At 41.9% G+C, this 72,089-nt stretch overlaps 1 protein-coding gene across 14 annotated transcripts; it reads left to right on the top strand.

Annotated features, from left to right (window-relative positions):
* Nucleotides 1-17,765: 17,765 nt before the first annotated feature.
* On the top strand, nt 17,766-69,513 carry BTC (betacellulin). Of its 14 annotated transcripts, none has more exons than XR_014813799.1 (8): nt 17,766-18,588; nt 24,149-24,200; nt 43,791-43,889; nt 47,741-47,769; nt 53,677-53,794; nt 58,929-59,075; nt 61,568-61,678; nt 63,993-65,921. XR_014813799.1 is itself a non-coding variant. In XM_084973927.1 (8 exons), exons 4-7 carry the CDS (start codon nt 47,766-47,768, stop codon nt 61,674-61,676), a joined length of 378 nt encoding a protein of 125 aa, XP_084830053.1. In that variant the 5' UTR covers nt 17,912-18,148; nt 24,149-24,200; nt 43,791-43,889; nt 47,741-47,765; the 3' UTR covers nt 61,677-61,678; nt 63,993-65,921. The 14 variants fall into 14 exon arrangements, 12 of the variants coding, with proteins under 12 accessions (XP_084830045.1, XP_084830048.1, XP_084830046.1 ...); XM_084973927.1 differs by having other exon boundaries at nt 17,912-18,148; XM_084973919.1 differs by lacking the exons at nt 47,741-47,769; nt 63,993-65,921 and adding an exon at nt 69,242-69,513.
* The last annotated feature ends 2,576 nt before the right edge of the window (nt 69,514-72,089 follow it).

Below are 72,089 nucleotides of genomic sequence, written 5' to 3'. Positions count from 1 at the left end.
ATAATACAATTATTTTGGCCAAACCATAATCCCTGGAACTCCTACTTACAAAAGTCTTGAATTAAACTTGTTAGATTTTCTTTTTTAAATGAAAATTAAATGTTAAAAACCCATAAGAAAATATTTATAACATCTATGAAAAATAAAGAATCAATAAAGTGAGCACCCATGTTCCAGACCCCAGCTTGAGAAATTTAAAAAAATGTATATTTTTGTATATTTGTCTTTTTAGGGCCGCACCTGCGGCATATGGAGGTTCCCAGGCTAGGGGTCAAATCAGAGCTGCAGCTGCCGGCCTACACCATAGCCACAGCAACTCCAGATCCAAGCTGCATCTTCCACCTATACCACAGCTCATGGCAATACGGGATCCTTAACCCACTGAGGGTTACATATAAATGTACCAGGGATGGAACCCGCATCCTCATGGATACTAGTCAGGTTCATAACCAGCTGAGCCTCAACTCGAACTCTGAGAAATTAAATATTAATAACACTTCTTCTGTGCCTTTTCTGGTCCCATTCCTGTTCTGTTCTCTCCTTAAAAGTAACCACTGGCTGGAATTTTCTCTTTTTTTACCCTCTTATTTTGCTTTATATACTTTATATGATTTTGTACTTTTAGAACTATATATATAAATAGGAAGCACAATTTTTAGCTATTTATTATGATTACATGTTCTGTTTAAAAATATTGTCACAGATACAATTTACAAAAGAATACTTCAAAGACATCTTATTTCCCCCAATTTTCCCTTTTGGTTCTTCCGTTAAGTGTAAATTGGAAGAAAAAGAAGCAACAGCTATGCTCTACGGTGTTCACTGTGATTATCTTCTACGATGTCTTCCTTGAGTCTGCGTAGTATGTGTGAGATTGAAGGGGGAAGGGCAATGGGCACAGGGGATCAGACCTTCTCACTGGCTCTGTGATGGTTGAGATGAAACAGAACTGACCAATCAGAGTATTCCATCCTCTGGGCCACACAATGATAGGTTCAGGGTAAGCATGTGATTAAAGTCAGGTCAGTAAGAGTCCAATCTCTATCCTTTTTACAATTATGCTTCACTTTGTAAGCCTTCAGATTATCACTGGCAATAGAACCCAAATTCTGTGGATAATCTTTTTTTAAATTAAAATATCTTTGACACGTGTCTTTCTGTGAATTTGAGGTGTACAATATGTTAATTTGGTAATTTATATATTGCATTATGATTGCCATTGTAGTGATGATTAGCATCTCTATCACATTACATAATTATCCTTTCTCAGGGTTCCCGTCATGGTGCAGCAGAAACGAATCTGACTAGGAACCAGGCGGTTGCAGGTTTGATCCCTGGCCTCACTCAGTGGGTTAAGGATCTGACATTGCCATGAGCTGTGGTATAGGTCACAGACATGGCTGGGATCCTGTGTGGCTGTGGCTAGCAGTTGTAACTCCGATTTGACCCCTAGACTGGGAACCTCCATATGCTATGTGTGGCCCTAAAAAAAAAATCTTTTCTTTTTATTGGTTGTAATAATTAAGTTCTGGTCTCTTAGCAATTTTGATGTTGTCTATATCCACTATACTGTGCCTTAAAGAACAGGTGTCCTGTTCTCCCATCTCTAACCCCTGGTAACCACAATTTTACTCTCTGTTTTTACAAGTTTTGCTTTTTCCAATTTCACATATAAATGATATCACATAGTTCAGGTCTTTCTTGTCTGACTTATGTTACTTAGCATAATGTTTTCAAGGTCTATCCATGTTGCAAATGGAAGTATACACTTTTTTCTTATGGCTGAATAATAATCCATTATATATGCATCACAGATGGTCCATTCATCTATTGATGGACTCAGGTTTTTTTCTGTATCTGGACTGTTGTGAATAATGCTGCAGTAAACATGAGAGTTCATCTATTTCTTTACAATTCTGTTTTCCTTTCCTTTGGGCATATATCTAGAAGTGGAATTGTTGGGTCACATGGTAAATCTGTTTTTAATTTCTTGAGGAATCTTCATACTGTTTTCCATTAAATTCTGTGGATATTTTCCATTAAATTATGGGGCTATTATAACAATGTAATTAGTGGTTTTGTTGAAATCAAGGCAAATAGGAAAAATAATCTTAAAGAATAGATATTAATAATTTATAAATTATATGTCTTTATTTTGTTCCCCAGCCTCAAACACCAGGCCACCCACATTGGGCCACTATCAACAGAGCACATAGACTTGTGCAATAACAATTCAATTCAGTCACCCTCACTCAGGTACACAGAGAGGAGCTTCACACACATTTTTATTTGTTGTTGTGGATGCATATTTGTTAAGCTAGGAGGATAAAATACATTCTATAGGATTTTTGTTTTGTTTTGGTTGCACCCAGAGCATATGGAAGCTACTGGGCCAGGGATCGAATCCTAGTCTCTGCTGTGACCTATGTCACAGCGGTGGCAACACTGGATCCTTAACCCACTGTGCCACGGCAGGAAATCCTTTATTGGATCTTTTAGCTTGAGTTATGGTTTTACAATATTTAGAAGTATGATATATAGGCCTTTGCTTTTTTTTTTTTTTAAATTCTTGCCTTTTTCTAGGCCCAGCAATTGTTTGGGGTGGCAGAGCTGGCACCTGTTTCCATCTTAAGAGAACCCCTAGCTTCAATCTTTAGTTTTCTCCAAATGTGTCTGTTCTTTCCTTTCCATCTCCTTCTTCTTCCTTTCTTTCTCTCTCTCTCTCTCTCTCTTTTTTTTTTTTTTTTGTGCCATGCCCATAGCATATGGAAATTCCCAGGCTAGGGGTCGAATTGAAGCTGCAGCTGCCAGCCTACGCCACAGCAACACCAGATCCCAGCTGCTTCTGTGACTTACACCACAGCTAAGGCAATACCAGATCCTCAACCCACTAAACGAGACCAGGGATTGAACCCGTGTCCTCATAGTTACTAGTTGGGTTCGTTTCCACTGAGCCACAATAGGAACTCCCCATCTCCTTCTATTTCTATTAGCAACTTCTGGTTATCTGACAGCAGGATGCCATTCTCACAAGTCTAGCACTGGGTCTACTCTGTCCCCTCTAGCAACCTCCCACATCCTCTGTTAGGTGATGCTGGCCCTCTGAGCACTGCTGCTATGGCAGAGCTGCAACACTTCGTCTTGGAGAGCTGAGGCGCAAGAGGATCGTGTTGTGGCCACCGTGTGCATGTGCGTGTGTGTGCATGCACACGTATTGGGGGATGAGCATGGGAAAAAAGGTAGGAATAAAGAAATGAAAATAAAAAGGAGGCGATATCTTTCGGGAAGAAGTAGAAATAAGATGTACCCGTGCACCAAATGATAATGGATGGGTATTTGTTTTAAAATTTCAGAAAGAGAAAGATGATGGTGAGCATAGGGTTCTGGGGGTCATAAGAGAGGGAACCATCTCTTCATCAGTAGCCATGGCAAGCTGACTTTGAGAGCTGCAGATATTTAGAGTCAGAACTTCTTTAATTTAAAGGGCAAATGCAAACCAATGAACTTTAATGGACAAATAAGAATTTTACTTATTTTTTAGCCAAAGCCTAGTCAGAGTCATTAAGAGGATTTTACACTGCTTTATGAAACTCTGATACTGCTTGGCCCTCTCCTCCATCTACCCAAGGCTAAACTTCCCAATGAGGTGTAACCCTCTCTTAATTAATTAGTCAAGCTAGCTGTAGCCTCATGAGTCCAAATGCCCTCTGATGATGAAAAGCTCACTGGCAGTTCTGGGCAATGGCTCCGGTGTCCAGAAATGGATTAATAGGAATTAAAGGCATTTAAAGATGAAAGGAAATTCCTATACTCTCTCCTTAATACCTATCGACCCAGTTGGCTTCATAAGAAGAAATTGGGCGAAAGGAGCTAAAGTAAAGGGAGAAAAAGAGTTCAGGTGAGTCATAGATTCAAGAGACAAGCTGCAAAGCAAGGGGTTGGGGAAGCTTTATTACACGGTCCCCTAGCACTTGTGGCTCCAGTGAGGGACCAATTGGAACACCAGGGGACACTCTTCCTGGATCTAGAGGAAATGGAATTGGATGATAATGCTTCAAACCATAATCAAACAGTAATTTGCAGCTCCTGCCTAGGAAAGGCGAAGATATGGGAGATGAATGGCCATCTCTCCTAGTATGATCTGAAAATCAAACGCTTGTGTCAGGGCCACCTGGGTGCTTGTCCTATCCTTGATCCTGGGCCTCACTGGAAATTTACTGAAGCAGAAGCTCTGCGATCAGGGTCTGGGATATGTATTAGCCATCGAAACCTCACAGGAAGTTGACACAGTGAACCCTGAGAATTACTGGCTTCAAGGATAACCAAGGGCATGCTTTTCTTTGACCCATTGTTCTAACTTGTGTTTTGATTGGTGGAAAATGAAGTAATACTGAAACATTCCAGGGCAAACTCAGAAAATCTCTGTAAAACAGAAGCTTGCTCTCTTGGCGTCTCACTGCATGAGCCAACCACCACGTGGAGGGCTGGTTACACATCCTCAATGGCGTGATCTTATCTAAGTTGGAATTTGAATTACGAGTTACAGAGATAAGTAAGCTCATGAATATAGAAGAAGAATGAATGTAAATGATACACTGAAGTCTTAAGTTAAAAGGACAATATAAGCTCTGAATCAATAATGTTTGGATCAGAGAACCACAGGCATTCTTTTCTATTCATTGAAGTGGAGCAATGGTTACATAACAGGATATTAAAAGAGATAACTGAGTTATGAGAGAGAATGTTGATTTGAATTTGAAAAATATAGATGGCCAAGAATTAGTTGACTTGTAACAAGAAAACAGAGGATTTGGGTAGAAGAGGACTTTTTGGAGAGGTCTATTCGTGTACTGAGTCCTGCCTCCTCTTAAAGGGGAGGACCAGTCGGGTTTTCCCCTTCATCTCAACCCAAAAGAAAGATGCTCCGAGAAGACCATTGAAAGTTCATTGAGGAGTTCCCATCGTGGCTCAGGGTTAACGAATCCGACTAGGAACCATGAGGTTGCAGGTTCGATCCCTCGCCTTGCTCAGTGGGTTAAGGATCTGGCGTTGCCATGAGCTGTGGTGTAGGTTGCAGATGTGGCTCGGATCCCGTGTTGCTGTGGCTGTGGTGTAGGCCGGTGGCTACCGCTCTGATTCGTCCTCTAGCCTGGGAATCTCCATGTGCCGCAGGAGCGGCCCAAGAAATAGCAAAAAGACCAAAAAAAAAAAAAAAAAAAAGTTCATTGAGGAAGGTCTTTAGGGTGCATGTTTCTTTTCGAATTGGTGTTTTGGGGGGTTTTTTTGGATATATTGCCAGAAGTGGAATTGCTGGGTCATATGATAGTTCTGTTTTTGAGTTTTTGAGAAACCTCATCACTGCTTTCCTCATTGTTGCAGCAATTTCCATTCCCACCATCAGTGTACCAGGGCTCCCTTTTCTCCACATCCTTTCCAACAGTTGCTGTTTGTGTTCTTTTTGATAACAGCCATTCTAACAGCTATGAGGTGATATCTCACTGTGGTTTTGATTTGCATTTCTCTCAGGCTGTTGTGCATCTTTTCATGTGTCTGTTGGCCATCTGGCTTTTCCTCTTTGGAAAAATGTCTCTTCAGTTCTTCTGCCCATTTTTCAGTTGTGTTGTGTGTCTGTCTGTGATGCTGCCAGAAAGAACACACAACCGTCGAAGGATGAGCCTCCCTCCGGCTGCTGCCAGGTGCTGGGAAATCCTAGTCCAGCCTGCAAGCAGCCACATCTTTCCAGTGACTTCGGGGTCAGTAAAGGGAGAGGATACTGAGTTATGTGGTTTCTCCCTAGGAGGACTCACGGTGTTCCTGTGGGGACACTCCCACAGTCTAGCATCTGCATTTTTGATGTGCGAAAGCAAGGACCAAGGAGAACCAGGAAAAGGGTGATCAGAATAATATTGATCATTGCCTGGGTTCTCTAGAGAAACAGAACCAGCAGTATTTACTCTAAGGGATTGGCTCACGTGATTATGGAGGCTCAGAGTTTCCACCGTTTGATGTCTGTAGGCTGGAAGCTCCTGCTGGAGACCAAATGTGTGTAGTTCTAAGCCACATGCAGAAGACGGATGTCCCAGCCTGCAAACAGGAACACAGGGAGAGAAACCCCATTCTCCCTTGCCTCCCTTTGCTCTATTTAGGCCTCCAAAGGATTGGACGAGGCCACCCACACTGGGGAGGCCAATCCTCCTTATTTCTTTATAATTATTATTATTATTTTGTTTTAACCGTGCCTGCACCTGTGGCATATGGAAGTTTCAGGCTAGAGTTGAATCAGAGCTGCAGCTGCCAGCCTACACCGCAGCCACAGCAACACCAGATCCAGAACTGAGCTGTATCTGCAACCTACACCGTAGCTTGCAGCAATGCTGGATCCTTAACCCACTGAGCGAGGCATCTGCTGAGCGAGGCCAGGGATCAAACCCGCATCCTCACGTCGGGTTCTTAACCTGATGAGGCACAAAAAGAACTCCAGAAAACATGTGGTCATACCTGTGGCACATGGAAGTTCCTGGGCCAGGGATTGAACCAGAGCCATCGCAGAGACAACACCAAGTAGTTGTGTTCTGAGCCCCAGGGGAAGTCTCAGTCCTTTTTATTCAGTCTATGGATACAAACGTTATTCTCATCCAGAAACACTCTCACTGACACATCCAGAGAGAATGTTTAACCAAATATCTGAGCACCCTGTGACCCAGTCAAGTTGATACATGAAATTAATAATCACAAAAATTAAGGAAGAGATTTATGGAAGAAGGTGGGATGGTTTTGATGGAAAAAGAGAGTCTTGCCTAAAGAAAAGGGATGCAGTATTACTTTTGTCCTGAATGCCTTTTCAGAAATCTTTTTGGCTTCTTGTTGTGCAAATGCTGCCTGGGCAAATTCTTCGCCAGCACTTACCATGGATGCCATGCCCACTCCCTGCCCTCTGCTTCTTCTGTAGCCTTATTTATACCTTTTCTTTATAGCGCCAAGCGTACCATTTTATTAGTATATCTTTACCTGGCTCTCTACTCCTTTAAAACCTGGAGGGTTTGGGGACAGACATTTTGCATGTACAGCATAGCATATGATTCATAGCAAATACTCAGTATACATCATCGAAGAGATGGCCAACAAGTCAGGAACAGAGGTTACAGAGGTGTGTGTGTGTGTGTGTGTGTGTGTGTGTGTGTGTGGTAGAGAGTTAAGGAGTGGATCTTGGGTCACTTGGTCTGTTTTAAATGCTTCAGGGTATGTATCTGGGGTCAAATCAGAGTTGGACCCTTAATCAACCAGTTGGACAAAGGACTTCATCTCTCTGTGCTTCATTTTTGTCTCACCTGTAAAAGAGATAATGCTATTATCTGCCTTCAGAGTGCTGTTTAATTTAATATATGAATGAGTTAAATACATGATTAATACATGAACAGTAACGTGTGGCTGGGACACAGCACACATTCAACAACTTTCAGCACTTGTCAAGATTCTTGTTACTGTTACTATTATTCTACTTATCGTACTTTACAAGAAATGTTGATTTTTTTATCGATGCAGCTTAGAATAGATCTACAAGGAGATCCTGCTGAGTAGCATTGAGAACTATGTCTAGATACTCATATTGCAACAGAACAAAGGGTGGGGGGGGATGTATATATGTAAGGATAACTTGATCCTCATGCTGTACAGCAGGGGAAAAAAAAAAAAGAAATGTTGATTTAATTTTCTGTTCTCTAATTGCATGGCACGTTCTGAGAGCAGAGACAAGTCTTATTTAGTCTGATGTGCGTGGGGGCTCACAATGCACCTGACCCACAGTGGATGCTTTTCTACTGAGTGACTTAATTGGCTGGATGTGAGAGTGAAGGAGGTGCCTTGGGAAGAGAGGGCAAGAGACTCTGGCCCCTTCAGGCTGCAGACATATTTTGCTGGACAGGCTGAAGTGGAGGAGACAGAGCTGAGTCTGGTATGTTCCGGAGAGAACTTTCAACAGTAACACCATAGGTTTTTTTTTTTTTTTTTTTAATTCCTTGTCTCTTGGCCTAGAATTTGAAGTTTAACTGACCTTCATGCACAAAACCCTAGTAATGAATTCAACTCATTTTTGAACAGAAGGTGATAAAAGTCATACTGCGCATCAGGAAAGTGGAGGCATTAATGAAGTAATTAACCTCGGTCAGCATGTTATGTGACCCTGGCCCAAGGAACAGAGAACAAAACAAGGAAAAATGCCTGGACCGAGAAGAGGGTTTATGATCAGTGGGAAAAGGGGAGGCTACTTGAAAGCCATGCTTAAGGGGCAGTGATAGAAAAAAACTTTATGAGACTAGTGCTCAGGGACTGTCCCCATAGAGAGGATGTAGGTTGAAATTTGGGCTAATGACAAGCAGGGCTTTGCAAGGGTGATTCTGATTTTTCTTTTCTTTTTTTTTTTCAGCTGCACATGGCATATGGAAGTTCCTGAGCCGGGGATTGAATCTGAGCCACAGCTGCTGGCCTATGCCACAGCTGCAGCAGCGCTGGATCCTCTCACCCACTAAGCAGGGCCAGGGACCCAATTGGTGCCTCCATAGAGACAAGCCAGGTTATTAATCCACTGCGCCACAGCAGGAGCTCCTGCAAGGGCAATTTTGATGGAGAAAAAGGTAGCAGTTACTACCTTCCTCCCTCCTCCTTCTCTTTCTTCTCTCATCTTCCTTCCTTCTTCTTTTTCTTTTTTCTTTCTTTCTCTCTTTCTTCCTTCCTTTCTTTTTTCTTTCTTTCTTTTCTTTCTTTCTTTCTTTCTTTCTTTCTTTCTTTCTTTCTTTCTTTCTTTCTCTTTCTTTCTTTCTTTCTTTCTTTTTCTTTCTTTCTTTCTTTCTTTCTTTCTTTCTTTCTTTCTTTCTTTCTCTCTTTCTTTCTTTCTTTTTCTTTCTTTTCTTTCTTTCTTTCTTTTTCCTCTTTGCCTCTTCCTCCTCCCTTCCTCCTCCTCCTCTTTCTTTTCCATTTCTTCATTTCTTTCTTCTTCTCTCTCTTTCTCCTCTATTTGTTCCTGCCTTGATATTTTATCCAGCCTCCATTAACTGGAATTTCCTTGGAGTAACCCTCCTTCCTACAGAGGAAGGAGGAAGGAGGAGGAGGAGGAGGGAGGAGGAGGAAGGATGAGGAGGGAGGAGGAGGAGGAGGAGGGGGGAGGAGGAAGGAGGAGGAGGGAGGAGGGAGGAGGAGGAGGGAGGAGGGAGGAGGAGGGAGGGAGGAGGAGGAGGAACATTTTCTATGTATCCATTCCTTGATTTCCCACAACAATGCAGTGAAAGAGGGATCATTAGTATTCTCTCCTTTACATGGGAAGGAACTGAAGCAGAGAAATAATACTGGGGTTGGGAAAATCAGAAGCTTATTCCAGGCACGAGATGGTCAAGGTCTGAGTTAATGCAGTAGCACTGGAAATGAGGCAGGAAGTCAGGCTGTGAGGGGGGCAGAGAAGAGGATGCTATTTTCCATCTTTAGTTATTTCATGTCCTTCTTGTTGACCAGGGCATTGCATAAGTGACCACGGAGATGGTGCAGGTGGCTCAAATCTCTCTTCTGGGAAGACGTGCTTTTGGAAACATTTTCTCTGTAAAGCTATGTACTGTTTGTAGAGCTGTCATTTTGATTCACAGGGCAGAGTATTTTAGATGATAATAAAGGAGATAGTTGAAAATAACTGCCATGTGACTATATCCTTAAACTGAGAGAGATGGTGGAAATATAAAAATTGAGAGGGTCGAGGGAAGGTTTTTATAATAAATGCTCTAATTTCTTTACCACACCATCTTCTGCTCAGTAAGTTTCTAAAGCATAATTTCGATCTTATCTGGGGGATGACAGGCAATGACAATTTGCAAGTCTGGAAGGACTTGCAATGGGTTTTATTAATGAAGTTGTCAGCACTAGGGTGACAGAAGGATATAGTGTGCTAGACTATGCACTGGATTCAGTTGTAAAAGACTTTGATTTTGGAGTTCCCGTAGTGGCTCATCAGTAATGAACCCAACTAGTATCCATGAGTACTTGGGTTCCATCCGTGGCCTCGCTCAGTGGGCTGGGCATCTGGCATTGCCATGAACTGTGGTGTAGGTGGCAGATGCGCCTTGGATCCTGAGTTGCTGTGTCTATGCCATAGGCCGGCAGCTGCAGCTCTGATTCAACCCCTAGCCTGGGAACTTCCGTATGCTGCAGGTGTGGCCCCAAAAATACCAAAACAAAAAAACCAAAAAAACAAAACAAAAAACCCTTAATTCTAGTTCTATTGTCAAGACTTGCATTATGAAACGTCTTCTTTTTTTTAAAAAAAAATTTATTATAAATGATTTACAATGTTCTAGCAATTTCTGATATACAGCAAAGTGACCTAGTTATGCATTTATATGCATTCTTTTTTTCACATTATCCTCCATCATGTTCCATCACAAGTGATTAGATATAGTTCCCTGCACTATAAAAGACAGCCTGAGGAGTGGAGGCTTCCAAGGCTTTTTAAAAATGGAGAAGCTTCAAATGAAAGGTACACCATGAAAAACTATAATCGAAAATGATGAACATTTGACGGGAGAGAGTTAAGGTTATTTACTCTCTAGGGGATTTTTTTTTTTTCTTCTGTTGAATTTACCATTTTGACAGTTTGCCCAAAGAAAGGGATAGAGCAGTTAGAAGTTATTAAGATTTACAAACGTCATTTGTCATCACAGCTGGAAGTCTCAATAGCAGCTTTTCAGTCTAGACTACATTGCAAGTCTCAGCCTTCTTCTTCTTGGAGCATCAACTGTAGTTAAAATTTTTTTTCCTTTAGATTTCTTTGTTCATGGGAATATTTACTCTGTTTAAATGCAGTTTTATGTTCATACGCCCACATTAAACCTCCAGGAATACATTAAAAAGTATAATCTAGATCGCTTAAAGACAGGGATTTGAACTGTGTCAAAATCTAAACTTCCGCAGCTCACAGTTAAATGATTTCATAATTGACCCAATCTTGTATTTCTTGATAGGCTAAGAACGGAGAAATTGTTAAATTTTGTCATTTGTGGGACCAATCAACCATGATTTGTAATAAGTACATTTTACTACTTACTTTTTATTTCTGTGGAAGCCGGTGGGCACATAAACATTATGGACCATATACCAAAAGTACTAGTTTTAAATTAAATTTTAAATTAAGTTGCAATTTGAAGATAGTCTAGGATATGGAGAATTCTTAGCCATTTGTACGTTAATTAGCTTTCAAAATTATTTTTTAAAAGTCTAGTTTCATGGCAGATTTAAGCAGAAATGGTTTCTTAGTGACCAGATGGTCACTGTAAAAGCATTTTACAGTGTATTAGCATTTTATGGCTGCAAAAGGCTGCTGAAAGTCAGCTAGCCTTGGAGTCTCAGAATCTCCACGTTAGGAATGAGATGAAATTATGTGCATTTCCAGTGCCAAGAACTTATTATTTCCTGAGTGAATCTATTTTCTCGTTAGAATTTTAGACATAGCTTCTTTGCATTGAATCCGAATTCATCTGCCACTAACCCTTAGGTCCTTGTAGCGACCCCTGGGACCGAACAGTATGCATATAATTCATTTTCCATGTGACAAGTCTTCAAATAGTTGAAGAAATGTATCACTCAAGCTGCCTTCTTTGCCTCCGTCCTCTCTGCTTAGGGCTAAACCAGCCGGAAAGAGGTGTCATTTGTGAAACAGAGGCCAGAACCCTCACAGGTCTGGTGAGGTTTAGCAACCTATCCCTCAGGAGATTCACCATCTTCCCTTGGGGGAACACTAAAAATAGATTTCCTTAGCTGCAGTCTTGGGAACTGATTTCACATAGATTACTAATAGCTCCTCCCCCTCCCTGGTGTCTTGGAATATAACTCGTATCAATCAAAAAGCTTGAGTTCATCAAAGGATTTGGGAATGCTCTTAAAATGTCTACACTCAGCTTGGATTTTTTATTTTTTATTTCTGTGCTATTGTGGCAAGAACACGAGAGCTAGCTACTCTCCCGACAAAATTGTGAGTGTCCATGACATTCCTGTGGACTCTTTAGCGCCTTTTTATCTTGCTTCAATGAAGCCTGATGCTGGTTGATTAGTAACTCCTCTTTTCTCCCTCTGCCCAGCCCCTAAAAACCACCCTTCCACTCTTTGCTTCTACCAACTGGACCATTTTAGAGACCTCATGTAGATAGAATCATGCAATATTGTTCTTTCTGGGACTGGCTTATTTCATTTAGTATGGTGTCCTCAAGAGTCATCCATATTGTTGCATATTTCGGAGCTCACCCTTCAAATGGCTATGAGTGAAAAAAAACAAAAATATTGTTAGTGAGGATGAGGAGAAATTGGAACTCTTGCACACTGGTGATGGGAAGGTCAAATAGTGCAGCTACTATGGGAAATAGTCCAAAGTTTTCTCAGGAAAAAAAAAAAAGAACTAGATGAACAAGCAATCCCACTTCTGGTTATTTACCCAATGGAATTGAAATCAGAATCTTGAAGAGATATTAACACTCCTATGTTCAGTGCCTAACTATTCACAATAGCCAAGCTGTGGAAACAACCTAAATATCCATAGACAAGTGAATGGATAAAGACAATGCGGTATGTACATACAATAAAATACTGTTTAGCTTTAAAAAAAAGAAGGAAAATCTGCAGTCATCTTGGGCTTTGATACCTCTGATGCTCTTTTTTATTTTCTCTCTGGTTCTGCTTGGCAGAAAAAAAATTAAATCACAATAAAATTGAAAAGAAAGTGTGTGCGTGCGTGTGTGATTCATGTTTGTTGCACCATTGGCACAGAGCAACTGGCCATGCCCCCCTTTGATATTTTCATTAAGACTATAATTAGAGGAGTTCCCGTCATGGCTCAGTGGTTAACGAATCCGACTAGGAACCGTGAGGTTGCAGGTCCGATCCCTGGCCTTGCTTAGTGGGTTAAGGATCCGGCGTTGCCGTGAGTTGTGGTGTAGGTTGCAAACTCAGCTCGGATCCTGTGTTGCTGTGGCTTTGGCATTGGCCGGTGGCTGCAGCTCCAATTGGACCCCTAGCCTGGGAACCTCCATATGCCGAGGAAGCAGCCCAAGAAATGGCAAAAAGAGTTTTGTGGTCCCAAGTCATTTGCACACATTTCAGCCCTTTTAGAGGCTATTTTCAGAAGTTTGTAGCAGTCACTCTAGGAGTTTCCATCGTGGCTCAGAGGAAACAAATCTGACTAGGAACCATGAGGTTGCAGGTTCAATCCCTGGCCTCGCCTAGTGGGTTAAGGATCTGGCGTTGCCACGAGCTGTGGTGTAGGTTTGCAGACGCAGCTCAGATCCCACGTTGCTGTGGCTGTGGTGTAGGTGGACCTACAGCTCTGATTGGACCCCTAGCCTGGAACCTCCATATACCACGGGTGTGGCCATAAAAGACAAAAGACAAAACAAAAAAACAAAACAAAACAAAACCAATTGTATATAGTATTCCACTCTGTTATCCAACCCAGAATCGTGTCTACACTGATGGAAAACTATGACCATGTAGGAAGGGGTGAAGCCACTATGGCAGGTGTGTTAGGGAGGTATGACTAGGGCCTGGCCACGTTACAGCATTAAAATTATGCAACTTAGATGCTTGCCTCCTTAGTCTACAACTAAGCCTTGCACAAAAGCCCAGATTTTCTTTAAGAAATAAAAAAATATCTTTCTGAAGCATGTATGAATATGGTCAAAAGAAAAGGCCATAATGGAGTTCCCATCATGGCTCAGTTGTTAATGAACCTGACTAGGATCCATGAGGTTTTGGGTTCAATCCCTGGCCTCGATCAGTGGGTTCAGGATCTCGCGCTGCCGCTGCCGTGAGCTGTGGTGTAGGTCGCAGACACAGATTGGATCCTGTGTTGCAGTGGCTGTGGCATAGGCCGGTAGCTGCTGCTCTGATTCAACCTCTAGCCTGGGAACCTCCATCTGCCACAGGAAGTAGCCCTAGAAAAAGGCAAAAAGACAAAAAAAAAAAAAAAAAGAAAAGAAAAGAAAAGAAAAGAAAAAGTCATAATGGTGAGCTGAAACTGATAGATGTGATATCTCAGATTACGTCTGAGATTTATTAAACTTTTAATAAGCTACCTTTTAAAAAGATAGCAAGTCAAACAGATTGAGGCATACATATAAAAAATGGATCCCCGAAGTACTGAAGAGGAAAGGATGATAAAATAGGTATGAACCCCTTGCCCCAGCTAATAACCCCTTTCCTACAGAAAACTAGATTGCAAAGCAAAATCACCTAATACAGCTTTTGAGCAGTGATTTTTTTCCCACTGGTTTTCCTTGGAGACTAACTCAATAGTTTCAAGAATATTTGAAAACCCTGTACATGTTTTACACTAATAAATGTTGTTGTTGTTGTTGTTGTTGCTTTTTAGGGCCACACCCACAGCATACGGAGGTTCCCAGGCTAGGGGTCTAATAAGAGCTGTAGCCACCGGCCTACAACAGAGCCATAGCAACACGGGATCTAAGCCGTGTCTGCACAGCTCATGGCAATGCTGAATCCTTAACCCACTGAGCGAGGCCAGGGATTGAACCGGAAACCTCATGGTGCCTAGTCAGATTTGTTTCTGCTGTGCCAAGACGGGAAGTCCAATATACTATGATTTTTTAACCATCTACAAAACACAGTATTTATCATTACCATAAAGACATTATCTTCCCCATGCCTATTTCTTCTTATTCACCCGCTCTTAAGGAGTTAGATAATGCTAATGACCATTAGGAAATCTGCCTATACTACTGAATGCCTTAAAGTCATCATTTGGACAATCTATGCTGAGCTTGAAAGGATGCATTCTGGAATTTTCCTTTTGACCCCCTCATGTATGTCTGTTTAGGTGCTGTGCCTCACAAATAACCACAAGCTTATTTTGTCCCACCCAGAGGAGTGGGAGGAGTGTCCCTGTGGGAGGCTGTGCTGTGTGGGAGGAGAAAGGATTGATGTTTAAAGGCCTCCAAAAGAACCCATTTAAGTCTCCTATCAGATTTGGGAGGGCTGGTTCTACCAGCCAAAAGCTGGCACAGGAGAGACACCATGCAAGCAATTCCTGGCTTGAGGATTCTCGAGATACAAGTTCTACCTTGGGACTCTGATATAGATCTGACCCGTTCTTCCTTTAGCAACAGCTCAGTTTATAATCTAAATCATGGAGACCCACCTCAGTTACATGAATGAGGCCTTGGGAAGGTCATAGTTATTGGTTGCAGAGTTCCCGTCGTGGTGCAGTGGAAATGAATCTGACTGGGAACCAAGAGGTTTCGGGTTTAATCCCAGGCCTCGCTCAGTGGGTTAAGGATCTGGCATGAACGTGAACTGTGGTGTAGGTCGCAGATTCGGCTCGGATATGGTGTTGCTGTGGCTGTGGTGTAGGCCGACAGCTGCAGCTCCGATTAGACCCCTAGCTTGGGAACCTCCATATGCTGTGGGTGCGGCCCGAAAAAGACAAAAACAAACAAAACAAAGTTAGTGGTTGGAACGCGAATTTACCTTCATGGATGAGTGAATGAATTGAGCAAGAGAAGAAAAAGAAGAAGGAGGAGGAAGAGGTAGAAGAAAAGGAGTAAGAGAAGCAAGGAAGGCAGGAAGGAGGAAATAATGGAACAAAAAAGTTGCGTGACCTTGAAGAGACTGAATATTTGGTCCCAAGAAATGTGGAAGGCACATTCTCTGGAGTACCTATTTTTTTCTAGCAGTAAATAAAGCCCTAGGGAAGGTTATTAATGTATCTGGCTTATCGCATGTGTTAAAGTACATAATTTCATACTCTAGTGGCCTGAAAATGTTAATTTACCATTTGAATGGCATGAATGCTGAACACTTATACCAAGGCCTGGCATTTTATTTGGTAAACATTTGGTGTCTTTTCCTTAGGTTTGCTCTATTTTTTATTAATGTCTATGGCGAAAGAAAATAAAATAGTAACATTCTATGGAGGATAGCAAGTCAGTTGTTAGTTAGGGGACCACTCAAAGTGAAAAGAGACCTCAACACAGGGCCCTGATCCAGAGGGAGGGAAAGAGCAGCAGCAAGAAAAGGGAAGGATGGAGATTGAACAATGGCAGGTCCCGATGGTTTCCTGTGCTCTCGCCCTTTTCATCTGGGCTGCAGGAACATCCAGCCCATAAACCTGGATTTCTTTAAACGCTGGAGTCCTGATTTTTTTTTTTCCTCGAGATATACTGGTTGCCTGGCCCACTAAAATAAGTTGACTTTTTTCTTTTTTTCCTTTTTAGGGCCACACCTCCTGGGCATATGGAAGTTCCCAGGATAGGGGTTCAATTGGAGCTACAGCTGCCAGTCTACACCACAGCCACAGCAACGTGGGCTCTGAGCCTCTTCCTGGGATCCTTAATCCAGTGAGTGAGACCCGGGATGGAACCCATGTCCTCATGGATCCTAGTCAGGTTCCTTACCCCTGAGCCACCATGGGAAATCCATGGCTTAGTTTTGAAATGACATGTCCCTTGTGGAAGAAAAGTTCATTCATAATTTGTCTAATTTAAACAGTGGAAGAGGTAGGGGCAGCCATCTGCCGGAACTGCATTTCTTATGTACATGAACGCTTATTGGACTTTCGAATTCTATGGAAACACACCTTCTGTACTAAGGAGCATGATTGCACATGTTGATCTACCAAGAGCAACACGATCAGTCTGAACACTGCTGTACCCTTTAGTTCTTCTGGAGGCCAATATATTAATCATGTAAGGTAAAACTGGATGCTGCTTTCCATTGTTGGAAATTACAATAACTCTGGCTCGGGTAGTCAGTGTTGGAAAGTGAGACACGTGGACAAGGAGAAATCTCGACAAGGCTCTTTACTTCTGCAGAAGGGCACGGGCACCCCAAAAAGTGTGCGCGCGCAGAACAAAGGACACTCCCCTATTTATCCCTAACGCAAGTGTTGTACCTGTCCCCTTCATTGGTCTGGTCAGGGTGCACATTCTTCCCGGTTGGCTAATTTGAAACAAATTGTTACTGGGAAAAGAGGTAAGGAGGAAGGAGGTCGCAGGGTTGATTCAGCGGAAGCTGGAGCCAGAGCAAAATGGAGTAACCAAGATTTCCTTTGATAGAAAAGATGTTATGTTACTTTCCACACTGTCTTTGAAAGCTGTGAGGATGCCTTTGTGTTCCAGAAAAGGCTTGGTGCAGGGCCATCAGATTCCACCTCTGGGTAAAGAGGAGGTGTGATGACATAGAGATGGTACTTGGCAAGTTCCCCGCCCCGGCCCCGCAAAAAACGTTCTCCTTATCCCCATAGATCCCAAAGAGACGGTGAATTAAATAAATAAATGAAAATACAATGGATAAACGAGTAAATGGAGAAAAAAAAAAAATCCAAAGACCTTCCTAAAGTAGCTCCGGAAGAGCCCAAACTCCCAGATAGCAAATTGCATCTGGAAAAGAAAGGCTTGTATGTAAATTGTCAAACGCCTGCGGTTAACCGCAGTGAAGGTTGGCTCTGGTTCCTCCAAGACAGGAGCAATCGGCTGAACTCAGGGAAGCTGGAATTCCGAAGCACGCACAGGTCTCTGATTCTCGCCCAGTGGGTTCCAGGAGTTTAGAGCTGGCTTCCCCCAGCGCTGTTGGCACCTCGACCCCTCCACGTGCGCTCTCTCGGTTCCCTCCCCACCTCCGCGACTCCCCAGGGGCACGAAAATGAACCGTCAGGTGCGACCCAGCAGGGGGAGCGGGTGAGCTGGCCCGAGGGCAGCCCGAAAGTGTCCCGGAGTGTGGGTGTGGGTGTGGGGTAACTTGGGTGGGATCAGCGTGGAGGCCACCACGATCAAGTGCTGCGCCTCGTTGGGGGGGTGTGTGCAGAAAGAGCGCGGATAAATAGGAGGGTCCCTCCTCCCGGACATATTCGCGGAGCCTGACGGCCGCCTGCCCCGGGTGTTTGCCCGCCGCCCGGTAGCCTGGGTGCCAGCCTGGGGAGTAGTTTCATTTCCTGCTGGCTCCAGGACTCGTTTCCAGGCACCCCGTCGGGCGCCCGAGGCCCGGGAAGGGGGCGCGGGAGAAGGCGGGAGACTCGTCTGGGGGCTGCCCGGCCCCGCAGCGGCGTTGATGGCCGGGGCCAACCCCGGCAGCGGCGCCAGCTCCCTGCCACTGCTCCTGGCCCTCGCCCTGGGTAAGTGGCAGCGCTGGTTACCGGAGACCCAGGAGGAAAGTCTAGGGTGGAGTCGCAGGGAGGGCGAAACGCTGGCATCTGGACCCGAGGGCGCCTTGAGGCTGGCAGGGACGGGTCTGAGAACTTGGACGAGGCAGCTCAAGGTGAAGGATCTCGCAGTTGGGCACCTGGGGCTGCACCTGTTGCCGCGGCCCTGGTCGCGGGGGTGGGGGGCGGCCCTGGGGTGGAAGGGATCCTGTGGGCAGGCGCAAAGCCCAGGGCCTGGCGCAGGGCACAGGTGCCCTCGGGCCCTGGGTCGCGGTACCCGTGAGCGAGGGGTGGTGGCAGGGAAATCCACCAAAGCGGGAGCCTGGGACAAGAGAGAAGACATCCCGTGGGAGGAAGACGAAAGGGAACTCCTTGGCTTGGGATGCAGCGCAAGGTGGAAAGAGATTTGCCTGGTAGGTGCGCGGCGCGGCGCGTGGGCATGTCAGGCTTGTGCTAGAGATGGGAGGGGACGACCTCAGAGACAGACATGACCACAACCTGGGAAGGAATTGGTACACCATTTCTTGCTGGTGAAGTTGGGAGGAGCGGGAGGAGAAAAAAAAAAAAAAAAAAGACTCGGCTTGTGAGCCCTGCATCTTCTGTTGTTGCTGGGGAAGCCCAGGAGAGGGAGGTGCCATTATACCCAGGGCATGATTGATGAAACACAGAGATGCTTTACTTGGAATATATTATTTCCTACTTGAAGGAGACATTGCAGAGAGAACCCTTTTCTTCACTTTGACGGTGAAAGTTGGGTTGTTAGGTTAAGGACTATAGGGTGTGGTCACCTGGTTTGAAGGAAGAGTGGCCAGAGGGAGAAGTGGCAGGAGGCCTGGGACCCAGAGGCTCTCCTCACCTCCTTGGGGGTCTACTGGCAGAGAACTTCCCATGCCCATGCTTGGGAAAGTTGATGCAGCTGGAAGCAAGGCTGCCTCCACCCTCCAGCATGGGAAGGGAGCAGGAAGATTATTTAGGTGGGAAAATCCTGCTACTTCAAGGCATGCCCTCTGCATCAGGGCCTTTGGGGGGGGGGGGGCAGAGGAAGGGAAACCGTATTTTGTTGTCCTAGCTGGGGTGAGAGGTAGGGAGGCCTGGGCCTGGGACATGACTATAAGAGGAGGAGCATTTCCAAGGCTCAAGGGTCTTAGTGATAAAGATACTACTTTCTGGGCCTGGGAAGGACCAGGCTTTCTCTTATGGAAGAGAAGAGGTGGGATCTAAATGGAAACTTCCATTTGGCTGTGTCTTTGGAATAAGAGAGGTGCCTAGGAGTTCCCGTCGAGACTCGGTGGTTAATGAGTCCAACTAGGAACCGTGAGGTTGCGGGTTCGATCCCTGGCCTTGCTCAGTGGATTAAGGATCCGGCGTTGCCATGAGCTGTGGTGTGGGTTGCAGATGTGGGGGCTCGGATCCCGCATTGCCGTGGCTGTGGCGTAGGCTGGCAGCAGTAGCTCTGATTAGATCCTTAGCCTGGGGACCTCCATATGCTGTGGCAGTAGCCCAAGAAATGGCAAAAAGACAAAAAATAAAAAAAAAAAAATAGAGAGGTGCCTAAAAAGATGACCTTGGTGGAAATGGATCAGACTTAACCATAGTTAGAGAGAGAATGGACTGACTGGCAAACCCTGCGGAGGAAGAGGTCAGAAACAATTTCATGATGGAGTGACACAAAGCCTGAGCAGGGTAAGAGGCCTGAGAGTTAGGCCTAGACACAGTCCTAATGCTTTTGCCAGCATCACTTGAATGATGCTGGCCTTCTCTTCTTCCATCTCATCTGGACTGTCCAGAAGTCAGTGTGTTCATTGAGAATCTGCTCCAGTCAGCAGGATGCTAGAGCGTATGGGAATGGGAGTGAGAAGAGGCTCGAGAGAGTCCTAAGGCATGATTCCTGCCATAAACTATGTCATGTTGAACTTGGGAATGCAGGGCTAACTGATATGAAACAATAGGAGATCCTGAAACCAGAGAAAGGAGAGCTCAGTGGGGAGGGAGCGGGCAGTGAGGAAGCTGCCTGGAGGACCTGAGCAGGTACAACTGAAGCTTGGTAGGATTTGAAATAGTAGGGAAGAGACAGTGGTGGGAGGGGGAGGGAAAGCCTTTAATGAAGTTGGTGGTAGAAAGAAGATTGCTGGAGTTCCCATCGTGGTGCAGTGGTTAATGAATCTGACTAGGAACCATGAGGTTGTGGGTTCGATCCCTTAAGGATCCAGCATTGCCATGAGCTGTGGTGTGGGTTGCAGATGCGGCTGGGACCCTGTGTTGCTGTGGCTGTGGTATAGGCCGGCAGCTACAGCTCTGACCCCTAACCTGGAAACCTCCATATGCATAGGTGTGGCCCTAAAAAGAAAAAAAAAAAATTTGGACACGAGGAGTTCCCTGGTGGCCCAGTGGTTAAAGATCCAGCATTGTCACTGCTGTGACATGGGTTCGATCTCTGGCCCAGGAACTTCCGCATGCCTCAGCCAAGTTGAACCAGTAAACAGTTACACACCATTATGGGTCTGGAACACAGGAGTGATATAGTGAGAATAATGATTTAAGGAGACAAACCTGGCAGTGGAATGCAGTGGGGGTGGGGGGACCAGAAGACAGGATTGTCTCATAGGTATAATCTGGGAATGAGCCAATTCAGGGCTAGATTAGTCTGAGGTGCCTGCAGAAAGGTTATGTTGAAATGACTGTTCCAGGGTGGTGGGCATTTGTCCCTATATTCTATCACACAGTGCTTCATTTTTTTCTCAAAAATGTGTCCAAAGGAAGAAATGAAACAAACAAACAAACAAAACAGAAGGCTAATCCAGTGCTATTATAACTCAGGGCAACCTGAGTGAGCAATGGCCTAGTCAAATGTCTGGCTTTGGGAAATGAACTCAGTCTCTAGACCTCCTAAGAGCTCCACTCCTTGAAAAACACCAAAGGGTGTAATTTGTTGACCTCAGTGTTTCCATGATGTGCTCCTGTTTCTCTCATATGCACTTAACTTTTGAGTCTCCTTCCTAATTGAAGTCACATGTTATTTTATTTACTTCTCCAAAAGAATGTGAGCAACGGCTATGTGATGTACTTGTGTGCGCGTCTCTGTGTGTGTGTGTGTGTGTGTGTGTGTGTGTGTGTGTGTGCGAGAGCATGCAGCAGTGAAAATGCCTGGAGAGCTGGCCCTGAGTAGATGCAAGATCTGGTTGCAGCTCTGCCAGTCCGTGACCCTGAGATGTGTGTAAGTTACTACTTTCGGGGCATTGTTTTTCTCACTTGCAAAATGAAGGAGCTGCTTCAGATGAGACTAAGGTCCTTCCCAGCTGACCTTCTACCTGATCTTTAACCAATATTTCTACTGGGAATGTAAGATAAAATCTTTTCACAATAATATTTAACTTCCATTTACTTTCTCATGGATTGGTGTTTTCTATAAACTTTATCATAACAGAGAGAACCATGGATGGTTCTTTCTTTGATAAATACAGTGGCACTAACGTTGCTTTTTTTTTAACCTTGAAGAAATTGGATTCTCTTTTAGTTCTGTTTTTAAATTTCTCCCTCTCATCCAATTACTATAAACAAGTTAAAGCTAAAATCATAACCAGTGAAAAAGGGGAATTTTTTTTTCTTTTTTTTTTAAAAAAATGAGTGAGTTTTAAGGTCAAACATGTGTTCACCTTTGTTAAAATCTAAACCATTAAGATATGTAAGTTGGTATTAAGTTCTTCTTGAGACTATGAATGCACTCCTGATGGAATATCTAGCTTTCAAGTTGCAAAGCAAGTAGGTGGTGGCAGAGTAAATTCTCAATGTACGAAGGAAATAACCAAAGTCCTGCACAGGGAAGATTTGAGGATTTGACTCTTCAGTTGTGCTTTTTGGCTTAGAAGAGAGTTGGGAGAGTTTTCCTCTTCAAAAATCCCAGGTTTCACAGGCCACACTTGCCTATTAACAACTGTTACAAATCAAATTTTGCTATTGCTCCATTCTCAGTTGTTCTGTGGAAATTCCCAAATAATTCTGGAAGAAAGGCCCCCATCGTGTAGGCAAGCTTTGTTGTGCCCATGGAAGGTGGCCCTGCTGATGCTTGGCTTGCCAAGATCTGTGCTGAAGTCAAAGGTGCCCAGGACAGAGGGTACTCGTGTCTGTCCACACCCCTGGCACTCCCCCCCCCCCACACACTGAGACTGCTCATTCCCGTACCCTGTGCTTCTTACATCCACAGAGATCCCAGCGGGAAACAGGCTCTTATTTTTCACACCCTCTAATAGTGTTCAGCTCATGTCAGGACACAGGCATCATAGGGGACAGACAGAGAAACAGGTGCCCGAGTCACCCCTCTGATCCATAAACCATGCTTGTCAGCTTCTCCATTAAGGAATTATGTCTTCCCAGATGGGGCCAAATAAGCCAGAATCTGGGTTGCATGCAGTTTAGGCCAAAGCCATCATCCTGATACACTTCCAAAATTGCTGATAAGCCCCTGGATCCACCAAGAATCCGTATTCCAGGTGGTCAAGTGTCTCTGAAAATAAAATGTAAGAGAAAAGCAATCTGGTTCAAATGGTTATGCTTTGTACTGCTGATGACTGCTGGTTTGCCTAGGAATATTTGTATCTTAAAAAAGAAATCTTGGAGGGAGTTCCTGTCGAGGCTCAGTGGAAATGAATCCGACTAGGGACCATGAGGTTGTGGGTTCGATCCCTGGCCTCGCTCAGTGGATTAAGGATCCAGTGTTGCTGTGAGCTATGGAGTAGGTCACAGATGCAGCTCCGATCTGGCGTTGCTGTGGCTGTGGTGTAGGCCGGCAGCAACAGCTCTGATTAGACCCCTAGCCTGGAAACCTCCATATGCCGTGGGTGCAGCCCTAAAAGCAAAGGACAAAAGACAAAAAACAAAACAAAACAAAACAAAAAACCCAAAACAAAAAATAAATAAAAAAGAAATCTTGGAGTTCTCGTTGTGGTTCAGCAGGTTAAAAACCTGATAGTGTCCATGAGGATGCGAGTTTGATCCCTGGCCTTGCTCAGTGGGTTAAGGATCCAGCATTGCTGTGGCTGTGGTGTTGGCCTCAGCCTCACTTGCAGTTCCAATTCGACCCCTGGCCTGGGAACTTCCATATGTCTGCAGGTGTGGCCAGAAAAAAAAAAAAAAAGAAAAAAGAAAAGAAATCTTGATAGCTCAAATGAATCTGTAATTGCTAGATTTTAAATAAATCATTTTTTAAAAATGGTTGGAGAGATATGAGATATTTAATCTTGATTCGCATCAGTTAGGTAATAACCTGCTTCGATTATCAAGAAGATCAAGTTAAACAGCCAAGAAATACTATTATTCATTTTTTACATTTTTTGAGGCTATGTGATACATTATTTACTTGATCTGTAGACCAGAATCAGTGCTTCCAAAACAGTGCCAAAAACTGTAATACTGTTTGTGTTCAACTTTCTTATTTCAAAATGCCTCTGTTGGTTGTATAGCAAGATGAGTTATTAATATAGCATTTCCCTCTTTGCTAAATAGTGAATTTATTCATTCATTTACCCTTATCTTTGGGGTGTATAAAGAGTGCCTGGCACACTGTGGGAGTTGAAAACATATTAGTTAATTGAATGAATGAATGCATGCAAGTGGCAGATGCAATAAAGAAAGCAGTTCTGGGAGTTCCTGTCATGGCACAGAGGAAAGGAATCGGATGAGGAACCATGAGATTGCGAGTTTGATCCCTGGCCTCACTCAGTGTGTTAAGGATCTGATGTTGCCATGAGCTGTGGTGTAGGTCACAGATACAGCTTGGATCTGGCGTTGCTGTGGCTGTGGCCAGCGGCAACAGCTCCGATTAGGCCCCTAGCCTGGGAACCTCCATATGTCTTGGGTGGGGCCCTAAAAAGAAAAAAAAAAAAAAAGAAAGAAAGCAGTTCTCTTTTTTGTTGGCCAAACATGCCCACAACTCCGAGATGATGTAGAAGACATGTTTCTTCATCTCTTCTTACTTAGGACATGCTTCCCGAAGTGCTAAGAGATCCTTTCACAGAAAGACTTTTGTTTGGTAAGTGGTAAGTTTACTTCTGTTTTTTAGCATTGGTACTGCTACCTGTCACATGTTTGGTTCAAGGGCAGATCTCATCAGTCAAAATAGAGGCTTTTAAAATAAGTGTTTAGGAGTTCCCGTTGTGGCACAGTGGTTAACAAATCCAACTAGGAACCATGAGGTTGCCGGTTCGATCCCTGCCCTTGCTCAGTGGGTTAACGATCCGGCGTTGCCGTGAACTGTGGTGTAGGTTGCAGACTCGGCTCGGATCCCGAGTTGCTGTGGCTCTGGCGTAGGCTGGTGGCTACAGCTCTGATTAGACCCCTAGCCTGGGAACCTCCATATGCCGTGGCAGCGGCCCAAGAAATGGCAACAAAGACAAAAAAAAAAAGTGTTTAAGGAGGGGCGGGAAAAGCATGAGACTCAAGGTGGTTTCTAGACGTTCATTTAAAAAAACACCCTTTGAATTCTGTGAGGTGTAAGGGGATTTGCTCTCGTTTGATTAGAACTGTTTCTAACACACATGTGTTTTACTAGTTGGGAGTCACCATCAGCTGGGAGTTGTTATACTCATGGCTTTCTCTTCAGTATTAAATATATTAGGAGTTCCCCTTGTGGTGAGGTAGTTAATGAAGCTGAGTATGAATCATGAGGTTGCGGGTTCGATCCCTAGCCTTGCTCAGTGGGTTAAGGATCCGGTGTTGCCGTGAGCTGTAGTGTAGGTCGCAGACATGGCTTGGATCCTGAGCTGCTGTGGCTCTGGCGTAGACCAGCAGCAACTGCTCCAATTAGACCCTAGCCTGGGAACCTCCATATGCCTCGGAAAGCGGCCCTAGAAACAAGGCAAAAAGACAAATAAATAAAGACATTAAAACGCTTTGGTGGCCCCTGTAGAAGTTGAGATCGATTTGCTGGGGAGGCTAAATGCAGTCTGACTTGTTGGTGTTGGGGAATTCTCTAACTAATCTAACGTTATGCCTAAATATTTCATAGCCATCAATTGTCTGGATTCTTTGATATTTGGTTTTAAGCATTGTAAGCCATGCTACTTTGGATGGGCCAGGCAGGTCCAAATTAGGAGAAGAAGGTTTACCTCTGCCTCTAGTGCGGAAAGCCCAGTAATAAGAACAGAAAATTGTCATTGGAGCTGAATGAGGCCATTTCAGGAGACCCAGATATGACTTGCTCACGACCACCTTCCTGTTGAGTTTCTGATGCTTGAGGGGTCCAGTCTCGCAGGGTGACTGACAGGAGATGTTGCTAGGTACTCACATAGCTGCTTAACCTTCGGGATGGGATCCCAATGTGGTAACTCTTTATATTTTGGAGACCTTTGCCATTGAAAAACCGTTTTCATACTAGTACCTCATTTGACCTTCACACCAAATATAACATCAGACAGTTATGTGCTGGGCACCCTTCTAAGAGTGTAATAACCTGTTTCATCCACATAACACTATCCACTACACACACAAGCTAGACCTAATGATTGTTCCCCTAGATAGAGAAGGATATGACGCACAAGGCATTAAGTAACTTGTCTAGGGTTCTGGGTTTATGGGCCTGGACAATGAAGATGAAGTGACAGTGCCTGGATCTTCGTAAATATTTGCTGCTGAGTGAGGTGGATAGTAGGGCAGGATACTAAAGTACAGTGCAAAAACACATCCCTGTATTTAAGAGGAACCCAGTTCTGCTGGCTTATTTAAAAAGCATGTAAATTCATTCTAGCATGTAAATTCATTCTCCTACCATCTTTGATTTCCCTGCTTCCTCCCCATGCATCTGTGGCATCCTTGGCTCAGCCTGTGCCTCAGATTCTTGGACTCTTGTTTCTTTAGTCCAGCCAGGAAACCTGCCTACTCATACCCCAGGCCCAGGCCATCCCAGCTGGTAGGGAACAGTTGGCATCAGGCAGACCAGGTGTTTTACTTTGGTCGTGCCAAGAATCACTTTGGCCATCCTCATCTGACCCTATCCTTAAGTAAACTCGAACCTGCGAGGTGACTCTTGTACTTTCCTGCACTGCTTGCAGCACTGTGACACTTAGGGAACATTCCTCAGGGCAGATGAAAAGGGTAACCTTGCTTTAGACTCCCCCTGACTGGAGCCATAGGCTTATTACTGAGAATGGGTAAAAAGAGCATATTGTGAGTCAGTGAGATGTTGTGGTCAAGAGTGTAGACTCTGAGCCAGACCATCCAGGCAGGGCTGTCCTGGTGCTGTGATTTTACCCCAGCTCCTTCCTCTTGCACAAATCTCTGAAATCCTCTTGGCCTTCATTTCTTCATCTGTGAAAGTAATAAAGCCAACTATGATGTGGACTAAATGAGTTGCTGCATAAAGCACTTAAACTGTGCCTGGAACATAGTAAATTCTGGATTAACCTGAGCTATTATAATCAATAATTGGAAAGCACAGAAAAATTCATTTATTTTAAAAAAATGGGGATATTTTAATTCTGGGTACTTCCTGAATGTAGTCAGTATCCACCAACTGATGGAGAAACTTTCTCTTGCCCTTATTTCTCAAATTCCTGCTTCCACTAGTTATGAAATAGGCAAGAGATAAAAATTCTCAAAAGAGTTCTATTTTGGTTGCTTTTGATAGAAAGGAGCAAATAGAAGACATGACACTGCCAAAGCAAAATGCTTATCTGCTTTCTAAAAAAAAAGTCTCTATAGATTCTTCTTTAACTGCTAATTTTGATCCTAGTTTTATGCAATGAAAAGCCTTATAGCACTTCCTGTCATTGGCACCAAACCCCAGCATCTTAACATGAATCAGATTAAAAGTTGGCCTTCACTAGCAGAGAAAAATATTTGCAAGATAGTTTGAATACCTTTAGCCTCATCAAAATGGGGTGGTCTTATATATTGGGATTGTATAAATAATCACCTTAACCAAAAAAATATTGTCATTTTTGGAAGAATGAAGGATTTGCAATGTCAAAATTCATTTATAAATGTTAGAAAAATAAACAAGTTATTTTTAGAAAAGTTTTCCTACAAAATATTTTTTTCAGATTTTAAAGAGCAGACAGCCATGCATAAATATGAATTTGTTCCATATTAGCTGTCTTGTAGCATTGAGAAAGTTACTTACTCTCTGTGCTGCATTTGTTCATCTATAGAATGAAAATAATGATAACAGTGCCTGTCATCTAGGGATACAGTTTTTTTTTTTTTTTTTTTGGTCATTTTGCCTTTTCTTGAACCGCTCTCATGGCATATGGAGGTTCCCAGGCTAGGGGTCTAATCGGAGCTGTAGCCGCCGGCCTACACCACAGCCACAGCAATGCTGGGTCAGAGCCACTGTCTGCAACCTACACCACAGCTCATGGCAACGCCGGATCCTTAACCCACTGAGCGAGGCCAGGGATCAAACCCGCAGCCTCATGGTTCCTAGTCGGACTCGCCAACCACTGCACCATGGCGAGAACTCCAAGGATTGTTTTGAGGGTAAAATGAGACAATGCGGGAAAAGATTTTAACAGAGTAAGTGGCCAGAAAATGTTCAATATGTCATTAATACCCTCAACTTTTTGAATATGTAAATAATTTTTCAGTTATTTCATAGATATTGTCTAAAAAGGAGAAATAGAATCATTGTGGTCATTAAGTCAATTGACGTGTGTTTGTACTTAGATCAAAGGAAACTCCTGTAAGATTCATCACTGGAGGTCAACAAGGGAAAACACGGCACGGATTTTTGTCTGATTTGTTCATGGCTATATTCCCAGTGCCTCGAACATTGCTGTACATAGTAGATGATCAATATATATTTGTTTAGCGAATAAATCTGAGTGCACACAGCGCAGGAGTCCTCCTAGACCAGTAGCGTCTCATAGCCCATCACAACGATCTTGATGTCAGCTTTGCAGGTTCAGCATATGTGCATACACACACTTTCCTAGCTGTCATCATTAGAAATGGCTTAATTGTTCCTGTTTCCTAACCACTCTGTATTCCATCTCTAATGTCTTTGGATTTAGTAACAAGGATTTATTTTAGACGGTTTCTCACTGAGATGCGGCTGTACCTTATATTCCTGAGTAGGTTACCGGATAGAACGAGACTTGCTGCTGAAATTTGGGTACTAGCTACCACCATCAGCAAAACATGATCTTATCCAAAAGCAAGAAAAGAATTTATCCAAAACCACCATGGCATAGCGTTGGGTGGTTTGTTGAAAAGTACAGTCTTTATTTCTAAAACATGAAATAATGAGGAAGACATAGCTAAAACTTTTTACTGTGTAAGTGTGTCTAATGCTATTATAAAGTTTGTCTTGTACTGTGTTTAGCATTAAGGAGAATTGTCAAAGTCACTGTCTCTGCAAAAAGAGGGTACTATATTGAGTATAAATGCTCATCAGAAATGAAACATTGTATAGTAGTTCAATACATCACAAAGTTTAAATTACATAGTATAGACTAAACATCTCAGAGAAGGAGAATTTATTATTGACTGGAGTGACTGGGAAAAAATATCACCAAGGAAATAGGGAATTGAGTCAGTTTTTCTATGACGGCGGTGGAGCAAAAGTGGGAGAAAAATTAGTAATAATTTTTTTTGGTGCTGCTGAGAATAAGCAGACACAAATGCCTAGAACAAAGAGTTAACTTCGTGTGGTAATGACTGGATCAGGACTTGTTTTTCAGAATAAGGACATTAGGCAGGATCCTGAATTACTTAATTGATTAATTAATCACCAAGGAATGTCCTGGTTGTCATGCCTTCTAGACCTTGGCTCTCTGGCCTGAAATGATTCTCTCAAGAAAGCAACTCTATTCCCAGCCACCAACACCGATACCTCACAGCTGGTGTTACCTACTGCACCCCCAGGATCCTGAATTCTTAATGCAGTGCTATCTTTGCAGCATTTCCTAGGAAGTAAAGCCAGAACGTTTTGTAATGTACATAAGTTTATGCTTTTAATTACTTGTTAAGACTTAATTTTAATATATTGTATGGTCTCCTACCTGGGAGCTTGTTTGAATACTGTGGAAATGTCCAGGAAAAAAAAAAAAAAAAAAAGCCCACAAGGAAAGACTTGAAAATCTGTCACAGACCAGAGGAGACTAAGAATTTTGACACAGAAAAAGGACATTAATGGAAAACCGATGAAGTGAGATTAAAGTCTTGAGTTTAGTCAACAGTGGTGTGCCAGGTCTGGTTCTTAGTTTTGACAAATGTCCCACAGTAATGCAAGGTGGTAACAGGACAGGAAACGGACGTGGGGGAGGGGCGTACAGGAATGCTCTGAACTTTGCAACTTTTCTGTACATCTGAAATGATTATGAAATAAAAATTTTATTAAAAAAGGGCTCTGTAGGAAATTTTAAGGGCCCGCCAGTTTGGACAATCATCTGGTTAGAAAATAGGGCTGAAAATGGAAATGAATCATTTAGCTGATTATACTTGCAGGATCTAGCACAGTGCCGAGCCCACAATAAATCCTCAGTAAATATTTGTTCCAATACTCAGTCTGCGCTATGTTGTGAAATCAAATGGCATTATTAAAAAAAAAAAAGACCCAGGCAAAATCATAGAAAGTAGAATGGTGGGTACCAGGGATGGGAGGAGGGGGCAGAGAACAGAGAGCTGTTATTTGGTGGGTAGAGAGTTTCAGTTTTGCCAGATGAAAAGAATTCTGGAGATGAGGGGGTTAAGGTTGTACAACCATATACATGTACTTAATGTCACAGAACTGTACTTTTTAAAGTGGTTAAGATAGCCAATTTTATGTTATATGGACTTTATCACACTAAAAATGATGGAGCAAAAGAGAACGGGAAGTAGAGTGCTGATGGCACTCATGCGTGGTGTGGGAGTCAGAAAAATAATGCATGGGACTGAGTGAAAGGGGAGGGATAAGTCAGGGAGCCAAGGGAGGGCTGAGTTTTAGATGGAAGATTTGGAAAGGCCAACTGTATCAAATACTGTGGAGGTGGGGGAATCTGAGGCTTACGAGGAGCTCACTGGTGAGTGAGCTCTGAGGAAATCTTTGGTGCTGGGAAGACAAGGGACAAGAGAGTGATGGAGAAGCCAAAGACACACACACACACACACCACTTACACAGAACTGAAAGGGTAGAGGTTGGGGTGGTGGGTAGCAAAGAGAAACTTTTGGTTATGAGCGACAATTTAAAATAGTTGAAAAATTGGGAGTTCCCGTCGTGGTGCAGTGGTTAACGAATCCGACTAGGAACCATGAGGTTGCGGGTTCAATCCCTGGCCTTGCTCAGTGGGTTAAGGATCTGGCATTGCCGTGAGCTGTGGTGTGGGTTGCAGACGTGACTCGGATCCCGCGTTGCTGTGACTCTGGTGTAGGCCGGTGGCTACAGCTCTGATTAGACCCCTAGCCTGGGAACCTCCATATGCCATGAGTGCAGCTCAAGAAAAGGCAAAAAGACAAAAAAATAAAAATAAAAAATAAAAAAATAAAATAAAATAAAATAGTTGAAAAATTGACTCAGTGAAGGTTTCCTCTGTGTAGTTCAGCATACACAACTTGGATTAATGAACTGAGATTCCTGGAAGACAGCTCTCACCTAAACTTGGGAAATTTTCTTTCAAGGAGCGCTCTGAAAAAATGGAATCAGCCTCCTTGGGATGTGGTGAGATTCCCAAGCTTGGCGGTGTCTGTGCTCTAGATGGCATCTGTGGGAAGCTGTGTAAGGTGGTTACTAAGTGAGGTAGGAACTGGACCACAAGGCCACCGAGGGTTCTTATATGTCGATGAATGATAGATGTTACTATGATGTTGCTTCACGTTGGGAATACTTTGGAGGTTGGTAGATGGCGTTTCAAACTAAGAAACTATAAACTGACTTCTCTGAGAAGAGAAGAGACAGGATAGTTGGAGTCCCTGAGAGCCAATGGTAAAGAATTTTGACAAAGAAAATCACTTGAGGATCTTCCTTTGTGGCTCAACAGAAATGAATCCAACTAGTATCCATCCCTGGCCTCGCTCAGTGGGTTAAGGATCTTGCTTTGCCATGAGCTGTATTGTAGGCTGGCAGCTGCAGCTCTGATTTGACCCCTAGCCTGGGAACTTCCATATGCTGCAGCTGCAGCCCTAAAAAGAGAGAAAAATCACTTGAGTCCCACCCCTCCCCCTGCTTCACACTGTATTCAGTGACCACGTCTTTTCATGGATAGAAATATCAATGTCAATGTCATCATCAGTGAGATCAACATCAATGTCATGTAGCTGTCATGAACCCCTCATATGATGTGATGAGAGCATATCTTGGGATATAGTACCAATCCCATGCCCCAAGCTCAGCTTTTGCCTTAAACACTCTGCACTGTTTGTATTTTACCATCCATCAGGGTAGTAATTATCACTGCAATCCTATTGTGATGGGAAAAAATCCTGGCATAACTATAATTGATAATAATATTGACAAAAATTTCAAATGGTACTATTTCAGGAGACACATTTCTAACATTGCCATCCTATGATAGGAAACTTCTGTGAGATGATTCTCTACTTGTTTTTAGGTAAATGATGATTATCCTGTAATAGTGGGTAAGAAGAACAAAGTGTAATTTAGACGCTGGATGAAAGTATACATTTTCCATTTGCCTTCGCAGAAGCATAGCAAAAGAAATGAGCCCCGCTCTCTCTCACTGACTTCTACCCAACACCATTCACCACTATTAAATACTTCTCGAGTGGTTTTCTAGATTAGTCAGATTCCTTATTCAGGATGTGGTAAACAGACATTGCCAAGTTTCAGCTGGAAAGATGTGGTGTGACTCTCTCTTAATAAGTCTTATTTTCATAGGTCACACAAGAAAATCAATTGACTTATTTCACAGTCACACTATACGCATCAAGAAGGCCCTTGTTCCTTAATACTTCTTTGTGTAATCCTTCACTCCAGGCTGCCATCTTTGCTCATTATCTCCCCAAACACAGTAAGCTCGCTTCTATGCCTTCAGTCCGGTTTGGTTTCCAACTTCTTTTGTGAAAAATTTCCCTATGATTTCTTCTGCCTAACACATTGCCCTTATAATACACTCTCTAATACTTACTGATTGATTGGTTGGTATTTTCGGTCTCTGCAATTTTTTTTTTTTTTTAAGGGCTGCACACACAGCATGTGGAAGTTCCCAGGCTAGAGATCAAATAGGAGCTATAGCTGAGCCACATAGGGAACTCCTCTGCCAATGGTTTGATCAAGAAAATAATAACAGGTTAATGTTACGTTGGATTGACGTACTCTAATTTATTTTAAGGGCCTAAATTCTGAGCCTTTTTCAGGTTGGGTGAGCATCTTCTCCAAAACCCTATATTCTTTTCTTTACAATTATTAAAGTTTGGTGACTGTTTTCTCATGGGTCAGAGGCTGTGTTATCACTGGATCCAGAGGCTGACTTCACTGTTGTTCCTCACTTGACACCCAGATAATCCTCCCTGATAACAAATTGTTCTTTTTCCTTGGTTTTCCTTGCCTCCTGTCTTGGAGGTATTACGGAAATTCAGGGAGCTCAGTTTTTCATTCAAAGTGTTACAGTGTCTGACTGGTCTAGCCTTATCAAAAAGGAATGGGAATCAAAAAGTCAAGTTTTGACAATTGATGGTTTCCAAGAAACTAGCTGCAGGTTACTATAAGGTTCCCATTCGATTTAGTTATTGTTGTCACAGATTTCATAATGGTCATGGCAAAAAAAAAAAAAAAAAAAAGGTTGATTTACTGCCAAAGGCATGATCGTGATGTTGCTGACAGCTTTCAGATATATGAGTTAGTTTATGTATGACAGGCTGTTAAATTACTTCCCTCTCTGGGCTTTAAAAATATAAAAGTGTGGAGTTCTTTTATGAGTTAAAAAAAAAAAAGTGTTATCCATCATTCTAAGCCCTTCTTAAACACCAAGATATTGTTTCTACCATTTGAAATAGAATTTTGTGTTGAAGGAGGAAGGAGTTTATATTTGACTTTCCTGATTTTGCTAGACATACACTCTTTATGAAGATTTTCTCATTTATTTTTCTGACCTTGTCTTGGCCTCCCCTCCTAGTCCTGAAAATTGTGAAGCCTACCTTTCTGTTTTATAGAATAAAACATTCTATACCTGGCAGTTCAGGTGGTGTGATTGGGGAGAACTTAGAAAAACCCTTCCTTGGCCTGCAACGGGGCTCCTGCTGAGATGTCCTGATGCCCCAAATCCTCACTGTACTGGGACACAAAACCATGCATTTCTCAGGGGCCCCCCAACCACTTCCTTTGTCCATTGCTCAGCCCTCCACTCACAGCAGGTTGCCTCTTTTTGGAATGCAAGGCCTTGTCCCAGGTTGGCATTCCAGCCTCTCCCTCACCAAGGGGCCAGAGATGGGGAAGGAGGGGGCAGCACTCAGTGGGGTAAATTTTGTTCAATGGGAAATGCGTGATGGAAGTGACTGGGACCGATAAATGCCTCCTTCATTCTTCTGTGGACCAATTCAAGATGCAACTCCTTTTTGAACACTTGACATAGCCTATGTAGGAGTGAACTTGCTACTCATTTCTAATCTTTGTGGCTCACTCCACGGCTGCACCCAACAGGAAGGGTATATATGTTGCTTTGCTTTGCCTCCTTCTCTATTTTCTTTTCTATATTTCTCATTCTCATACCCCAGAGTTTGTACTTCTCAATAAAGGGATAACCTGTTTATCTGTATCTCAGGCTCTGCTTTCCAGAAGACCCAGGTTGAGGCGCTTGATTCTAGAGTATTTCTTTTGAGTTAAGCAATTTCTCTTCTTGGAGGTCTGCTTTAAAAGCACATACATTTAAAAGGGAAATATACAAGAAATCACTTTCTATTTGGGGAAATGTTAAAGCAGTGGGAGGATACTGATTTATAGGAGCAGAAAAGGCAACAATGAAAAAGGAGATAGCAAAGGAGTTAACAAGAAAAGATAAAGGAGAATATCGACTTCGAACAATCTATTTCACAGTTTTTGTCTCAGCCACCCACAAGCTCCAGGTTAAACAGCATTTCCACCCCTTAATATTTTTTTCAGGTCCACTTTAGACATGTCCTCTTTTTGGATTTAGAAAATACTTTTTGTGTAGAGTATGCATACGTGGGATTCTGTTTCTCTTTTTTCAATAAAGATACAATAGGAACATTCACAGGTACTTAGAGCTTTTCCTCTTCATGTTGATATAAATTTAAAAACCTCATTAACCTTTATTTTTCAGAATTAGAAATTAGATTTATAATCCATTTTTCTAGTATCATCTAAGACCTGACTTTATCTGTGAGATTTGTATCACTGAATCACTTAACTAACCAACCGAGTCAGTCACTCCCATCTGACATAAACACCATGCTCAGTCACTGGCAGAACTGGACTGAAAATGTTAAGAATCAGACATGCAGAAGATGACATATTTCTGTGAATTGGTTGAGGTGCATTCATGTCAAATCTCTTTTAAAAAGTACTAGGAAAGAACAGCATGTAAAAGACCAACATACAGCTTTTCCTCACTGAATATATATGTGTGAGTGTACTCTAGTAGAAGTATAATATGTATATGCATGTATATTTGTTTTCCGTAGTTTGTTTTATAAGCATATTTTATGCGCAAGTCCAATCACACCATAAATGTAAAATTTTGTCAATACCCATTTATGAGTGTGAGAACCTGTATTTTACCAGAGTAATTAGAATTCTTTTGTTTTGTTTTTTTGTCTTTTATGGGGCAGCACCCATGGCATCTGGAGGTTCCCAGGTTAGGGGTCCAATAGGAGCTGCAGCCTCCAGCCTACACCAGAGTCACAGCCAACACAGGATCCGAGCCGTGTCTGCGACCTACATCATAGCTCACGGCAATGCCGGATACTTAACCCACTGAGCAAGGCCAGGGATCGAACCCGCAACCTCATGGTTCCTAGTCGGATTCGTTAACCACTGAGCCGCGACGGGAACTCCTGGAATTCTTTTTTCACTTCTGGTCTGTTATAGGTGCTATATGTTGAGTGCCTAACTTGTGCCAAACATGACTGGGATTGATAATTCATAATTTACTTTTTTCACTTTCTCTAAGCAAATAGCTAAATCATTACCACGCCCCTATGTATTAGGGGCTTCAGTGTAAAGATGAGGACTCTGAAGTTCAATGCTGAGCAACATAATCATATCATAAAGCTGGTAATTAAAAGGTACATTCAGGATTCAAATACAGCCTCGTTTGACTCCAAACCTATCCTTTTTCTATTAATCCATACTGCTTCCCTCTGTATAAATGACATTTCAGAGCTCTGACTATGAACTGCTCTTCTAATGTCTGCTTATATTCATAAACTGATACATTCTTTTTTGATTTACAGTTGGATAGTCTAATTGGAGATGGAGTGTGGTTTGAATCCTAAAATAAAATTTATATGATATCTTAAGAAATTGTTGGATTTCGTAGACACAAGTAGAAGTTTTGATGTCTCAGAAGATACCCTTAGTCATCAGAATATACATGTATGGACATTTTGCGATAATGTTATATTTATTTTAAAAATGCAAAATGTACTTGGCTCTAAAAATGGAAAATGCAGCTCAGAGATGAGGCAGATACAACGTATATGACTGTTAAGGTTGCTCACATTTGATCTTTTTAAGTAGTTGACCCAGCTGGTGCATGACTTACCTCAGCCTTAGCAGTCAGTCACTTTGCAACAGCGGGTCATGCGCCTCGTCAAGCTGTGTCTCTTTGAAAGCTTGCATTGTTCCCAATGACTTCATTCCCCATGCTGGCTGACGGGGGATAATACTTTTAATACATTCTGTAATTTTTAATGTGAGAATCTCAAAGCACATAAAAGTCAATGGAGCTTTGAACCACTAAAGTAGAATGGGGTCTATTTTCCTTTTTGTCTGTAATTTTATGAGTGAAGTTGATATTTAAAAACCAGTCCCAGAAATAGGAACTCAGTTTCCAGCCACTTGGCAAATGCCGCTAGTCTAGCATTGTTTTGTTTATTTCATCTTTATTGCTTGAATGTATCTAAGAACTCTGCAGGTTATGTGCAACAGGGAGGCGCGGATGATGGGTTGAATGAAAGAACAAGAAAACAAGACCATGAGATATTTGGATGACAGGTAAAATTTAACATAAAAACATTTAAAAGGGACAAGTGCAAAATCATTTTGTAGGTGAAAACTAAAATGAAAGGAAACAGAACAAAACCAAAAAGAACGGAACAGCCATCAGTACACTGCTTTCCAGTAGTATAAGGGATTTAGGAACTTCATTTTACTCTAAGCAGAATAAAACTGGAATAGCTAAAAAAAGGGCTGATAGACGATGGGGCTGCCTCACCAGAAATATGGTGCCCACAATGGGGGCCTGGGAGCCCTACGCTATTCTGTCTTTGCCAAACCACACTGTGAGACGGCATTTTATTTTAACCTTGTATTTCAGGGAAGTTGTCAAGGCTAATTAGAGGTCTCGATGATGTCAGGTAAAATATGGTTGAAGGGACCAGAATGTTTAGGCTGAGGCAGAGAAGTCTGTTCAGGAAGACTTCATCTCTGGCTTCCAAGATATGATGATTTGTCACGAGGAAGAGAGATTAGACTTATTCTAGGCGATTCCAATGAGCAGGATAAAATTACAGGTAGGCGAAAAGCAATTCAACACAAAGCATCTATAGAGCTTTAGAAATAGGTGCTCAATTTCTTTTTTTTGAATGAGCGAATGACTGTGATTGAAAGAATCGCCGGATGAGTAGCCGTCTCATGGAAATGGGATGCCTTAGGAGAGAGTGAAGTCTGTGCTGAGATTTTAAAGATGGGCTTGATGAACACTCCCAGGGGATGTTTTTAGGAGGAATTGTGAGTTAGCTGGTAGGAGATTTGAATGTCTCAAAGATTTTAATAATTTTGAAATTTAATATAAATTGTGACTCTTTTGAATGAAAAGCATGTTTTCCATGGGGAAGTACCATTATTTTCTTTCATTTTTTCTAAAATACAAGTCACAGGTTCTCTGATCAAGATAATTTTAATAATTGTATGTTCCTTTAAAAATTCTTTAATTATATTAAGTCACTTGATTTTCGTGGGATAGGCAGGGAACCTATAAAATCCTGATTTCTCTTGAGGAAAAGGGTCAGGACAGGATGGTAATTAACTCAAGGTCACATGGTGAATTAATGACTGATAATGGGATCCCCAAGATAATGGTACTTTCCCTAAAAGATTTTTTAAGAAGTCAAAATTTGAGCCTTTGAAGCTATGGAATTGATTTCGTTTAAAGAAATATACTAAAAATGGAAGTTATATTTTGGATAAAAAAATATTTAAAAATTTTGGAGAGAATTGCAACGGTTCTCAACCAGGGTAATTTCTCCCCCAAGGAAACATTCGGCAATGGCTGGAGACAGGTTTTTGTTTGTGACAGCTCAGGGTTGTGTGAAGCAAGGGAGCTGGGATGCTACTGGCATTTCATGGGTAAAAAACAGAGCTACTGTTAGTCATCACACAAGGCACAGCATCCTACAATAAAGAATTATCCAGTCCCAAATTGAATAGGGTGAAAGTTGAGAAGCCAATTAATTAGATGTTTCCCACGCATTTTAACCAGAACTTGAATTTCCTTAAGCAAAGAGGTAAGGTGTATTGCATATAAAATATCTTTAAACTTTTATTTTCCAAAGACTTTCCATTCACTCAAAATAAATGATATTTGTCACTATGATTGCAGGAGAGGCTGTGCTTTTTGGGCTAAACTTTCCAACCTCTTCTGCCTCTGCTGTTAATCCATCCTTTGCTTCTCTCCTGTGCCTTTGCCATCTTCCTGTCCTTTATCTTTCATAATAAAAACAAAACAACCCTCTTTTTTTCTGTACATATTGACTAATTTTACCCCTCCCATTCTCAAGTCAATGGTTTTGGAGAGTAATCTACAAATATGTGCACACCTTTCATGCCATTAGCACTTCTCTAGCAAGATATTGCTAGTGCTTTTTGGTTGTCAAATCCAACACATATGTTTCGGTTCTTTAATTCTCCATCAGTTTTTATACAGTTGAGCAAATTCTTCTAGAAAAACTCCCTTCTTAGTTCTAGGGCTCTTTCTTCTTGGCCCCTCTGTATTGCTAAACAGTTTGCTGGTCATGCTATTTCTTGTCAAGTTTAGACTTTACCTACTGAATTTCTCTTCTAATTCCAGTATAGTTACTATAGGGGTGACACTCAAAACACTTAAGAACTAGCACAGCACAGATAATGATTAATCACAACCAGTTTCCCCACATGGTCTATGTTGGCTAATTACTAATTTTGATTTTTGTCAAATTTTGTGAAATTATTTACATTATTCTTACCATATAAATATTGTCTACTGCTGAAACAAATAATGTACTAAGATTGTTAAATTGTTTACAAAAAATAATTACATTATCTTGCTTAATTTTTGTTTTCTAGAAGTTATTAATTGATGTTTTAAAAAATCTCTTATGGGAGTTCCTGTCATGGCACAGTGGAAATGAATCCAACTAGTATCCATGCGGATGTGGGTTCGATCCCTGACCTTGCTCAGAGGATCTGGTGTTGCCATGAGCTGTGGTGTAGGTTACAGACTCAGCTTGGATCCAGAGTTGCCATGGTTGTGGTGTAGGCCAGCAGCTGTAGCTCCAATTTGACCCCTAGGCTGGCAACTTCCATAATGCTGTGGGTGTGGCCCTAAAAAGACAAAATAAATAAATAATGAAAAAATAAAAAAATCATTTATGGGAGTTCCTGGCATAGCTCAGTGGGTTATGAACCCGACTAGTATCCATGAGGATGTGGGTTCAATCCCTGGCCTCACTCAGTGGGTTAAGGATCTGATGTTGCCATGAGCCATGGTGTATTAGGTTGCAGACATGGCTCAGATCCCATGTTGCTATTGCTGTGGCTGTGGTGTAGACCAACAGCTGCAGCTTAGATCTGACCCCCTAGCCTGGGAACCTCCATATGTTACAGGTACTGCCCTAAAAAGCAAATAAATAAATAAAAAATCATTTATTCCTTATGAAAAACTGACCATACTCCTCACCTTCTCTGTGAGTCTTTGCCGCTAGGAGGAGTCGATTCTCCACCGTCTTTTATTCCCATGCTACCTCTGTTGTTCTTATCACACTGTACCTTATAGATTTGTGTGTCTTCCTTGTCAGACTGTGAGCTCCTTGAGGTTAATGATGATATCTGTTATCTGCGACCCTTCGTGTCTTCCACTAGTGCCAAACATAGCATGTTTAATAAATATCTGCTGAATTATGGATGGGACAGCAGTGTCCTTTCTCTTCAAAGCAGCCTTCACTACTGAGCAGATGGTTTTGTAAGCAATTCTCTGATTTCTAGTGGCTCCATATTGATTACAGACTCAAGAGGCCTCAGTTAAAATGAATGAGAGCAGCAAGCCTGATGGGGTCTGTGCCATTTAAAGGGGTCGCATGCTTCTAGGCTCCAGCCGGTTGTTGTCTTCAAGGTTTCAGATCTGTGTGGCCAGATCTTCTGCTTTGTTAATAGAAGCAGGGAAATCCAGGTTTGTTATGAGTGGTCATCCTTCAACTTTTACAAATGACACAGACCAAGAAAATGGTTCTTTAGGTTCATTTTGGTTCATGGCCACCAACTGCTGACCTGAAGATGGTTTGTTGGGAGTAGGAGAGGGAGGGTGCCCTGTCCCAGAGCTTGAGCTTGGCGTCTGGTTGACCTGAGTGTGTCTCTATCACAAGGGTCCTCCCCAGGGGCTCGCCCCAGTGGAATTCCTTTGCCAGCTCATGCCAGTGATGACACAGAGTGAACCTTAGCAGAAGAGAGCCTGGGCACAGCCTGCCAGAATGTACAGAGGCCCAGGCAGAGAGTCAGTGGAATCAGGACTCCCTCTGTAAGGTGAAAGTAAAGAATTGGGAGTTCCCGCATGACTTAGTGCTAATAAACCTGACTGGTATCCGTGAGAACACAGGTTCTATTCCTGGCCCCCACTCAATAGGTTAAGGATCAGGTGTTGGTGTCACTGTGATGTAGGCTGGCAGCTGCAGCTCTCATTTAATCCCTAGCCCGGGAACTTCCATATGCTGCAGGGGAGGCCCTAAAATAAAAGACAAACAAACAAAAGAATGACGTGTGAAATTTTAAATGATGATGGAAAGGGGTGCAAGAAGACTCAAAGTTGTACACTGTGTGCCAAGCCACGTGGCCCTCTGTGTGCCTTTTCTTACGTTACTTTAATTTAGTTTTTACAATAACCTTGAGAAGGAAATACTGTCATTCCTAGTTTGCAGGTGTTGAATCTCTCCGAGATTTTTTTTTTTTAATTTCCATCATTAGATTAGATTAACTCCAGAATTAAGGCCTTCTGACTCTGCCCATGAAGAAAGTCCATGGGTGTTCCCTTCGTGGCTCAGTGGCTAATAAACTTGACTAGTATCCATAAGGATGCAGGTTCGATCCCTGGCCTCACTCAGTGGGTTAAGGATCTGGCGTTGCTGTGAGCTGTGGTGTAGGTTGCAGATGCAGCTAGGGTCTGGTGTCGCTGTGGCTGTGGTGTAGGCTGGCAGCTGTAGCTCTGATTCTACCCCTAGCCTGGGAAATTTCATATGCTGCAAGGGCAGCCCTAAAAAGCCAAAAAAAAAAAAAAGTTCATGTATGGAATTTTTTAAATGATTGAAAACTGTTTTATAATAACAAAGAGAAATATTTCCTCTAGAAATACTTCCACTAGAAATTGATATTGAGATCTTCGAACCTGACATTTGTTCTGTTTGTTTGTTTGTAGATTGATCTATACATAGTTGGTCATTCTTTCAGCATTTGTTGAATATCCATTGTGTTCTGTGATACAGACCAGGATTACAAAGCTGAGGAATACACGAGTCCTGTGCTTGAGAGATCTTAAAAGATTGCTTCTGGTTTTTTTATCTTTCTCCCTCATCGGAGTTATAGTTCTCTATCGGAGCTGTAGGTGCCGGCCTACACCACAGCCACAGCAATGCCACAGCAATGCCAACTCTGAGCCGCATCTGCAACCTACACCAGAGCTCATGGCAACCGAGGCCAGGGATCGAACCTGCAACCTCATGGATCCTAGTCAGGTTTGTTAACCACTGAACCACGAGGGGAACTCCTCAGGGATGTTTGTTGAACTGAATTGTCCTGGAGGACACGGGTAGCTTAGGAACCTCCGCCAGCTGTATAAAGGACAGTGCAACCTCGCCAGCTGTATAAAGGACAGTGCAACCAGTGGGCAAGTTACTCCGTTTGTACCTGTCACATAATAATGAGTAATTTAACGGAGCATTGATTATATGTCAGCGCTGTATTAAGTGCTTTGCCTACTTACCTGGATGAATCCTCACAACGATGTCAGAAGAAGAGATAATCATCTCTGTTTTGCCAATGAGGAAACTGAGATGTTATGAACTTGCCCAAGAGGCATTGCTATAAAGTGGCAAAAACAGGTTATGAGGTCTGAACCAGCCAACTCCCAGACCATCTTATCTCTCCTCCTTCCCTTTCCCCTTCCCTCTCCGACTTCTTATTTATTTATTTATTTATTTATTTTGCTTTTTAAGGCTGCACCCGCGGTATATGGAGGTTCCCAGGCGAGGGGTCTAATCGGAGATACAGCTGCCGGCCTACACCGCAGCCAGAGCAGCGCGGGATCCAAGCTGGATCTTGCGACCTACACCACAGCTCACAGCCACACCGGATCCTTAACCCACTGAGTGAGGCCGGGGATCAAACCTGCAACCTCTTGGTTACTAGTCAGATTCCTTTCCACTGCGCCATGATGGGAACTTCTCCAACATCTTATTTTAGACATTTAAACATGGATATAAAAGTAGAGCGAGAACCACAGGTGGAGCCTTGAAATACCTACTACTTAGCGTCAGCCCTTATCAATATGGGGCTAATTTTGTGTCATCCTTGCCTTTCCCTCACTAGCTCACAGCCCTCTTCCCTCACGGGATGATTTTAGAGCAAATCTCAGGTAAATTAATTTCATCAATAAGTATTTGAATATATATCTCTAATAAATATAGACTTTATTTTTTTAAATGTAAACCACAATATTATTATCATACTTGAAACTATCTATAACAATTCCTTAATTTTATCTAATATCCAGTCCATGTCAGATTTCCGATTACCTCCTAAGTGGTTCGGTTACGTGAGTGTTGGTGTGTTTGAATCAGGACCCATGCAAGGACTGTTGCTGAAACTTGGCCTCTGTCTGCCTTTGCTGAATAGAAACACAGAGACAGAGTTTTGGGCGAAGGAGAAAAAAGATAGCTTTATTGCTTTGGCAGGCAAAGGGGGCCACAGCCGGCTAATACCTTCAAGATTGTGCCCCCCTTGGGAGATATTAGGAGGCAGTTTTATAGTTTGGGGAGTGGAAAAATAGGTCCATAGATAAGGGTCAGAGGAGAGGCAAGCTTACATTGTCTTTCTTTTTTTTTCCCATTTTTTTTATTACTCAAATGAATCTATCACATCTGTAGTTGTATAATGATCATAACAATCTGATTTCACAGGATTTCCATCCCACAACCCAGGCACATCCCCCCACCCCCCAAACTGTCTCCTCCGGAGACTGTAAGTTTTTCAATGTCTGTGAGTCAGCATCTGTTCTGCAAAGAAGTTCAGTCTGTCCTTTCAAAGCCAGTGTTTAGTGGCCCCAGCACCGGTTCTGATGGTCTTCCTTTCTAAAATGAAGAATGCTTCATCAGGTAGTTAACATCTTCCATTTGTTGGGGGGGGGGGTGTTAGTTCAGCAGAAAGGCTCAAAGATACTGTTTTGTATGTTCCTTGAGGAGGAACCAGGACCCTGCCCCCAAGTTGCACTCTGGTCTCTTGGCTGCTCCTCCCTGGTCTCTGCATCCCCTCCCTTCCCTGATGAACAAATGTTGGAACCTGCCTTTGGAGCTCAGGGAAGGTCATGGAGGCTGAAGCTTCCTCCCTAAAAATAAGAAATGGGGGACACTGAAAGGCTTGTGTGCCCAGGAGCCCTGCAGGGCTCTGCTCGGTGAGGTTCCAGGACTACACTTTGAAGTCTAAGTTTTCCTAACCTCACCACAATGTTCTTCTCTTCCCCTTGCCTTTCTGTGAGGCCTGTCCTTGGAGACAGTTCCCTAGCTGGAGGAACTTGAGATTGTAAAATAATTCCTGTGAATTGAATATCTAGTTTTCCTCTCCCCAGAAGGAAACACACTTAGTAGTTAATATCTGAAAAACCCTGGGTCTGTGTGGAATGGACAAAATACATTGCCATACGGGTTCATGATGGCTCTTTCCTGGAAAGTCATTCATGTATTCATCGGTGGTTGAGAACATCTCTATTCTTCTGCCTGGAGGATAAGCCTCCATCCCAAGCTATGGTCAGCTCTCCTCCTAGGCCCTGGCCGATGTACATAATGCTGGCTTGAAAAGCCTATCTTGAGCCCTGAACTGAAAAAATGATATACGCTGGACTGGGTCCTCCTTCTCCGCTGTTGGAGAATGACTTGGAAATGGGAGCAACGGGCTTGTTAGTTTCATAAGTGGTCATGACTTCAATGGAACCTTTCACATGGAGCACATTTTCCAGTTTTCATGTTTGTTGTGGTTCTGTTTTGAACTTGAAGGTATAGTGATCCTTCACTGCGTTGTGGCACATGGGAATTCAACCAGGAGCCCTGGAAATGACAGCCTTCTCTGTGGAGATGATGAAGAAAACTGCCCAGGTGATGTATAACACGTGCAGTGTTTATATTTTAGCAGCTTCATATTCAGTCTCAGAACGGTGATCTCCCTAAGTTTTAAGTTGTTGATAATATAGTCATTGCAAAACTAGATAGTCTTTTGAGCACATTGATAATGTACCAGATACTGGGCTAAGTGCTTTGCATACAGTACTTCTTGTAAGAACGCTATGAGCTGGATAACATTTTTCACTTAATATCAAGGTGAAACTCGAAAGGATACAAAACTTGCCAAAGATCACACAGCTGGTATATGGCGACTCTAGGATTCACCCTCAGGTCTTTCTTTCTATTTTTTCTTTTTAGGGCCACCCCCGTGGCATATGGAGGTTCCCAGGCTAGGGGTCAAATCAGAGCTGCAGCTGCAGGCCTACACAACAGCCACAGCAATACAGGATCTGAACTGCATCTGTGACCTTCACCGTAGCTCACAGCAATGCCAGATCCTTAACCCACTGAGCGAGGCCAGGAATCGAACATGCATTCCCATGGATACTAGTAGGTAGGTTTCGTTACCACTGAGCCACAGCAGAAACTCCCTCTTTCTGATTCTAGAGGTTCCATTCTTTATCATTATACTATTTGGGGCATCTCAGATATGGGCTCCAGCCTCTAGCATGTGATATTTTGGATTATATTCACAGAAAGTTGGCATGTTCTATTCAAATTTTAAAAAAGATTTTATTGTATAAGGGAAGAGGGCAACAATTTTAAAAATACGTTTTACCTTGGAGCTGCCCGAATCAGTGTTCTCAAAGCTGTTAGTCTGAGACAGGGGTCAGCTTTTGTAAAGGTTCAAAGAGTAAGAATTTAGGTTTTGTGAGCCATGAGGTCTTCCTTGCAAGAACTCACCTCTGCCATTGAACTATGAAAGCAGCCATAGACACTACGCAAATGAATGGCTCTAATGTCTTCCAATAAAACTTTATATAACAGGCTGTGGGCCAGATGGCTTTTGAGTCATCGTTTGCTAGCTCTTGGTTTAAGCTTCTGTCTGTCCTTGATAGATCATCCTCTCTGGGTCTTCTACAGGGGTTGTTCTTTTTCTTCTTCTTTTTTTGGGCCATGTCCATGTGGCATGTGGAAGCCTAGGCCAGGGATTGAACCCACGCCACAGCAGTAACCAGAACCACAGCAGGGATGACCATGGATCCTTAACCTGCTGAGCCACCAGGGAACTCCTCTCTCTTATTTTAAAATAAAACACAACACAACACAAGCCAACTCCAAAAGTAGGGCAGAGTGGAGAAGAGCCCTCTGCCTTCTCTGGCCGCTTCTCTGAGCTGGGAGAAAGGTGACTTGGTATAAATGCTCCTTTCCTAGAAGCTTGGGGACATTGTAGCTGAGCCAGGAACATGCTGAGCGAGTCATCCGGATGAGTCATCAGTTCCTGCCCAACCTTCGTCTTTCCTTCCCACTCGAGCAAGTGGTCTGGGGAGTGCCCACAGGCTGTGGGGTCCAGCCCTGTCTTAGGGCTGGCTTGTGGGTCTTGTCACCCATGTAGTGAGAAGGACAAAGCCAACTTTATGTGTCTGCGTGCTTTTCCTCAGTCCAGTTTCCAATGTCTTAAATGATGACAGTTTCATATTTCCTTTGGGAGGTTATTCCGTAATCTGATGATTGACGGTGTTAAAAAATCTGCCTCATCATCTTCTTACACATATTTAAAATGTTTTTTATTGTAGGAATTACACTGAACATAGGATTTCCCCTCTAACGTTTAAGTGTACAATACAATATTCTTAACTGGAGGCATCTGATGTTGCACAGCAGATCTCTAGAAATTATCTTACTGAACTGAAACTTTACAGCCACTGAACAATGACTCCTCATTTCCTCTCCCCCAAGCCCCTGGTAACCACCATTCTACTCGCTGCTTCTGTGCATTTGGCTATTTAGATACCTCCCATAAGTGGAATCCTGTATTATTTGTCCTTCTGTGATTGGCTGATTTCACTTCATCTAATATCCTCCAGGGTTGCTGCAAATATATTGCGGGGATGTTTCTTTTTTAAGACTGAATAATATCCCCTTGTCTTTATATACCACATTTTCTTTATCGAGGCATCTCTTGCTGAATATTTAGGTTGTTTCCACATCTTGGCTCTTGTGAATAATGTTACAATAAATGTGGGGGTGCACACTTTTCTTTGAGAGCCGGATCTCAGTTTTTTTTTGGATACATACCCAGATTTAGTGTTGCAGGGTCACATGCTTGTTCTTTATTTAAATTTTTTGAATAAACTCCGTACTGTATCCATAGCAGCTGTAGGTTGCCTTTTTCGTCTGTTTTTTGTTTCTTTTCTGTGCAGCAGATTGTTCCTTTGTTTAAGGTCACAGGTAAGCCCAGTGGCCTGATGTGAATTTGCAAAGACTGGCTCTAGACTGTGTGCTGTTAATTCCCATACTAAGACTCTAGAATCCCATCGGACAATCAGAATGCTGAATATTTGAGGAAAATGCTGCAAAATAGTTGCTTGCAAGTTCAAGTAAGGACGGTAGCTTCTTGAAAGAGGAATTACTGTAAAGCAGGAACAGATTGCTTCTATCGAGTGCCTGTGTGACCTTGAGCAAGTCACTTAAGTTTTCCAAGTCTTAGTTCATAGCTTGTAAAATGAAGAAATGAATTAGATGATCTTTAGAAGTTCTTCCTGTTTCTAGATGACGTGGGGATTTTATTTTCAGATAGCCTCAATCTGCAAGCACTCCACTTTTAGCTTGTCATTTTCTATCTTGAGTGAACCACCAGGACCTATGAGCTACTCAGTATGCAGGAGGCCTTTTTGCAGATGCCCAGGATGGGGTAATGAACAGCATGGTCAAGGATGAGGTCAAAGAGGTAATGGGGAGAGGTAGATGCCATTTACTGAGATAAGGAAAGAGCAGATTTGAGGGAGAAAATTCAGTGTTCCCTTTTGGAAATGTTAACTTAAATGCCAGGTAGACATCCAAGTAAATATGTTAGTGAGACAGGTGGCACTGAGGGAAGAGATTTGGGATGGAAAGAAATGTGGGCATTGTTACCATGAAGGTGCTTAAAAGCCGGGAAACACCCAGGAAGGGAGTGGAGAGTGGGAAAGAGACATGAAAGCATGGAGCATCAATGCCTGGCAAAATTTAGAGGTTGGGGAATTGAGGCTGAACCAGCAAGGAGAACAAGCAAAGGAGACATCACAGGCTTTCTTGAAAAACAAAAGAAAATACTTTTTTTTTCCTTGTCCATTCTTCTTTGTCCCCGACCATGAATAATTTTAAATGCACACAAATCCCTCACATTTCAGCATTGGTTCATTTTTCTTCTTTGAAAAGGATGGAAAAAAAAAGGGCAACTCTACATGACAGCCCACTTCTGCAAGCTCAGAATTGGATGACATAGTGCTTCTGGTTAAAGGACATCTGATCAGGCTGGATTGGCCCCTAGGTAACATATCCTCGTCACCCAGGAGGGAAACGAGTACATCTTGAGATCTTAGAGAAACAGACCCATTTATATTTTTATAGGAAATGGCATTGCATGTAAGACAAATGGGAATCCTCAAATATAGTACATTTTCCAATTTTGCATTTTTTTTCAAGGGCATTGTGAATTTATATTCTCCTGTCTCAAGGCAAGAGTTGGCAAGATAAGAAGGAAAATTAACTTAAAAATATATAAATAAAAAGTTTTCTTCTTCCCCTCTTGGCCTAAGAAGTTTGTAAAATGAAGAAACCCCTATTGGCAAGATGCCTAGAATATTCAAACCTCAGGCTCTACTTCAGAGACTAGGAAGAAATTTTCTCCAAACTCTGCTCTGACCACTTAAACTCCATTTTGTCCCCCTCTTTTTTTTTAGGTCAGATACCTGTGTGGAAAGATGAATGTGTAGGTATTTGTTTTTCTTCCTCTCTTTCCTTGTTAACACTTGTGGGACTTCTATCTCAAAAATTTAGTACCCCCTTTTAAAAAACTTTACACGGAGATTTAGCTATGTATCTAACTAAAAGTTTAGAGATACAGGAAGACATAAACATTGTAATGATACCCCCAAAAGCATCACAATAGTAATTCCCTTAGAGTTTATTTCAGAAGAGTTGCTGATATTAATATCATTCACAAAATCATTAAACAGATTTTTTTTTTTAATGAGCACTATTGGAATAAATAAGGGAAGACTGTATGGAAAATAAACCTAATTATCAATTGTGGAGAGTTGTAATCATTGAGGCATCACAAAGCCTGTTTTGGCTTGAAAATAAGATGAAGGACCCATGCTGTTTAACCAAATCACCCATAGAATTGAGAAAAATTCCATATTCAACTAAGTACTTTGGGTGTCTGATGTATTCTTCACTTTAGTTTAGCCCAAGAGAATCCATCATGTGTTCTATAACTATGCATATGATCCAAGGAAGATGACTACTCCTTGTCTCTGTCCACACCATCAAGCAAAGATGGTCTTACTTCTGATTCCTTTTACTAGCTCTTAGAATCAAATTTTGGCATCACTGACCTATAGTAGCCCCAGCGGTTTCTCATTTACTTTGTTGTAAAATTTTGTCTTTTTTTTTGGGGGGGGGTGTCTTTTAGGGCTCTACCCATGGTACATGGACGTTGCCAGGCTAGGGGTCAAATCAGAGCTTCAGCTGCCGGCCTACACCACAGCCACAGCAACGCCAGATTCCAGACAAGTCTTCGACCTGTACCACAGCTCATGGAAATGCAGGATCCTTAACCCACTGAGCGGGGCCAAGGTTGGAAACTGCGTCCTCATGGATACTAGTTGGATTCGTTACCGCTGAGCCACAGTGGGAACTCTGATTGTAGAATCTTTGGATTAGTATCTTGTGAAGAGTTTATGATACTTCCCATTACCCGTGATGTCCATCCATTTATGAGATGATGTTGTGATCTGATCCACCAGTGCATGTAATTTTCCCCACGCAATGTTGTGGGACAGACTCACTCCCCGAGGAGTGCATCAGTTTTGGGAATGTGGGCTGGGAAAGCGTAAGGTGGGAGGGGAAGAGATCAAGCGAGCCCTGCCACCCCGAGGCATTGTCAAGTCCATGCCTTTCATGTCTTCACAGCCAACCCCACACAGGGGCCTAATCATTCTTTGGTCATAGGATTAACTTTTCCTTTTCGTTCATAAACATCTCTGGAATGGGTGGTTTTTTTGTTCACCCCTGCGCTAAGTCATCAGATCTCACGATAGGCAGAAAACGTTCGATTTCACAGCTGTTCAATTTTCAGATAACGTGACCTTGATGAACATTAGATGAAAGCAACTGGGATTTTAGGTGCATTTTGAAAGGGGGAATGCTGATAAGCCTTCTCATTTCCACGGGAGAGGAAGAGAGGAGCCCATCTGGTTGGGGGGTGGGGGGGGGTGGGGGGGGCGGGGCGACGGAGGTGGGCAGCATGTGTGATTTATTTTTCTTCCAGGTTTTAAAGTTCCATGGAGGAATCACAGGACATTTTCTGCTTGGTGGCATGGAAGGGTTTTTAAATACAAATAATGCTGGGAATATTTAAGGGCAGGCTTATTTGGCAGAGGAGAGAGCTCTGTGAGCCATCAAAACAGGGCCTGGCAGCACTTTCGCTGGTGTGGATTTGTGTTGCTTGGATGAACTGAGAGGCTGATGGAATCACTGTATCCAGCAGCTGCTGGTTAAGGCACTCTTTGGGATCGTGCTCTGCGTGGTGTTTATTAAAAGGCTGGCTATGATTAAAGGGGCATGACGGCCAGAGGAATTAGTAGAGTTCAGGATATAGAGCCAGAGGGCTTCCATGTAAAGTCAGGTGTGCTTTGCAAAAGGAGAAAAGACCTTTCTGGAGCACAGCGGATCCATAAGTAGGTCTTACTGCTTCTCAAATTCATCACTTTGCCCTCCATCCCCTAGCCCTGGGCCTCCACCCTGTATGGCTGCCTTGCTTTGCTCATCCAGCCCACCCAGTGTCTTCCTGCTTTAATCCAGTCTGTATTCTCCTATCTAATACATCAATGAAATGCTCCATAGTTTAGTGTTTACATATGCCATATAACCTTCTTCAGCTCTCTCCTGCCTCGTATTTCAAATGTGAACCCTTCAGCCCACTGACATTTGAGGTCTCTAACTTGCATTCACAGCCATCCTGGGCCACTTCTCAAAAGGTCCATCAAATCTGCCTCCTGCCCCCTGTGTAAGGCTAGAGTATTCCTGACCCTGAGTTTTTTGCATTTGATATTCTCCACAACTCAATTGTTGCCCACTGCCTCCTGAAAAAATTCTACATGTCCCAGAAATTTTTCTTTAATCAGATAAGCTCCCTTAAGGAGTTCCCGCTGAGGTGCCACAGGATGGTGGGCATCTCTGCAGCGCCAGGACGCAGGTTCCATCCCGTGCCGGGCACAGTCAGTCAAAGGATCCAGCGTTGCCACAGCTGCAGCCTAAGTTGCAACTCCTGCTCGGATCTGATCCCTGGCCTGGGAACTTCATATGCTGCAGGTGGCCAAAAACAAAAGATAAGTTCTCTTTGTACTGGGTATGAAGTTTCTCTTAGAATTGCCAAGACTTTCAAGATTCTGGAATCAGTTCATTTACCGAGGACTTTATTGTCTCAGATACTCTGCTAGGAATTAACGTGTCTTTTTTGTTTTTTTTTTTGTTTTGTTTTTTTGTTTTGTTTTTTTTTTTTTTTGTCCTTTTGCCTTTTCCAGGGCTGCTCCTGCAGCATATGGAGGTTCCCAGGGTGGGGGTCGAATTGGAGCTGTAGCTGCCAACCTATGCCAGAGCCAGAGCAACTCGGGATCCAAGCCACGTCTGTGGCCTACACCACAGCTCACAGCAATGCTGGATCCTTAACCCACTGAGAAAGGCCAGGGATTGAACCTGCAACCTCATGGTTCCTAGTCAGATTCGTTAACCACTGAGCCACAATGGGAACTCCCTTTTTTTTTTTTTTTTTTTTTTTTAATTTGAGCCTTTCAACAGCCCTTTAAGGTAGTAGATGTTATCATCTTCAATTTTCAGATGACGAAACTGAGGCTCAGACAGCTTAATTAGCTTGCCTGAACCCACAGGGCTAATGAAAGACAGAACTGAAAACGAAACAGTAATTTCCTCCCTCCTAATCCAGAGTTTTTCCCACTGTTTTCAGTGCACCACAACTGTTTACACGGTTACTATGGTTGTTTTTACTGATTGGTGCTTATTATTGACTTTAATTTGTCCTCTTATACCAGTGGAGATTGTTAGATAGAACATATCTTGTTTCTTTGATATTTTCCAGTGCCTACTACTGGACTCTGGAAAGAAGAACTCAACCAATGGAAGCTGACCAATCAATTTATTTGCCAAAATACACAGCTCTTTGCCTTTGAGATATTTTGCAGTTATTTCTGGGAGAAATTTCAGTCAGAGTCCCATTGATTGGCATGCATGGGGGCAGATATCTGGCATATACAAGCAGTACAAGTCACCAACCTAAACCAGGTCAGCCAGTTCCTCGGCAACATTCTGCCACCCTCTGCAACTCTGTGACCTGGCATCACAGGAATTTGCTGTGTACTGATCACCCAGAGTTCTTTGCAATTCCTCTCTGGTGGCCCTGGCCAGTTACATATGTTCCTTTCATAATATTAGTTAAGAAGTATAGTGGTCATTGCTATTAATACAAGGATTACCTAAGGTTCTGGGGGTGCCAGGTGCCATAGCAAACTTAGTGTGAAACGCCCTTCTGAAGTGACCACCGTGATCTCTCTGGGTGCACAGGTTTCTGAGTCCTACACGCTGTTGATCTTACCATGACTATGGAAAGTTCCACCCTGGGCTGGAGCTGGCTAGTTAGCTGTTTTCTCTGGGTGCAGGCACGTGTCTGTTGTGAATTAACAGGTGGAACATCTAGTTAGTATTTCTTTACTGTTTCTCTTGACAATCCTTATTTATTGACACTTTCTACATATAAGTGACGAAGAAGTTACATATTACTTCCTCCCCTCCATGTTGAAAACGTAGGCAATCAAGACTCTAAAATATAAAGGGAGTTCCTATTGTGGCTCAGTGATTAAGGACCCGATGTTGTCTCTGTGAAGATGTGAGTTTGACCTCTGACCTTGCTCAGTGGGTTAAGGATCTGGCCTTGCTGCAAGCTGTGGTAGAGTTCACAGAGACAGCTCAGATCCAATGTTGCCGTGGCTGTGACATAGGTCACAGCTGTAGCTCCAATTCGACCTCTAGCCTAGGAACTTCCACATGCCACAGGTTTGGCTGTAAAAATAATAAATAATAAAAAAAAAGGTACAAGGAAGTCACTATAGGATTGAAATCCTGGCTATGAAGCTTCCAATATTTCCCCCTTCAGGGTAAGAGAAACCCTCCAGGGGTCAGATGAGAGAGAGAATCCCCCATTTCAGACAAGCAGACTTCTAGGTGCCTCAGGCTCAGAATAGGGCACCAGAGCGGAGCAGTCAAAAGCCTGGACTCTGGGTGGGACGCTTGGGTTTGAGTCCCAGTTCTGCCATGTACCTGCTGTGTCATCTGGGGAAGTGACTTAGCCTCTGATTGCTGTGCTTTGCTTATCCATAAATAAGAGTTATAACAGTGCTTCCCTCACAAGGCTATTAGGAATATTCAGTGAGTTAATACAGTCATTTCAGTTGTCCTTCCCTCTGGAGTTCTGCATCCTCGGATTCAACCAATCACTGGATCCCAATCTGGGGATACCGAGGGCCGACTATAAATGCCATATAAAATAAGGGATCTGAGGATTTGGGTATCAGCTGGATACTGAGGGATGACTCTGTATAAATAACCAACACATGGGAACAACCTAAATGTCCATGGACAGATGAATGGATTAAGAAGATGTGGTACAGATACACAATGGAATACTACTCAGCCATAAAAGAATGAAATCATGCCATTTGCAGCAACATGGTTGCAGATAGAGATTCTCATTCTAAGTGAAGTAAGTCAGAAAGAGAAAGACAAATACTGTAGGATATCACTTATATGTGGAATCTAAAACATGGCACAAATGAACCTATCTACAAAACAGAAACAGACTCCCAGACCTAGAGAACAGACTTGTGGTTGCCCAGGGGAAGGAGGAAGGAGTGGAAGGGACTGGGAGTTTGGGGTTAGTAGATACAAACTATTACATTTAGAATGGATAAGCAATGACATCGTGCTGTTTAGCATAAGGAATTATATCCGATGACTTGTGATAGAATATAATGAAAGATAATATGAGAAAAAGAGTATATACACACACATATGTATGTATGACTGGGTCACTTTGCTGTACAGCAAAAACTGACAGAACATTATAAATCAACTATACTTTAATAAAAAAATTAATGTAAAAAATAATGCATATAGACCATCATCTGGCACTCAGTAAGTACTGTGTGCTTAAGGTGGGGGGAAAAAAAGAAAAGGAAAGGAAAAAACCCTTCTCTCTTTTCACTGCCATCAGCCCCATGTCTCTTACAATCTTCATAGAAAGAAGAGCCTTCTTTCTTAACACAACTAAGCTTTCTCCTTTAAACAACACCAGTGTTTCTGAGAGGTAGTTTGGACAGAAATCTTAAATAAAATATGAAACGTTCCCATCACAGTGCCCATCACCTAATCTGTAGAGCTAGTTTCTGGCCACACAAGTGGACATATCCCAGCGTGGAGAAAAGGAGCAATGCAAGATTGGAGTATGTTTTATAGAAAAACTGGTAGCACAGGTGGGAATGATTCTCCCTACAAATGTGCATTGAAGATGAGTTGATTTATTGTATCCTTTCTCATTCTTCAGCTACCACCACACCACCGAAGCGAAGAGGCCACTTCTCTCGGTGCCCCAAGCAATACAAGCATTACTGCATCAAAGGGAGATGTCGCTTCGTGGTGGCCGAGCAGACGCCCTCCTGCGTGTAAGTGGAGCGCACCAGCAATCAGCAAAGGGGTGCAGTCTCCTGCTGGCTTGGGGCTTGACAGGACTGGAAAGTCTGAGCTAAGCCAGCCATCTGCTGGGATGCAGTTCCCCCTGGTCCTGCCCCCCCACCCCCCACCCCTTGTTTAGAGGCCTGGTTCAGCGGCTACTTATGGAGAAACTGACGGCACACTTTCCTGCTGAAATATGAGCGTGGGGAGTCCAGATCCTCTTCCAGGCGCGGCGGTGTCCTCAGCTACTTTGCGTCAGCAGCACTGTTTCTGTCCAGTGTTAAGGATGCTTTTCAGCTCAAATAAACTCCCAGGTGTTTCCAATGGAAACACATTCTCCTGGCATGTGTTAGGAGGTGGTTCATTGTGAATGTCATAGTGAAGGGATGTCTGCCAAATGAAAAGTTACTTTTGCAGGTGTCAATTAAGTGTGTGGAAATCGGTCCTATTTTTAGAGATTCACAAAGCTTATTCAGGACGGCAGGCAACGGGGAGAAAAGTTCTCTTTCCAACACTTAGTAGATGGAATCCAAGTTTAATTTTTACTCAGGCACAAACAATTTTTTTGGCATATCTTAAATATTTATTTTCGTCTGAAGAGCTGTCTCTCTACAGTGCTGTCTGAAATCTTACCTCCTGGAGGAGCAAGGTGATTTTTGAGGTCTAAGTTTGACCTAAAGTTCATAGAATGTTTATGCCCTTCTGTATAGTTGCCTCTGTATTCATTTTTTTTTCAAGTGTCTCAGAACAGTGATTCTAAGCCCTGATATAGAGGAATATTACAGAGCCACGGACTTCTTTAAAGTTTAATTATAATTAAATTTAATTAAAAATAAATATACATAAATAATACTTTGAAGAGGGTAAGAACAGCTAATGTAAGGAATAAGGAAAATGTACTTGTGCATATGTTGGGAAAGACAGAACTGATTTTTTAATAATTTCACTTAATTGCTTCCTGGCTTGGGAGACTAATGAATTTTTAAAAGATTAATGCCCTTTATCCCATACATTCCTCTAACTGGTGCCAATGTCTGTAGATTTATTGTTCTTTAATATTGCTGCCTTCTAGAATGAAAACCATAGGCTGTAATCTCCCTGCCTAGGATCAGTACACAGGCAGTTTCTCTCAGTCAAAGGTTCAAACTCATCTCCTCCATCGCACCTCTGATCCTGGCTTGACTTGAAAGTCACATCTCTCACAAATTCCCAAATGTCCTTCTGAAATCCTGCCTGCTTTTGGTTTAGTAGACGAGCTCTTCTCTTAGTCTGGAACATTTATTCTTGCTTATGCTTGAAGATAACAGCTCACACATCAGTTCCTCCTGGACCCCTGCATTGACTTGAGTGAGATGTCTTTCCTCTGTGATCTGGTCACACTTCTGTGAAAGCTTTTTTCCCTTGGAGCATCACCGTTGGCTTCTTTGAATGTCCCTTCTGCAGCTGGGAGCTTCTCAAGGGCAGGGCTCAGGGCTTATTCATTGTCATATTCCAGTGCCGGGCACAGTGCTTAGAATTTACTAGATGCTCAAGAAATGTCTGGTGGAGAAATGAACATGTCCCTCTAAGATGGTGCATCTAGTACTGTGCTGAATGTCCAAAGTCAGACCTTAATTTGAACCAGGAACACCTTCTTCGTGGAGGGATGATACAAAAGCAAAGGGAGGATGAAGACCATAGGAATCAGGACACAGATTTGGGAAGCGCAGAGACCTAAGTTAAGATTTTGTTTCCATCCGTTACGAGCAGCATCCAGTTATCTTTCCTGTGTGTTTCATCGTCTATAAAAAAAGATAGTAATATCTTCCTCTCAAGTGTTGAAAAGTAAGCAAAATAATACATCAAGCCAAAATACTTAATCGTGGTACCCAGCACAGGGTAAATGTTCCACAAATTGAACCACAGAGAAGAAGGGGAGATATTCAACCTAGGCTTGACTTTCTCGGTGACTTCTTGTAGCGCAGATTAAGCAAACCTGTCTCACCATTGGTGGTTAAGCTATCTTGGGAAACCAGAAATATCTGCTTTTGCTTGAGATCATAGGAATTTGTGGACTTCTGTCTTTACATAAAAAACAAAATGAAACAAAGCATGTTTCAAACAATTCAAATCCCCTCTTAGTCTTCTGAATATTTTTCTTGGAATGAGGATGCTTTGTTTCCAGATACATAACTTTTATTTATGTGGCACAGTTCATTTAGGCAGTGTTACGTGTGGTTGGGTTCATGAACTTGGGAGCCAGACCTCCTGCATTTGATTCTGAGCCTCACTCACAGTCTCCGTACTTGAGTTTCTCCATCTGTCAAATGGGTTAATAAAACCTGCTCCAAAGGTTGTTATAAGGATCAAGTGAATTCATAGTTAGAGATCTCTTAGACGAGTGTCTGGTGATTATTTCAGAATAGCGATTTCCCAGTCCTGACTTTCAGAGTCTTCAAGTGTCAGAGCATCTTTAAACGTATTTTAATTTTTAAATTATCAGATGTTAGAAATTCATGTAATCATTCACTTAGTGTTTAAAAAATGTCTCCTAGCATTTTTCACCCTCTGCCTCTTTCTTTTCCATTGAAATGCCCCTCAGCTGATACGTTATTAGTTGGGCGAGCAGTGAAATAACATGAAAGCCAGTATAACTGGCTAAGCAAGGGTCTGACCTTCTACATGGCTTCGCTGGGTTATAACTTACAGGAAGGACCACTGACTGAGAAATTCATTTAAAACTTGAGTGAACAACTGAATTTGGAGCTTATAATTAGAAAAACATTCTAAAAGAGCAGCAAGTAATTGCTGTGTGTTTTATGGGGAAATTTATTGTTTAAAAATGCCATATTTCATAAATTTGTGAGAGAAACATTTCAGCTAATTGGAAGAGACTGTATCTGTAGATTTTAATTATAACCTTAAAAAAAAAAAAAACAGCTCTAAAAAAACCTCCCTTCCACACATGCAATTCAAAGTGATTTTCTCTTGGTTCCAATCCTGTGTGCAAGGGATTTTGATATTTCAAGATATTTCTAAGCTCTCTTCCTGTTTTTTTGACCTTGCAATGAAGATCCTAGCTATCTTGCAGGAAGCAATTTTCGCTCATCCATCCTGGGGTCATTTTGCAATAGATAGTAGCATTTGGTGTTTTCGCTTTTGCTTGCCTTGAACCTCACCTTTCAATTGATGGTTCTGACTGAGCTAGTTTTTTTTTTTTTTTTTAAAGTATTGTATTAGCTATAATATTGCCAGTAAGGGTTCTCCTTAATTGAGAAATAAAGCTTTGAGGGAATTAACTGCCTTGGTTCTTACCAAACATAAACTCTAGATCAGCCTGGCAATAGATCCTTTCTGAAAAACAAAGACCAAAAATAAGCTTGCACAGAAATCTTTTCAAAAAGCAGAGTTTCATCTTTATGAGATTTAAATAATTATATATATGGCCAATATCTGTTTGTGTTTTGGATGGATCTGAGGAGGAAAAAAGGGAAACTATTTGTTAGGGCAAAGGTACTGATGTTACGACTGATAAATTTGTTTTTAAAAGTCTTCGGACAAACTTCTTGGAGGGGCAGAGTAGGATGGACTGGGAGTTTGGGGTTAGTAGGTGCAGACTATTGCATTTGGGATGGATAAGCAATGAGATCCTGCTGCATGGCACAGGGAAATATATCCAAGCACTTGTGATGGAACATGATGGAAAATATTATGAGAAAAAGAATGTATATATATGTACAACTGGGCTACTATGCCATACAGCAGAAATTGACATTGTATATCAACAAGAACATTGTAAATCAACTATAACAAAATTAAAAAACAAACAAACAAAACAAAGCTTCTCAGAGTTCCCGTTGTGGCTCAGAGTTAACGAACCTGACCAGTACCCAGGAGGACACAGGTTTGAGCCCTGGTCTCGCTCCGCGGGTTAAGGATTCGGCGTTGCCGTGAGCTGTAGTGTAGGTCACAGACACGGCTCGGGTTTGATGTTGCTGTGGCTTTGGCATGGGCCAGCAGCTGCAGCTCGGATTTGACCCCTAGAGGGAGAACTTCCATATGTCTCGGTGTGACCCTAAAAAGCAACAAAATAAGACCCAACAAACCCTCACAAGACAACTTATCACGCATCTTGTAAACATCTGACACAATTAAGAGACTACTATAGTCAGTCCCCACATCACTGAGCCACATCACTGGTTGAGTGTTGCTTGGCATAAGTCTCGCTTGGTCAAATGGATCTGTCTCTGTAACTTCAGAGGTGAGGCACCTGCTGAGCTGAGGTGAATCCAATATTGTATTGAGAGGCTTAGGGGTGGTAGAGCCACTAGGAGAGCTGGTTGATTTCCAGTCACTGCACTTTACCAAGGCCATGGAGAAGGGGGGAGAAGCATTTAGAGGAGCATTTAGAAGCATTTAGATGCATTTAGAAGGAACGGTGTACAGATCCAAAAATGTGGCCTTAGAGCATCAGATAAAGGACATGCAGAGGACAAGGCCCATTGTATTTTGAGGGGGTGCAGCTGGGGGCTGGTGAAGGGAAGAGCATTATGACTTCTGCACGTGGTAGAAGCAGACCCCAAGGGTAGACATCAAAAAGAGAGGCCAGGGATGAGGATGAAGAGGGAAGAGAAATTCTGGAGAAGAACATTTTCTGTGTGTTCTACATTTGCTCATATAAAACTGTATACTTTAAACATAGTTTATGAAAATGAAACTTGGGCTCACTGAAACTGTTTGTATGGCCCTCTGATAAAGTGGGAAGTCCTGGGGATTTTTGAATTCCCCGTCCTGGAGGTATTTAAGCCCTTGGAGTGCTGGGTAGGGAATTTTCATCACCCCTTCCTTTCACACTCAGAATCTAAAATTTCAGGATAGATTTTAGTAAATTATCATCACCTCTGTCTGTATTAGACACATTGTTAACGATGATCAGTGGATGACAGTTTTTCAGCAAAGCAAAGGAGGAAAGATCTCATGGTTCTACACCTTAAAATTTCTTTAAGGAATTTTAATTTTTTAAAAGGAACTTATTAATTCCAAGTAACGAAAAAGGTGTTTGTTTCTTCAAAGAAGAAATAATAGAGAGTCTTAAAAGTCTTGGGTGTTTTACCTTGTTGCCATCTTCTTGTTTTATTTCTCCAGCTGTGATGAAGGCTACGCCGGGGCCAGATGTGAACGAGTCGATTTGTTCTACCTAAGAGGAGATAGAGGGCAGATCCTGGTTATTTGTTTGATAGCAGTTATGGTCATTTTTATCATTTTGGTGATCGGTGTCTGCACGTGCTGTCAGTAAGTGTTTTAAAATTTTTATTTTTTTTTCCAATTTTTATTTTATTTTGATTAGAGTATAGTTGATTTAGAGTATTGTGCCAGTTTCTGCTGTATAGCATAGTGACCCAGTCATACACACACATATATATTCTTTTTCACATACTCTCTTTCATCGTGATCTATCCCAAGAGATTGGATATAGTTCCCTGTGCTGTACGTTAGACCTCATTGCTTATCCATTCTAAATGTAATAGTATTTTTAAATTTAATTTTAAGGAAATCTGGAACATTTTATCTTGGTTACTGTTTCCTTTCCTCTCTTCTTTCCTTCCTCTCCTCCTTCGTATCTTTTCACTTTCCTTTTGGCTTTGAGTTAAATCACTTTTCACAGTTTGCCATCATTTATTTTGAAGTATTTATAAAAAAATGCATGACACATTTTTTTATCATTTTGCTTGAGTGTATTATTATCATTTAAGATAAATTTTATGTAAATCTCCTAATTGAAAATAAAAGACATGGGCAAAATGGATGAAGGTGACCCAAATATACAAACCTCTAGTTCTAAGATAAGCAGATCCTAGGAATGTAGTGTGTGTGTGATGACTATAGTTAATAATAGTGTTGTCTGTTTGAAAATTGCTAAGAGAGATCTTGAAAGTCCTCATTACCAGAAAAAAAATTATACCTATTTATAGTGCTGGATGATAACTTATGATCATTTTGCAATATCAACAAATCTCAAGTCATTTTGTTGTGTACCTGAAACGCATACACTGTTATCTGTCAATTATATCTCAATTTAAAAAGTCAATTATTTTGCTCTAAAGTCAGTCATATTTTACAGGCGTTTGTTAATAGGTCAAAGAAGAGTTTTACTCCTAAATTCTACCATGACGTAATAACTTTGAAAGGCAGAAACAGAACATTTTTTTCCTGGTCACATTAAAATAATGAATTTTGTTTATAAAAGATAATTGCACTGTTTTTCCTGTCTTTACTTTTCATTTTATATACAACTTTGGTAATTGAGAACCCCCCCCCTTTTTTTTTCTGAGACGGAATGGTTTGGTATACTTCTTTTTTTTTTATAATTTTTTTTTTTTATTTTCCCACTGTACAGCAAGGGGATCAGGTTATCCTTACATGTATACATTACAATTACATTTTTCCCCCACCCTTTCTTCTGTTGCAACATGAGTATCTAGACAAAGTTCTCAATGCTATTCAGCAGGATCTCCTTGTAAATCTATTCTAAGTTGTGTCTGATAAGCCCAAGCTCCCGATACTTCTTAAGCTAGTTTTAGAAATCCATCAGTTTTTGTTTTTGCATTTTTTTTCTGTCTTTTTTTTTTTTTTTTGCCTTTTCTTGGGCCGCTCCCATGACATATGGAGGTTTCCAGACTAGGGGTCTAATTGGAGCTGTAGCCACCAGCCTACACCATAGCCACAGCAACGACAGATCTGAGCTGTGTCTGCAACCTACACCACAGCTCACAGCAACGCCGGATCCTTAACCCACTGAGCGAGGCCAGGGATCAAACCCACAACCTCATGGTTCCTGGTCGGATTCATTAACCACTGAGCCATGACGGGGAACTCTTGTTTTTGCTTTTTTAAATCAGATTGGAGTCTTTTTCTTAAAGAGCTATCTTCTGGTCTTGAGAAACCTTCCAAACTGTTACATTTATTCTCCCCACTGTGATGCTCATTAGAAGAGGGTGTCACATGAGTCTTTTTTTTTACAACATTCTTTGTAGAAAAGCATTAGCATGGCTTCTAGGAGTCTAAAGTTTTTACTCTGTCTCAGCTCTGCCATTAAACATCTTTGAGACCTTGGACAAATTTCTTAATATCTTGAAACTTTAATTTTATTTTCTGTTAAGGTGAGAGGATTAAACCAAATAACCTGTAGGATTCCTTCTAGCTATAAAATTGAAAGTTATTTTTAACACTTTACCTACTTTATGGCAAAAAGGAGTTTTTATAATGCCAAGTTTGGGGCAGAGCTAGGAAATGCCTGATTTTAGTACATTAATTTTGCTTTATACTTTGGGAAAACTGGATCTCAGTCCAGAATATCTAACATATTTCTTAGTTAATATATCTAGAAGCTTAATGAACATACCCAGAGGTGCCTCTATTGGTTTTCTTATGCCTGTTTCCCCGTTTTGTATTATTCCTTATTTACACACTAAAGAATGCTTATCCACATATTCTGTAAAAAGACTTGGCCTGAAAAGATTTCCTGTGCTCATTTAGCTGTATCAATAATCAGTTACCATTTTCTTCCTATGTGGGTATAACCGTGCTGTGTCCACACTTCTGCTACTGTAGCTATTATATGAGCCTAGAGAAAGATTAAAAGAGTCTAAAATTTTTCCTTTTTTATAAAGAACCTATACAATTTTAACTGTCTAGAAATAAGATCGTAGGCTTTCTTGAAGATTTATTTGGGGATTGCCTGAACTAATAAACTCACACAAATTTCTAACACTTCATTTTTCAAGTCCTCTTCGGAAACATCGTAAAAGAAGAAAGGTGGAAGAAGAAATGGAAACTTTGGGCAAAGATATAACTCCTATAAATGAAGATATTCAAGAGACTAGTATTGCTTAATGGTAAGTGTGATAAACTTGGTAGAGGGGAAGCTATTCAGGGGATATTTGCCTGATGAAATGGGGCTTAACTGCATCCAGTAAAGGATTGATTGAAATTTGATCAAAAACATCTAAAAATAAATTGACTTTTTTTCATAGGACCTGAAACTAAATAAAAGACTGTTTCATAGCTTTCTTTTGTATGTTGCCACAGACATAGCATATAGGAGAGAGGATGTTTATTTATTTATTTTTTAATTTATTTTTTGAAATGATTTTTATTTTTTACATTATACTTGGAAGGAGCGAGGACTTTTATGTATTTTTTCTGATGTAATGTACAGAGATAAGTCTGCTTTTTAGTTTGGATGTGTTCTGGTCCTAGTTGTGATGGTTATTTTATGCTTTTATAAAATATTATGATATTTGATATATTTTTCATCTAGAGGCACAAGGAAGAAGTATTTTAGTTTTGGTATCTCACATTGAAAGGATATAGCAATAGCCATGTTTTAATGATAACCACATTTATTGAGCATTTAGTACATGCCAATATCCCTTATATGTGGAATCTAAAGTATGGTACAAATGAACCTATCTACAAAACAAAAAGCAAGTCTCAAACATAGAGAACAGATTCGTGGTTGCCAGGGGGGAGGGAGGAAGGAGTGGGATGGACTGGGAATTTGGGGTTGGTAGATGCAAACTATTACATTTAGAATGGGTGAGCGATGAGGTCCTACTGTACAGCACAGGGAACTATATCCAATCTCTTTGGATAGAACATGATGGAAGAGAATATGAGAAAAAGAATGTAGATATAGATGTATGACTGGGTTACTTTGTTGTACAGCAGAAATTGGCACAATACTGTAAATCAACTATATATATATATACACACACACACACACATATGTTTTTTTCTTTTTAGGTTCTCACACACAGCATATGGAGGTTCCCAGGCTAGGGGTGCAATTGGAGCTGCAGCTGCCAGGTACACCACAGCTCGTGGGAACACCGGATCTTTAACCCACTGAGTGAGGACAGGGATTGAACCCCATCCTCATGGATACTAGTAGCGTTCTTAACCCACTAAGCCACAATGGGAACTCTCAAAATCAACTATATTTTAATAAAAAAAAATTTTTAATGTTCTATCAGTTGGGATCCCAGCAGGAACCACAAATCTTCTCAGATGATCCAGTAAAGAGATTTCGATGAAGGGGCTGGGAGGGCAGGGCAGAGGGAACCCCTGGGAACATTGAGGCTCCCAAGTCCAGCACTGGCCAGAGGCTGTCCCTCTCCTGTGGTTTGAAGGGCTGGGGAGAGTTACCTTGGCATTGAGAGGCTGGCTGTATCAGGAGGGCCCATCAGGCTGGAGCTGGAGCTGTGGATGGAAATAGCCATGGCCAGCACCTGAACAAGGAAGGAGGCTGGAAATAGAGAAAAATACTCCAAACCTTCTCTCCCCTGCCTTCAGCTCTCCAGAGGTCTCTCACTAGCCAAACTCGATGAGATCCCAGAGGGCACAGGAGCCCTGGTGGTGCAATCTGTAGTCAATCTGGGGTGCACAGAGCCGGGCAGAGGAAGGCTCTAAGGGGCAGACGGAGCGCAGATAGCTCAATCAAGCAGGGGAGTTTTGGAGTTCCTGCTGTGGTGCAATTGGATCAACGGTGTCTTGGAAGCGCTGGGATGCAGGTTCTATCCTCAGCTGGTACAGTAGGTTAAGGATCCTGCATTGCTGCAGCTGTGGCTTAGGTCTGGACTGAAGCTCAGATCTGATCCTTGGCCAGGGAACTCACATGCCGAGGGGTGCCAAAAAACCCGCCAAAACAAACAATAAAACAGGGTAGCTTTGTCTGCAAGACCATCAATCCCAACCAAATTGGTTTAAAAGGAAGGAGTGCTGGGATGGCAGCTTTTACACTTGCTTGTATCAATTCTCACTCAGAGAAATGTTATTTGTCTTTCTGCTCATGATTTGAAGAGTTGGCTGCATCCTTGGCTAATTCTTCTTAGGTCACAGAAGAAGCTAGTAGCAGTCGAGGCCACATGTGTCCTTATTCCCATCCAGCAAGAGACAGCTGTGACTTGCCATAGCTCTCCCAGTTGTACAAAGGATTTCCTTTCCCAGAAACTCCCAGCAGATTAAGAGATGTAGTAAATGATTATTGAGAAAGCATAACATTCTCCTAACTTACTACCAGAATGACACGAATGAATTGCAAACAAAATACTGGTTCTAGATTCTTTTCTTTTCTTTTTTTTTTTTTTTTTTGTAATTACCTAGTACATTTCTTTTGAATGGCCTGCTCTTTTATCCTTTTTTCTACAGTCTATGAAGGCGCCTCCAGGCTGGTGCGAGCTACAAAATGCCTTACTCATTTGAAAATGGACAGAATGTGTCTCAGGAAAACAGCCAGCAAAATGAATTTTAAATAATGTATTTACTTTTTTGTTTGTAACATAAATTTGTGTTGTTTACTAGTGTTTTAATAAGAAGAAGAAGTAATTTTATTGTTATATAGTATTTGGGAAAAGCAGCCAGTTTAGAAAGGGACATTTTAGTAAACTTCCACTTAAGTTTTGTCACCAGGACTACCCGTTAAAACAAAAACGGCAAGTCAGAAGGCGTTTACATCTTAGGAATTGAATTAGTAGTACAGCTCTCATTAATCCAACAGTCACTAAGAACTTGAAAAACATTATGTCTTTTAATCCTTTCAAGCACCTGTGATCCTCATTTCTCATGTATGGAAACAGGCCCAAAGAAGTTAAATAATCTAAACCAGATTTACAGTGTCAGGAATTGGTGGAGCTGAAATTAGAACCAAGATGCACCCAAGGTCAAAGTTTGCGCTCTTAACCATCCTTTTTGTGCATTGGCGTCATCGCAACCCAACTCACAACACAGTCCAAGACTTTATATTAGACAGTGTTCAGCCATGACTCTGAGACATTGGCACATCTTTCTGCAGAAACTCAGAATGCAGAGCCCTGGAATATGTGTTACTGTCACCATCATACTGTCTGTAGTCTTGATTTTCCTGATGTTTCTTTGCTCCTTTATAAATTCCCAGTAATACACATACATTCTTATATTACTAAAGCAAATAGATTTGCCCCATAGCTAGGGTAATGAACAGAGATGGAAAGTAGGTGCCTGGCAGTCTTTAAGCCTCGGTATGTGTTTATGCTCACTACAGTGTGGGGAATAAATAGTCCTGGAAGGGCTATTTTTCCCAGGCTGAAAGGTCAGTGACACATGGCAGAGTCTAGGCAGAGACTGGCTGTGACCATATTCTCATGCTTGTTCTTCTAAGAGACAGTACCTGTGATTGCTTTTAGGTGAAGTTTGGTGCAATCATCTTATGACCATAGTCCTCTATGGCTTGGGACCACCTTACCAAATGCACCTTCAACTCCTTATTGCATGTAATAAAGATCCTTTTAAACCAGAAAAGGCAGAAGGCACATCCAGCCAATATTCCACAGAATATGGACTTTCCTGCATTGGCTGGGTGGATCCCTTCCAAAAACTGACGACAGATGTCCTCCAATTGCTGCATGTTGGCTGCTGTGCCTGTCAGCAAAGCAGCTTTTCCAGAATCTTTGTACATTTTCACTTGGCAGTGTAGATGCCACACCCAAAGTGAGGTAGAGAATTCAGAGAAAAGGAGAAGTCGTGTATCACCTTCCACCACACACCATGTTTTAAGGGAAACTGAGGCTGCGCTTAAGTATAACACAGAAATAGCTCAAATATCAATAAGAGCTAAGACAAACAACTGATAATCTTCTAAATCTATTGTTTCTCCTGGTTTAATGACCATCCTTGAAATGGGATTATATCAAATGATTCATGTTGGAGCCCCTTTATTTTGAAAAGCCTCCTTCTGAGTTTATTCATGCCCTCTCATTCTCAGTCTTCTTTGGTACAAAGTGTGCTTGAAACAAATGCTTATTAGACCATTTAAAGTTAAAAAACAAGGCTGTAAATGTTTCTTCTTTCCTGAACTGAGATTGCTTGGCCAATGAAATCTCTCAAGCCAGTTCAAGTTCAGGAATTTTATTCTGATCCAAAAATGTCATTAGCATTTTGTCGCTTGAAATTTGGTAGATCTCTACTACCAAGAAAGAATTGTAGAGATTTTCCTGTCTTTTCAAAGGGTATTTTAAAATTGTTTCACATATGCTAAATGACTTTGTTTATATGAACCGTCAGTATTATCATGTAACAGAATAAATTTATTTTTAAAACAAACCAAATATATGTTTCATGTTTACTTAGGAATTTTCTATTGCTACCATGAATTATTAAGAGAAATAAATTTGAACATTATTGCCTTAAAATACTATATTTTATAGAAACTATCATGAATACATTTGAAATAGCCTATTCTGACTACGTGCTTTCCTTGAAACCAAAGAATCTGGAAGTGTTGCCGACACCTATGAGATGTCTATCCAGCAGTCTGGCCACATTTTTTAACCCTACCTCCTGCTGTATTTGGTTGGTCTCAGGTGGGCATTTCATAAAGTTGGGCCAACTGGAATCATTGCAAGGAAATGAAGTAAAGTCATCCTTTTTTTGGGTTCTTGGGGTATAAAAATGTGCATTTTGAAGCTATAGGCAGCCATGTTTTGCTCCATGTGGACCAGAAAAGCAAAGGAAGCTGGTGAGAGATGAGAGATAAACAGAGAGGTAACAGGTGAGTTTCCTGTCAGTCTGAGTTCCTGTGCCGTGCATTCTCAAAGTTTAAACTCATTCCATTCTTGTGTTAATATTTCTATAAGCAGCCCCTCATGTGGCTTAAGCTAGTTCTTTTTGGATTTGTGTAACCTGAATCCAGGATCCTGACCAACTCTGGTTCATCATGACATTGTGGGCAACGCTTTCTTTGAGCAGAAATAACATCTTGGTGTTCCCGTTGTGGCTCAGTGGGAAAAACCTGACTAATATCCATGAGGATGTGGGTTCGATCCTTGGCCTCGCTTAGTGGGTTAAGGATCTGGTATTGCTGTGAGCTGTGGTGTAGGTTGCAGATTCGGCTTGGATCTGGTGTTGCTGTGGCTGTGGTGTAGGCTGGCAGCTGCAGCTCTGATTCAACCCCTAGCCTGGGAACTTCCATTTGCCTTGGATGCAGCCCTAAAAAGAGAAAAAAAGAGAAAGAAATGACAGCCTTGCTGAAACAATTCTATTGCATTATGCCTTCAATTGCATTAGAGGAGCCCTTCTTGCAACAATATTCCATTTTCCCCACACAGCCATTCAGGACAATGATGGCAGGGGAGCATGGAGGTGGAGCCAGGAGTTCAGGAAGCATTGACTGGACACCTCCTGTATCCTAAGCACTGAGCCACCCACTGTAACAAATGCTGAGGAGGAATAAGACATGGTCCCTTAGGTGATTTACGATTCAGTGGGACGGACAGCTACCCGCTCATCATTTCCATATAACTTGGTGCTCTGAGAGAGGCTCGAGGTGTTACGGGATTGAGAGAAGGATGACTTAGCCAGAAGGAAGTGACATTCAAACTGATGGCTGGCTTTGAGAAATAAAGGTCTTTGACCCCAATCCCGGGGAAGGCCAGATATGTACAGCATTTCTTGGAAAACTAGCAGTGGTAGGAACTAGTGGGCATTGCTGCAAGGGAATATGAGAAGAGACAGAATTCAGGCTGCATGCCTTGTTCCAGAATATTCCACATGTGCCATGGAATGTATATGGACATGTGGGCCATGGGATGAGATGTTCCTGTTTCCCATGATGGTGTACTATTAGGTGATGGGCTGAGATAGAGGAGAGGTTTTTCTTTCTTTCCTGAAGTGGCTATTTGGGTTTTTCATACTTTCCATTCTCTAGTATTGCCCATGGTGGGAGCAGGTTCCACAGAGGGTGAGGTAAAGTGTTCTGGGTCAAATAACTTGTTATTTGGATAAAGCCCAGGTTTGTGCAAAATTCTATGAAGGAGCTCCAGGACATAGTTCAATGCTTATGGTTTTAAGACAAAATCATTGCCTTAATGAAACCTTCATCTTAGAATATTCTACACGGTCTCTGTTATGAGAATTGAAATGTATTAGGGTGTTGCTGTCATTCCTTCATTCAAAAATATTAAATTCATACCCAGGGTCAAGTATCATAGGTTCCGGGACCTGATCAGTGAACAAAAATCTGTGACCTCATGGTCACTAGCTTATGTTGCAGTGGATATAATCTTTTGCAGCATTGAATTAAAACAAGGCTTATACAAGAAGTTATATCATCTGGAGGATGTTGTCATTAGACTTTGAACCTCTACCACCGTCTCGAAGCATGAAACTCAGAACGAGCATTCACAGAAGAACTCAGTATATGGTTAAATGAGCAGATTTCTTTTAACCCCCAAATAATTTATATATTTTAATAATGACGGTCATGAGCGAAAAACAGTCTCATATTTCTTTGGTGTAAAATCTTGGTTTATACATTTTTCTGTGATGGTCGATGAATATGGGTGCTGTATTTGCCATCTGTTTTTCTTCAAAGAATCCTCTATGCTTCGAGGTGTTTTTCTGCAAAGGAACCTGCTCCCATGTGATCAACTTTGGCAGCCAAGCATTAATGCCAGAACATAATGTGCGAAGAGTCTATTCTTGCCTGTTTGCTAATGTTACTGGATCCTGGGAATCTGTGTCTTATAATAACATCTAGTTGGCACTTTTGTAAACTCATTCGTCCTCGGGACCTGTCAGCTACTGGTGTTTGAAGTAGTCTGAAATTCCATATTAGGAAACTAAATAAACTATATATATATAACTTCAAAAACTGTATCAGCAATTATTTTCAAGAGATTAATTACGTTTCTGCTATTGGAAATATCAAAATGCGGATATCTAGGAAAGTTTAATGAACAATTACAGTTAGTACCTCTTTTATAAGAGAAATGTTAACCAAACATGTTTTTATTTTTATCTTTTATTTTTATTTGTTGCTTTTTAGGGCCACACCCGCAGCACATGGAGGTTCCCAGGCTAGGGGCCTCATCGGAGCCATAGCCACCAGCCTACGCCAGAGACACAGCAATGTGGGATCTGAGCCATGTCTGTGACCTACACCACAGCTCACGGCAATGCCAGATCCTTAACCCACTGAGCAAGGGCAGGGATGGAACCTGCGCCCTCATGGATACCAGTCAGGTTCGCTTCTGCTGAGCCACAACGGGAAATCCCTATTTTACTTTTTATTGAGGTACAGTTGATTTGCAATGTTGTGTTAGTTTCAGGTATACAGCAAAATGAGTCAGTTATATATTCTTTTTCAGATTATTTTTCCTTATAGGTTATTGCAAGATAGTATAGTTCCCTGTGCTGTACAGTAAGTCCAGGTTAATTATCTATTTTATGTATAGTAATGTGTATGTATTAATCCCAAACTCCTAATTTATCCCCCCCCCACTTTCTTCTTTGGTAACCACAAGCAAACATGTTTTTAGAGACTTTTTCCTCCAATTTTTATTATTCTTACTCATGTTTAAGTTACGAAAAAAATGTGCAACAAACAGAGATCCTTCAGTAGGTGTTTTCTTTTTTTCTCCTAGAGCTTATTGCAAAGAAGTCAAAGAAACCGAATTCTTCACAAACACAGCAACTCTTTAATGTTGCTTGCTGGAGCGAATGCAATTATTCTTGTAGGATGTGTGCAGAATAATAAAATGCTGTGGAGCTCTGTGATCTAAGCCAGATGACGATGTGTCCTATGCTGGGTTTTAGTAAGATGTGAGAGAAAACCTTTTCCCAACTTGCTCTGTAAAGCCATTTTTGAAAGACTGAAATGTGTAAACAAATTTTAATAAACCTGTTTCTAGCATAATCTTTTTTTTTTTTAACACCCTAGGAACATTTGTTTACTAAATGATCCAGAACTAGCAACTCTTTTTTTTTTTTTTTTTTGTCTTTTGTCTTTTGTCTTTTTAGGGCTGCACTGGCGGCATATGTTGGTTCCCAGGACAGGGGGTCTAATCAGAGCTATAGTCGCCCGCCTATGCCACAGCAATGCCAGATCCAAGCCACATCTGTGACCTACACCACAGCTCACAGCAACACCAGATCCTTAACCCACTGAGCGAGGCCAGGGATCGAAGCCACAACCTCATGGCTCCTAGTTGGATTTGTTTCCACTGTGCCATGACGGGAAGTCTGAGAACCTCGAGAACTAGCAACTCTGAACTAGATACTCTGGTCTTGGCTTCTGTAACATTCCCATCTCCCTCCTAACTTCAGCTATGGGTCAAATTACCTGAATTCTTTTTTTTTTTTTTTTGGTTTTTTTAGGGCTGCACCCAAGGCATATGGAGGTTTCCCAGGGGTCAAATCAGAGCTGTAGACTCCAGCCTACGCCACAGCCACAGCAACTCGGGATCTGAGCCGCGTCTGTGACCTACACCACAGCTCACAGCAACGCCAGATCCTTAACCTGCTGAGCAAGAGCAGGGATTGAACCCGAAACCTCATGGTTCCTAGTCAGATTTGTTCACCACTGTGCCACGACGAGAACTCCTCCGATCACTCTTATAGAAAACAAGGAATTCTTTTCCAAACTGAAGTCACTATGCTGATACAGTAAAAGTTCTCAGTATTTTTAAAGATTCATGATCCCCATAGAAAGGAATGTCTTTGTACTCTTGTCTGAACAAACCATGTTTAGGTAAAGAATTCCAACTCAGTGACTGGCCCTAGGCAACTGTTCCATATCTCTGGCTGTATTTTTCCTCTCTCTTCCCTACGTCTTCCTTGAAATTACCTAATGAGAAAAAAATAAGGAAGAATTATTGCAGTGCTATTGAAAATAATTACAGGCCTAGTAACTTTTAAGTATGCAAAGTTTGCTATTTAGGGAGGTAGAGTTAGACTTTGCCACTTGTAAACAATGTTATCGAAGGTGCTAAAAATAGTTTGGACCCAGGGCCTGGGAACAACCTCTCATATTGGTTATTTACAGTGTTTGCGCCCAGTAGGAATTATTTTACACATTTACACGATTATGAATCTAAAGCTCAGAGCCTAAGTCTCCTGCCCGATCCCATTGGTAGTAAATCATGGGCATCTGCCTCCTAACGTTAGTATCTCAGAATTTGAAACAAAAGTACAACTGAAATTACCTACCTTCCGAAAGCAAAGAAACAGAAATGGGTTGTTCTAGAGGCTGCTGATTAGCTAAATAAATGCGTACTAAGACTACGTGGTTGACAAAACTTTGAAAGATGTTAAAAAATGAATGAGTATAAGATAAGAGGACTCTGGAGTTCCTGTTGTGGTGCAGTGCAAATGAATCCAACTTGTATCTATGAGGATGTGGGCTTGATCCCTGGCCTCACACAGTGAGTTAAGGATCTGGTGTTGCCCTGAGCTGTGGTGTAGGTCGCAGACTCGACTGGGATCCCAAGTTGCTGTGGCTGTGGTGTAGGAGGCAGCTGTTGCTCTGATTCAACCCCTAGCCTGAGGACTTCCATATGCCTCGAGTGCAACCCTAAAAAGAAAAGAAAAAGGTAAGAGGATTCTGTAACAACCAGCTGATTAGTTCTGTTTTTAACATTTGACTTTTCAGCCAGGTGGAACAGGCTTAGCAACCTGTTCTTAAGTCTGTTAAAATAGCCAAAAAATAAGAGAAAGGACATTGAATAAAACACACATGGATTGAGCAACAGGGCGTGCAGATTGAGCTAAGGGGTGCATGCAGCACTCTTATTGGAGAGCACTTAGCTTAGTGGACCAAACTAATTTTTTGAACCACAAAGGATATGAAGAAGCAAACAGCCTGGAGAGTATTTGGCTCTTCCTGAAGCTTTTACAAGTAGTAAAGTTTATACAAATTGACGTAATTTAAAAATATTTTTCTGATACCCCAAACTCACACCACATTTGCTCAAGGGCCTTGAATTCAGTGGAAATTCATTAATTTAAATGAATTTGTCACCATTTAGACATGGACCAGGCAGATGTTTGCCTTCACAATAATGAAGAAACAGTATATTTTTAAAAATTACGGTGGATCTTATTAGTGTCATAAACCTTTCCAACACTTTGAAAAGCACATTTTAGTAGCAATTTTGTTTTCATGGTTCTGTCATCACCTCATGTGACATCAGTTCATGTTTAAAATTAAACTCGTCATTTTTATAAACTACCTTAGATCCTAATTCAGTTGATTAAATGTTACCAAGAGCTGACAACAGGCTTATACACAAAAGTGTTGTTAAGTGCAGGAGAGTAAAGAGTAGGGCAAGAGATAGCATATTTTTTTTTTCAAGTAGGAGAAAAGACACATACACGCAGAGTTGTAATAAAGAGTTAGGTAAGTTTCGTTCATTCACCCAATGACTATTGAATGTTACTCTATGTGTAGCATTTTGCCAAGAGTCCAGGATAAAAGGATGACCTAGACTTGGT

The sequence above is a fragment of the Sus scrofa genome, chromosome 8 (assembly GCF_054392235.1).
Source record: "Sus scrofa isolate SSC_HxYL_T2T_F1_AM1 chromosome 8, Sscrofa_HxYL_maternal_Yorkshire_Landrace_v2.0, whole genome shotgun sequence".
In the NCBI taxonomy this organism is placed as follows: Eukaryota; Metazoa; Chordata; class Mammalia; order Artiodactyla; family Suidae; genus Sus; species Sus scrofa.
The sequence above is the reverse complement of the archived record's forward strand: the minus strand, read 5'-3'. Positions and strand labels throughout refer to the sequence as shown.

Excerpts from the sequence above, each read along its gene's own strand:
- BTC (XM_084973919.1), top strand. The coding sequence starts at position 18,085 with ATGGCCGGGGCCAACCCCGGCAGCGGCGCCAGCTCCCTGCCACTGCTC. Across the intron at positions 18,589-24,148 it reads GGTGGAAAGAGATTTGCCTG|GACATGCTTCCCGAAGTGCT; the intron begins GTAGGTGCGCGG and ends CTTCTTACTTAG. Across the intron at positions 59,076-61,567 it reads GGTGTCTGCACGTGCTGTCA|TCCTCTTCGGAAACATCGTA; the intron begins GTAAGTGTTTTA and ends TCATTTTTCAAG.